Below are 72,089 nucleotides of genomic sequence, written 5' to 3'. Positions count from 1 at the left end.
AGCCGCACATAGGGGTATATTTACTAAGGTCCCGATTTTGACCGAGATGATGTTTTTTCTTCAAAGTGTCATCTCGGGAATTTACTAAGCAAAAATCTCGGCAGTGATGAGGGCATTCGTAATATTTTGGAAGTCCTAGGAAAAAATTATGAATCAATACACCATCGGTCAAATACGCCTGCAATTTGGTAGAAATCGGTAATTTACTAAAAAGTGCAAATCACAAACACTGCCGACAATAGCCAAACACTGCCGTGCAGAAATACAATTCGTGGAAAAGTGCTAAAAAAAAAACAGACCTGCTTTTTTTCCCCGTGTTTGGATAGGCATGCACGGATCCATGAGATCCGTGCATGTTTTTCAGTGGGAAGGGGTGGGAAAGTGTTATTTTTTTTTAAAAAAAATTGCGTGGGGTCCCCCCTCCTAAGCCAAACCAGCCTCGGGCTCTTTGAGCCGGTCCTGGTTGAAAAAATATGGGGGAAAAAAGTCAGGGGTTCCCCCATATTTAAGCAACCAGCACCGGGCTCTGCGCCTGGTCCTGGTTCCAAAAATACGGGGGACAAAAAGCGTAGGGGTCCCCCGTATTTCTAAAACCAGCACCGGGCTCCACTAGCCAGATACATAATGCCACAGCCGGGGGACACTTTTATCTAGGTCCCTGCGGCCCTGGCATTACATAACCAACTAGTCACCCCTGGCTGGGGTACCCTGGAGGAGTGGGGACACCTTCAATCAAGGGGTCCCCCCCCTCCAGCCACCCAAGGACCAGGGGTGAAGCCCGAGGCTGTCCCCCCCATCCAAGGGCTGCGGATGGGAGGCTGATAGCCTTTTTGACAAAAAATGAATATTGTTTTTAGTAGCAGTACTACAAGTCCCAGCAAGCCTCCCCCGCAAGCTGGTACTTGGAGAACCACAAGTACCAGCATGCGGAGGAAAACCGGGCCCGCTGGTACCTGTAGTACTACTACTAAAAAAATACCCCAATAAAAACATAAGACACACACCTTGAAAGTAAAACTTTAATGCATACATCCACACCTCCATATACACATACTTACCTATGTTCACACGAGGGTCGGTCCTCTTCTCCATGTAGAATCCATGGTGTACCTGTTGAAAAAATTATACTCACAAAATCCAGTGTAGATGGCTCCTCTTTTAATCCATTTGTAATCCAGGTACTTTGCAAAATAACAAAACGGACACCCGACCTCGCACTGAAAGGGGCCCCATGTTTTCACATGGGACCCCTTTCCCCGAATGCCAGGAACCCCCTCTGACTTATGTCTAAGACGGTTCCATCAGCCAATCAGGGAGCGCCACGTTGTGGCACCCTCCTGATTGGCTGTGTGCTCCTGTAGTGTATGACAGGCAGCACACGGCAATGTTACAATGTAGCGCCTATGCGCTCCATTGTAACCAATGGTGGGAACTTTGTGGTCAGCGGTTGACCGAAAGTAACCTCACCGCTGACCACAAAGTTCCCACCATTGGTTATAATGGAGCGCATAGGCGCTACATTGTAACATTGCCGTGTGCTGCCTGTCATACACTACTGGAGCACACAGCCAATCAGGAGGGTGCCACAACGTGGCGCTCCCTGATTGGCTGATGGAACCGTCTTAGACATAAGTCAGAGGGGGTTCCTGGCATTCGGGGAAAGCGGTCCCATGTGAAAACATTGGGCCCCTTTCAGTGCGAGGTCGGGTGTCCGTTTTGTTATTTTGCAAAGTACCTGGATTACAAATGGATTAAAAGAGGAGCCATCTACACTGGATTTTGTGAGTATAATTTTTTCAACAGGTACACCATGGATTCTACATGGAGAAGAGGACCGACCCTCGTGTGAACATAGGTAAGTATGTGTATATGGAGGTGTGGATGTATGCATTAAAGTTTTACTTTCAAGGTGTGTGTCTTATGTTTTTATTGGGGTATTTTTTTAGTAGTAGTACTACAGGTACCAGCGGGCCCGGTTTTCCTCCGCATGCTGGTACTTGTGGTTCTCCAAGTACCAGCTTGCGGGGGAGGCTTGCTGGGACTTGTAGTACTGCTACTAAAAACAATATTAATTTTTTGTCAAAAAGGCTATCAGCCTCCCATCCGCAGCCCTTGGATGGGGGGGACAGCCTCGGGCTTCACCCCTGGTCCTTGGGTGGCTGGAGGGGGGGGACCCCTTGATTGAAGGGGTCCCCACTCCTCCAGGGTACCCCGGCCAGGGGTGACTAGTTGGTTATGTAATGCCAGGGCCGCAGGGACCTAGATAAAAGTGTCCCCCGGCTGTGGCATTATGTATCTGGCTAGTGGAGCCCGGTGCTGGTTTCAGAAATACGGGGGATCCCTACGCTTTTTGTCCCCCGTATTTTTGGAACCAGGACCAGGCGCAGAGCCCGGTGCTGGTTGCTTAAATATGGGGGAACCCCTGACTTTTTTCCCCCCATATTTTTTCAACCAGGACCGGCTCAAAGAGCCCGAGGCTGGTTTGGCTTAGAAGGGGGGACCCCACGCAATTTTTTTTTTAAAAAAATAACACTTTCCCACCCCTTCCCACTGAAAAACATGCACGGATCTCATGGATCCGTGCATGCCTATCCAAACACGGGGAAAAAAAGCAGGTCTGTTTTTTTTTAGCACTTTTCCACGAATTGTATTTCAGCACGGCAGTGTTTGGCTATTGTCGGCAGTGTTTGTGATTTGCACTTTTTAGTAAATTACCGATTTCTACCAAACTGCAGGCGTATTTGACTGATGGTGTATTGATTCGTAATTTTTTCCTAGGACTTCCAAAATATTACGAATGCCCTCATCACTGCCGAGATTTTTGCTTAGTAAATTCCCGAGATGACACTTTGAAGAAAAAACATCATCTCGGTCAAAATCGGGACCTTAGTAAATATACCCCATCCTGTGCGACCAGGTCATATAAAGTACTTGCTAGTGTATTCGCATCTGATGCGACCATGCCAGACAAGTGATTAAAGGTACGAGAGGTGAGCATCATGGGAATTATGTTGTATTCTGACAACACACGGGCAATCAGCCCTGCATGTCACAAATTTGGGGGTTATTCAGGCAACTGGCTAAAGCCATGTTGACTGCAGAGTGGGCAGATATAACATGTGCAGAGAGATTTAGATTTGAGTGGGGTGTGTACTTCAAACTGAAATCTAAATTGCAAAAAAAACAGCATTTACCCTGGAGAGAAACAATATTATGCAAATCTAAATCTCTCTGCACATGTTACATCTGCCCCACCAGCAGTGCACATGGGGGGTCATTCAGACCCGATCGCACGCAGTAATTTTTTGCAGCCGTGCGATCGTGTCTGAACTGCGAATGCGTGTGACCCGCAATGTGCAGGCGCATTGGCCACCAGCGACGGCCGTCGCCCAGCAGCGCCAACTCTAACGAAGAAAGCGACTGCACCGGCGATCGCAAGAAGATTGACAGGCAGAAGGTGTTCGTGGATGGGAACTCACCGTTTTCTGGGAGTGTCTGGAAAAACGCAGGCGTGCCAGCTGTTTCGGAGGAGGATTCCTCACGTCACCACCTGTCCGGATTGTCGCAGCAGCTGGGTAAGTCCTGGGCTGTGCAGAAACTGCTCACTCTACAGCCGTTCGTACCCCTGCAAAGCGTTTACCCCCCTCCCTTGTAGGCGACGATTACTTGGTCGCAGCAGTGCAAGAAATAGCCTGCGGCGACCAGGTCTGAAATGGGCCCATGGTTTTGCCCAGTTGTTTGCTTTTTTGGTTTGCTAACAAAACTGAATAAGGCCCTTTAGTCCTGATTTAACAAATGCGTATCCTTCTAGCACACAAAGCAGCTTTTTCACATGTGTGCAAATGAATTAGTCCACTGGCATCATCTCTGTTGAAGAGACAACTGTGAGCTTATGTTTTAATGACTAACTTATTATTTTCAACGAAAAAGCAAAACTGTACAGTATGTGCATAGAAATCTCTGAGCTGTGAATGGTAATATTGTACTGAATCTGAAAAAAAGTGACACTTCTAAGTTCTTACACAAAGTCACAAGGAGCCATAACTAGACATTTTAGCACCCTGGGTGAAAGAGAGAGATAGAGTGACACTCCATCTGTTATTGATTTTGTGCCATTTACTCTCCACTTACCCCCCTATAGTCTATGTCTATAATTGTCTATTGTCCAATATGTCTATTTTATGATAATATTTTTTTTTCCTACCACCACACCATACTTACCTACACTCCATGATTTTTGAGGTAGTTCCCTGCAGCCCCAGAAAAGTAGGTGGATCTCCTGCGTCCCATCTACTTACTAGTGAGTATGCAGGATGCAGGCGATAATACTACAAATCTCGGGTTCATATGGAGGGGGCAGGTCTCTACTAAGCCAATTGCGTCATTTTAGTCCACCCCTTGCCAACGGACCCACTTTTCACTGCATTTTGGCTTGACAGGGCAGAAGAACACCTCACTCCAATTTCTTAAATTTTTTTCCCCACCCCTATAAATCTATCTATCTATCTATCTATCTATCTATCTATCTATCTATCTATCTATCTATCTATCTATCTATCTATCTATCTATCTATCTATCTATCAGTGTGTGGCAAAAGCGTAAAAATATATGATTTTTTTTTTAATGTGCCTTTTAATGCATTTGTCTTTGTTCCACTACAAGAAAATTTTATACAATAGTTGTCTTTCAATTAGGTGGAGCTATAAACAGTACTCAGGCATTATTTAACTATTAGTTTAAAACTAATATACACCATTGGTTTAAATTTAATATACACAATCTATACCTCCCACCATGACCCATTCCAGGAGGGACAAAATACTCTCTACCTGGACTTCCTTCTTAATTTATGATTGCAATCACCTGTGTTGAAACACCTTTCTTATAAATTGAATAGTTAAACACAGGTGACGCCAATCATATCTTAAGAGGGAAATCCAGGTAGAGAGCATTTTGTCCCTCCTGAAATGGGACATGTTGGGAGGTATGCACAATCTAATATACATCCCCCAATCTAATATACATCCCCCTGTTTTAAGTGCCCCGGGCACCCCCAAAGGCTTAATCCGGCCCTGGTCCAGCAGATCTGCACAATACTTAGATAAGTAAAGTGGGCGTTTTCACTTTTACACAGTCCATCTCATGCTTATATGTGCTGAGTCTACATAAAAATATCATTTGCATATTTTAGCACTTTAACTGAGTAAGCCAGGCATTCCACCCCACGGTCCTCAAGGCACACTAAGGGCTGAAACACACTCGCCAGCTTTTGTCGGCCGGGAAAAAGCCGGACGACTTTTTCCCATGCCGGTGTTGTAATTAACAGTGTGAGGGGTAGGGTCCTTTCACACTGCACGACCCCGGCCCGGCTGCCGGGTTGCAGCTGGAAATATCCACTGGAAGGCCTGGCTGCCGGGCCAGGGCCGTGCCGTCTTTGAAGGCTGAGAACCGTGTGTGTGAAGGGGAGCTTTCACACACAACGGGTTTTTTTCAAGCCGTGTCTGCTGCTGTGCATGCGCACTGCATTACACACGGCTCAAAGCCGTTGTGTGTGAAACAAACTTTGTCCGGCATTTTGCTATCCGGGGAAAACCGGCTAGTGTGTTACAGCAGTAACAGTGCAGGTTTTAGTGATATCCAGGCTTCAGCACAGGTGACTTAATTAGTAGCTCAGTTATTTTGATCTAACCATCTGTGCTGCAGCCTGGATATCACTAAAACCTGCACTGTTGGTGTGCCTTGAGGACCGTGGTTGGGAATGCCTGGAGTAAGCAATCGCATTTGTTGCAGCATTAGCATACTAATCAGAATCAGGCTCATTGTTCATTGTCAAGATGTAATTTTATTGCAGCTGCATATTATTACTTCCCACTCCAACGCAAACAGCTGAAGCTCCTCCATCATCTTTAGGACAGTGGCCCTCATTCCGAGTTGATCGCTCGCTAGCTACTTTTTGCAGCCGTGCAAACGCATAGTCGCCGCCCACGGGGGAGTGTATTCTCGCTTTGCAAGCATGCGATTGCATGTGCAGCCGAGCGGTACAAAAGCATTTTGTGCAAAACAAGACCAGCCCTGAAGTTACTTATCCTGTGCGATGATCCTAGCGACAGAGGTCCCGGAATTGACTTCAGATACCCGCCCTGCAAACGCCTGGTCACGTCTGCGTTTTTCTTACCACTCCCAGAAAACGGTCAGCTGACACCCATAAATGCCCTCTTACTGTCAATCTACTTGCGATCGGCTGTGCGAATGGAATCGTCACTAGAAGCATTGCTCAGCAATGATGCTGTTTGTACCCGTACGATGTGTGTGCGCATTGTGGTACATACGCATGCGCAGTTTTGCTGTTTTTTCCCCTGATCTCTGTGCTGCGAAAATTGGCAGCGAGCGATCATCTCGGAATGACCCCCACTGTCATTTGAGTTGCTGGGACATCACTGGTCTTTCCCTTGAGTATGAGTCAACCAATCCACACAATGCATTTTTGTGCGACAGCTCTAAAATTCTGTCAGTCACTGTGTATCTGCTATGTTTGAGCAGTATACTATCTCCCTCCTTACATGGCAACATGCAGCAGACAGGTTACAATAGAGAGCTTGGTGGACATATTTTTAGTTTAAATTCTCCAGTTATTTCATGTACATTATTCAGCTCAGTAATACACAATATTCTATAATATAATACTGACTGGGCAGTATAGATGGTGTAATGGTTAGCATCATTGCGTCACAGCACTGAGGTCATGGGTTTGATTCCTACTACGACACCTGTGTGGAGTTTGTATATTCTCCCTGTGCTTGCATGGGTTTCCTCCAGGTATTTCAGTTTCCTCCCACAATCCAAAAATATACTGGTTGGTTAATTGGCTCCAGACAAAAAATTTACCCTAGTGAGTGTGTGTGTATGTATGGGTAGATTGGATGGGCAAAGTGGTTCTTACCTGTCATAAAATTCTGTTTCTATATTACATGCTTTAGGGCCGATTAGATGTGCCAAGTGGTTCTTATTTCTTGTCAAATTCTGTGTTTCTATGTAAATAGATGCCTACCAAATGCACAGTGAAAGGCGCTCTCACCGGCACCACAACAGACTACTCTGAAGTCATTTTTAGGGATCCCATGCACTATGCCAGTGGTGGCCAACGCGTGGCTCTTGAGCCATACATGCCGACATCCTGGCTGCTCTCTCCGGGAGAGAGCAGCCAGGTCGGCTCAGCAGGGGGGCAGGGCAGGGTTATGACACGCATAGGGGGCGGGGCAGAGGCAGAACAGGGGCGGGTGGAGGCGAAACAGGGACGGGGTTATTGCGGCACATCGTTTAAGCCATGACCTCTGCTATGTAATGCCGCGATTACCGGCATTATACAGCAGGGAGCTTTGCTATGATAACGCGATTCAGCAAGAATAGCGTCATCGACTGCCCGGACCACCCACTTTACTCACTAAGTGGGCGGCCGGGCAGGGGGGGCCCTAAAAAATCGGGAGACTTGCCTGCTCTTCCGGGGGGCTGGGAGGGTCACCCGATTTTCGGGAGCCTCCCGCCCATTCCGGGAGAGTAGGCAAGTATGTCTTGAGCCACATGTGGCTCTTTCTTCATTCAAATGTGTCTCCCAACACTCAAAGTCACGTGACCACAAGCGATCTGTAAACTGCTGCACTCCAGCCAGACATGCAGCAGCACTACATAGACTGAGAACTGAGGGAGCCAAATACACACGGGGAGCTGGCTGGAGTGACACATGGGGGAACTGAAGTGTATTATGTTAATCTGGCTTTTCAATATATTTTATGCGGATCTGGCTTTTTCAATTATTTGATGTAGAAGTGGCTTTTTCATTGTATTTTATCTTGGATCTGGCTCTTTCAGTGTATTTTATACCAGGGGCGTGGCCTAGCAGGCACAAGATCACACCCCATTTTTGCAAGTGCGCCTTCGGCTCGAAGTCGGCTCTTTGATGTACCTAACAAGATTTCTTGGCTCTTTGTCTCTGACTAGTTGGCCACCCCTGCACTATGCAGTATAGAATTATTAAATGCCTTACCATCTTGATGGATCTAGAATAGTGTGGTCCTCTCCAGGACGGGATCCGGTCTGAAGATCGACAGTGTCTAGGTCGACAATGTTTAGGTCGACCACTACAGGTCGACAGTCACTAGGTCGACATGGATGGAAGGTCGACAGGGTTTCTAGGTCGACATGTGCTAGGTCGACAGGTCTAAAGGTCGACATGAGTTTTTCACATTTTTCTCTGACATCCTAGTGGATGCTGGGGACTCCGTAAGGACCATGGGGAATAGACGGCTCCGCAGGAGACTGGGCACATCTAAGAAAGATTTAGGACTATCTGGTGTGCACTGGCTCCTCCCCCTATGACCCTCCTCCAAGCCTCAGTTAGATTTCTGTGCCCGGCTGAGCTGGATGCACACTAGGGGCTCTCCTGAGCTCCTAGAAGAAAGTATAGTTTAGGTTTTTTATTTTCAGTGAGACCTGCTGGCAACAGGCTCACTGCAACGAGGGACTAAGGGGAGAAGAAGCGAACCTACCTAAGTGGTGGTAGCTTGGGCTTCTTAGGCTACTGGACACCATTAGCTCCAGAGGGATCGAACACAGGACCCGACCTCGTCGTCCGTTCCCGGAGCCGCACCGCCGTCCCCCTTACAGAGCCAGAAACAAGAAGGTGGTCCGGAAAATCTGCGGCTGAAGACTTCTGTCTTCTCCAAGGTAGCGCACAGCACTGCAGCTGTGCGCCATTGCTCCTCATGCACACCACACACTGCGGTCACTGATGGGTGCAGGGCGCTGGGGGGGGGGTGCCCTGAGCAGCAATAATAACACCTTGGCTGGCAAAACTAACACCATATATAGCCCCAGAGGCTATATAGGTGTATATTAACCCCTGCCAGAAATGATAAAATAGCGGGAGAAAGCCAGCCGAAAAAGGGGCGGAGCCAACTCCCTCAGCACACCGGCGCCATTATTCCCTCACAGCTTCGCTGGAAGGAAGCTCCCTGGCTCTCCCCTGCAGTCCTGCACTACAGAAAGGGTAAAAAAGAGAGGGGGGCACAATTTAGGCGCAGTATATATATATTATAGGCAGCTATAGGGGAAAACACTCTGTATAGTGATATCCCTGTGTTATATAGCGCCCTGGTGTGTCCTGGCATACTCTCCCTCTGTCTCCCCAAAGGGCTTTGTGGGGTCCTGTCCTCTGTAAGAGCATTCCCTGTGTGTCTGCTGTGTGTCAGTACTGCTGTGTCGACATGTATGATGAGGATAATGATGTGGAGGCGGAGCAAATGCCTGTGAATGTGATGTCACCCCCTGCGGGGTCGACACCAGTGTGGATGGACTTATGGAAGGAATTACGTGACAGTGTCAGCTCCTTACATAAAAGGTTTGACGACATAGGACAGCCGGCTACTCAGCTTGTGCCTGTCCAAGCGTCTCAAATGTCATCAGGGGCTATAAAACGCCCGCTACCTCAGATGACAGATACAGATGTCGACACGGATACCGACTCCAGTGTCGACGATGATGAGACGAGTGTACCCTCTAATAGATCCACCCGTTATATGATTGAGGCTATGAAAAATGTATTACACATTTCTGATGATACCCCAGGTACCACAAAAAAGGGTATTATGTTTGGTGAGAAAAAACTACCAGTAGTTTTTCCTGCATCTGACGAATTAAATGAGGTGTGTGAGGAAGCGTGGACTTCCCCAGATAAGAAATTGATCATTTCTAAACGGTTAATGGCTGCGTACCCTTTCCCGCCAGAGGATAGGTCACGCTGGGAAACACCCCCTAGGGTAGATAAAGCGTTGACACGCTTATCAAAGAAGGTGGCACTACCGTCTCCGGATACGGCCGCCCTAAAAGAACCTGCTGATAGAAAGCTGGAAAGTACCCTAAAAGCTATATACACACACACTGGCATTATATTGAGACCCGCTATTGCATCAGCTTGGATGTGCAGTGCTGCTGCTGCGTGGTCAGACTCCCTGTCGGAAAACATTGATACCATGGATAGGGACAATATTTTGCTAACGATTGACCATATAAAAGACGCGGTCTTATACATGCGTGATGCACAGAGGGATATTTGCCGGCTGGCATCAAAAATAAGCGCTATGTCCATTGCCGCCAGACGGGGGTTATGGACTAGACAATGGTCAGGTGATGCCGACTCCAAGCGGCACATGGAAGTTTTACCCTATAAAGGGGTGGAACTTTTTGGGGAAGGTCTTTCAGACCTCGTTTCCACAGCTACTGCTGGGAAATCGACTTTTTTGCCACAGGCTACCCCACAGCAAAAGAAAGCACCGTATTGTCAGGTGCAGTCCTTTCGGCCCCAGAAAAATAAGCGGGCTAGAGGCTCATCCTTTCTGCCGAGGGGCAGAGGAAGGGGGAAAAAGCTACAGCACACAGCTAGTTCCCAGGAGCAGAAGTCGTCCCCTGCGTCCGGTAAGTCCACAGCATGACGCTGGGGCTGCTCAGGCGGAATCGGGAACGGTGGGGGCACGTCTCAGGTTTTTCAGCACACAGTGGGCTCTCTCACAAGTGGATCCCTGGGTCCTTCAAGTAGTATCTCAGGGGTACAGGCTGGAATTCGAGACGTCTCCCCCCCGCTGTTTCCTAAAATCTGCCTTGCCGGCAACTCCCTCTGCCAGGGAGGCAGTGTTGGTGGCTATTCAAAAACTGTATTCACAGAAAGTGATCGTCAAGGTACCCCTCCTTCAGCAAGGAAAGGGTTACTACTCCACAATGTTTGTGGTACCGAAACCGGACGGTTCGGTGAGACCCATCTTAAATTTAAAAACCTTGAACACTTATATCAAAAGGTTCAAGTTCAAGATGGAATCGCTCAGGGCGGTTATTGCGAGCCTGGAGGAGGGGGATTACATGGTATCCCTGGACATCAAGGATGCGTACCTGCATGTCCCCATTTACCCTCCGCACCAGGAGTACCTCAGATTTGTGGTACAGAACTGTCACTATCAGTTCCAGACGCTGCCGTTCGGGTTATCCACGGCACCGAGGGTCTTTACCAAGGTAATGGCCGAAATGATGATACTCCTTCGCAAGAAGGGAGTTTTAATTATCCCGTACTTGGACGATCTCCTGATAAAGGCGAGGTCCAAAGAACAGTTGATAGTGGGGGTGGCACTTTCTCAGGAAGTGCTACAACAGCACGGCTGGATTCTAAACATTCCAAAGTCACAGCTGGTCCCGACGACACGTCTTCTGTTCCTGGGAATGATTCTGGACACAGACCAGAAAAGAGTGTTTCTTCCACTGGAAAAAGCAGAGGAATTGTCATCTCTGGTCAGAGACATCCTAAAACCAGGAAAAGTGTCGGTACATCAATGCACACGAGTCCTGGGAAAAATGGTAGCTTCGTACGAAGCAATTCCATTCGGAAGGTTCCACGCAAGGACGTTCCAGTGGGACCTGTTAGACAAATGGTCCGGGTCCCATCTCCAGATGCAACAGCGGATAACCCTATCGGCCAGAACCAGGGTGTCGCTGCTGTGGTGGCTGCAGAGGGCTCATCTACTAGAGGGCCGCAGATTCGGAATACAGGACTGGGTCCTGGTGACCACGGATGCCAGCCTTCGGGGCTGGGGGGCAGTCACAAAGGGAAGAAATTTCCAAGGACTGTGGTCAAATCAGGAGATTTCTCTTCACATAAATATTCTGGAGCTAAGGGCCATTTACAATGCCCTAAGCCAGGCAAGACCCCTGCTTCAAAACCAGCCGGTACTGATCCAGACAACATCACGGCGGTTGCCCATGTAAACAGACAGGGCGGCACGAGAAGCAGGATGGCGATGGCAGAAGCCACAAGGATTCTCAGATGGGCAGAGAATCATGTGTTAGCACTGACGGCAGTGTTCATTCCGGGAGTGGACAACTGGGAAGCAGACTTCCTCAGCAGGCACGACCTCCACCCGGGAGAATGGGGACTTCATCCAGAAGTCTTCCAAATGCTGGTCAACCGGTGGGAAAAACCACAGGTAGACATGATGGCGTCCCGCCTCAACAAGAAGTTGAAAAGATATTGCGCCCAGTCAAGAGACCCTCAGGCGATAGCGGTGGACGCTCTAGTGACACCATGGGTGTACCAGTCGGTTTATGTGTTTCCTCCTCTACCTCTCATACCCAAGGTACTGAGAATAATAAGAAGGCGAGGAGTGAAAACCATACTCGTGGTTCCGGATTGGCCAAGAAGAGCTTGGTACCCGGAACTTCAAGAGATGCTTACAGAGGACCCTTGGCCTCTGCCGCTCAGACAAGACCTGCTGCAGCAGGGACCCTGTCTGTTCCAAGACTTACCGCGGCTGCGTTTGACGGCATGGCGGTTGAACACCGGATCCTGAAGGAAAAGGGTATTCCGGAGGAAGTCATCCCTACCCTGATCAAAGCCAGGAAGGATGTCACCGCAAGACATTATCACCGCATTTGGCGAAAATATGTTGCTTGGTGTGAGGCCATGAAGGCCCCGACGGAGGAATTTCAACTGGGTCGATTCCTGCACTTCCTGCAAGCAGGGGTGACGTTGGGCCTCAAATTGGGGTCCATAAAGGTCCAGATTTCGGCTCTGTCTATTTTCTTCCAAAAAGAACTGGCTTCACTACCCGAAGTTCAGACTTTTGTCATGTACTGCATATTCAGCCTCCTTTTGTGCCCCCAGTGGCACCTTGGGATCTCAATGTGGTTTTGGCATTCCTGAAATCACATTGGTTCGAACCACTTAAGACTGTGGATTTAAAATATCTCACGTGGAAAGTGGTCATGCTGTTGGCCTTGGCGTCGGCCAGGCGGGTTTTAGAATTGGCGGCTTTGTCTTGTAAAAGCCCTTATCTGATTTTCCATATGGATAGGGCAGAATTGAGGACTCGTCCTCAGTTTCTCCCAAAGGTGGTCTCAGCTTTTCACTTGAACCAACCTATTGTGGTGCCTGCGGCTACTAGGGACTTGGAGGATTCCAAGTTGCTGGACATAGTCAGGGCACTAAAAATTTATATTTCCAGGACGGCTGGAGTCAGAAAGACTGACTCGCTGTTTATCCTGTATGCACCCGCTAAGCTGGGTGCTCCTGCTTCTAAGCAGTCTATTGCGCGCTGGATTTGTAGCACTATTCAGCTGGCGCATTCTGCGGTAGGCTTACCGCAGCCTAAATCTGTAAAAGCCCATTCCACACGGAAGGTGGGCTCATCTTGGGCGGCTGCCCGAGGGGTCTCGGCTTTACAACTTTGCCGAGCAGCTACTTGGTCGGGGGCAAAGACGTTTGCAAAATTCTACAAATTTGATACCCTGGCTGAGGAGGACCTGGAATTCTCTCATTCGGTGCTGCAGAGTCATCCGCACTCTCCCGCCCGTTTGGGAGCTTTGGTATAATCCCCATGGTCCTTACAGAGTCCCCAGCATCCACTAGGACGTCAGAGAAAATAAGAATTTACTCACCGGTAATTCTATTTCTCGTAGTCCGTAGTGGATGCTGGGCGCCCATCCCAAGTGCGGATTGTCTGCAATACCTGTACATAGTTATTGTTACAAAAATCGGGTTTTGTTGTGAGCCATCTCTTCAGAGGCTCCATTTTGTTATCATACTGTTAACCGGGGTTCCTATCACGTGTTATATGGTGTGATTGGTGTGGCTGGTATGAGTCTTACCCGGGATTCAAAAATCCTTCCTTATTGTGTCAGCTCTTCCGGGCACAGTTCCTAACTGAGGCTTGGAGGAGGGTCATAGGGGGAGGAGCCAGTGCACACCAGATAGTCCTAAATCTTTCTTAGATGTGCCCAGTCTCCTGCGGAGCCGTCTATTCCCCATGGTCCTAACGGAGTCCCCAGCATCCACTACGGACTACGAGAAATAGAATTACTGGTGAGTAAATTCTTATTTTTTTCTTTTTTTGAATTTTTTCATACTTAACGATCCACGTGGACTACGATTGGAATGGTAAAGTGTGCCGAGCTTGCCGAGCTAAGCGGTAGCGGAGCGAAGGCACCATGCCGAAGCATTGCGAGCGAAGCGAGCCATGCGAGGGGACGCGGTGCACTAATTTGGGATCCCGGTCACTCTACGAAGAAAACGACACCAAAAAAAAATATATATCCTCATGTCGACCTTTAGACCTGTCGACCTAGAAACCCTGTCGACCTTCCATCCATGTCGACCTAGTGACTGTCGACCTATAGTGGTCGACCTAAACATTGTCGACCTAGACACTGTCGATTTGATGAACCACACCCCTCCAGGACATGTGCAGCTCGTGTATGTACCACATACTGTCGTACTGTCACTGTTGGCAGTGCATGCATGCTCTATCTGGACGGTCGTCCAGGAGCTGCATGCACAGCCGGCGGAGGAGTGATGTCACTGAGCGATATGAGTGGTCATATCGCTCAGTGTGTACAGGCGGCCGCCAACCGGACGGCCCAGGAAGGGGAAACGCTAGACGACGTCGCTCAAAGAGCGCCATCGCCTAATGTGTATGGGCCTTAAGAGTCGAATGAGAGGGTTGGGGTGAGAGAGAGACAGACAGACAGAGATAATAGGGGAAAAGAGGGGGTTATAAATAGGGGGGAAAGAGAAAGAGGGTATAGAGATGGAAAGTTTGGGCTGTGACGGGGAAAAAACAACAACTTTGACCCCAGGAACAACAGCTAGCAACCCGGAAAACAAAGGTTCCAAAATACAAGTTCCCCTATAAAATAGTATTGTTACTTGATCGGGATCCGGTCTGAAGATCGACAGTGTCTAGGTCGACAATGTTTAGGTCGACCACTATAGGTCGACAGTCACTAGGTCGGCATGGATGGAAGGTCGACAGGGTTTCTAGGACGACATGTGCTAGGTCGACAGGTCTAAAGGTCGACATGAGTTTTTCAATTTTCTTTTTTGGGGGATTTTTTCATACTTAACGATCCACGTGGACTACGATTGCAACGGTAAAGTGTGCCGAGCGAAGCGAAGGCACCATGCCCGAAGCATGGCGAGCGAACGCGGTGCACTAATTTGGGATCCCGGTCACTTTCCGAAGAAAACGACACCCAAAAAAAAAAACAAAAAAACTCATGTCGACCTTTAGACCTGTCGACCTAGCACATGTCGACCTATAAACCCTGTCGACCTTCCATCCATGTCGACCTAGTGACTGTCGACCTAAACATTGTCGACCTAGATACTGTCGATAAAACGAACCACACCCACTTGATCTGTAAAAACTGATTATTCATGATAACTATCTTTAAAATGTCAGTAACTGTCTTTCTGAGTTTTCAACAGCCTATTTCACGCAAAAATAATAGTATAAGTATCTGGAAATATTTCAGTACATTGTACTAGTGATATAGGCAAATTAATTTTTAAATTGAGTTATAATTTAAATTACAATGATGAAACTGGTGCTAATTATTGTATTTTTATTTTTATTTTATTTACTTCCTTACAATTTTTCTCTCAATATCCCTTATATAAAATTAACATTTCAGGGCAGGGACTTCCTCTCCTATTGTATAGCTTTGTCTGTTGAATTAATTGCAATCAAATTAACAATGCATTTTCTATAGAAAGGCAGAATACACAAATGGCAGATGCTAACACTGATGTGTAGAATTAAATACACAGTTACAGTTCCTAAAAATCCAGATACATCATTTGTGGTGTATTTAGCACTATTCAGTTTTCTAACTGGATTGATTTTTCCAGCACTATGAAATAGACTTTCTGCAACAAAACCCCAAGGAATGCATCACAATACAGATCTCTCAATCTGGAAGAAATTACTCTAAAAACAGTTTCAGGAAATTCCAACAATGGTCTGGAGGGCAAGGGTCGACAAACCCATTTAGGAATTTCTATCATTTCCTCTATAGTTCTATTATTTTACCATTTGAATTTACAGACATTTTTGACTTGCACATCATTCTCCAGTTTATGCAACTCTTACAGATGCACAAATAGACAGTTGTTTCGGAGTCCTGCTGGATACTGCCATTGACTATGGCTGAGTATGTCTCGCACATTGCCAGAGTTGGGAAACTTTTCGGGATGTGTGACGTCACCCCGCCCCTTTAACCCTCTCCTATGTCCCGGGCAGGAAGGGGGAGGAGGACTGTGAATTTAGCTCACGCTATGTAGAGTGGGTATACTATTGCATTAACTTTCCACACCTTCCTAGTGACACATTCACAGTGCAGGTACAGTGGCAAAGGTGCTATCAGAAATGGACTCTGACCTTAAGTGAATGTCAGGTAAGTTACCACATCAACTAAGCAAAGGCAAAAGAACACAAGGGCAAGGCTGATAAAAGGTGATTGCTGAACAGACAATGTGTGTCAGCCAAATAGTGGTTTGTAGGATATTTTATTGTGTCTTATGCTTTACTTATGTATTATTATTATTATTATTATTATTATTATTACTACAGTATATATGGTATTTGGCAGATATGTTTAGTAGCTGTGTTTAAATAAACACATACATGCATACATAAATGACCCTTTTGTTGGTGGGCATTTGTATTTTTATACCTCATACAATGGTTTTAGGGGGTTGATTAAATATTCTATACAGTTTTATTGTGTGTCTTGAATTGATTAGATTTCCTGCCTTTTGCATTGTTTCATTAACGAAAGCTGAAGTAAAAGAGTTATCTTTCCAGCCCATAGAGAGAGAGAGACTTCTTGAAGCCCCCGCCCAGGATCAGGAGGGAGAGCGATAGCAGCAGGCGCCTCTGCTGGCTGACACACTACGCTGACTGCTGCCCAGGACACAGCACAGGCTGCGGCACAGGGGATCTGCGTACCCCCGGGAGCTGCAGTGAGAGCAGGAATACCCACCCCCCTGCGCTTTGTAACTTTTTTTGGGGGGGACCTTGGATTACAAAACAGAATTGACGTTTTGGGTGAAAAATAACCTAATCTGAAATAATCCTTTGGTTACGGTCAGGAAGGTGAGTTGATTTTTTTAATATAGAGACTTTGGATTGTAGTTATTGGATGGGGATAAAGTGGGAAGAAGACGCATGCGGTTTGTATGTAACTATGTAGGAGAAGGATCAGTTCCTGTAATAATTAATGTATGGGAGCGGCGCAGCCTGACATGCTGCTACTGCCGTGCTAAATGTTGCTGCTTAGTCAGGGGGGTTCCTGGAGCCCGCTGGGGCCCGTCGCGGGGAGTCAGACTGGGAGACCATTAGCACAGGAAGTGTGGGGCTGGGAAACGCTGCTGTAAAGCTGCTAATAGTATTAGCAAGCATCAATGGCTTAAATTGTGCAACATGTGTCCCTGTGTGGTTTTATTGTATCTTAATTAGCAAGCAGACAGCCAAGTTATATCCTGGCGAGGATCACTATGAGGGCATCAGACATGGGCTATTATTGTATGAGGGCATCAGACATGGGCTATTATTGTATTAGTTCTGTAAGTGGGTGATTGCAGTGAGAATATGCCAGCCTTTAGGAACAGACATGGCTCATTTAGGTGCCTTTGGGAATACACACATGCCAGTGTGCTCTGGTATACTTATTCTATATAGAGTAGGGGCAGTAATGACCCTTACTGATTTTTATTTCTGTACTTGTTTATTGTACACAATGTGGCGGCTCAGAAGTTAAACTCTCTAGATCTATCTATATCTCTATCAAGACACTGACAATATATCTGCTTGCAGGCAGCTCTGTGCAGCACCTTTTTACCTTTGCTTATGCAAACTTGTAAAGATTGTTGAGCATTACTGATGTGATGCTGACATGTGACATACTATGAAAAGGGAGTGTTCTAATCTGGGCAACTATTTGCTTTAGGTTTTGGAATTCTGAACAAGATGTCTAGATTACGATGCTTTTTCATATATTGCGTAACACGTGAATTGGAGATTTGTGTCCTTCCTCGACCACATAAAAACAACAACAATATTGATTATAACTGGATATTTGTATTATCGCCTGTCTCTATCCATGACTATGCAGTTAGTCCAACTGCGGTTAAACAACCCAACTGCTCAGAGTTTCTGCTTTATTTACAGATACTGATAAAAGATGCAGATATTCACTAAATCCATAGCATCAGTTTAGATGTTGCTTTTCATATCTGATGGGTATAAGCTGATTGGTTATTCTGGTTGTAGAGCAGATTTGCACCTTCCAGCAACGTGTGTGAATTATTACACCATCTTCTGCATTAGCTGGATGTGGTACAGGCACTGTAGCCAGTGGTTAAGATTTATTTTTGCTGACCACATGATTTCTAGATTAAATGGGTCTGGGAGTAGCCTTGATTCCTGTGCTGAGTGTATTTCCTGTATATAGGTTAGTTAAGTGTAAATGCATTGCTGGATATTGTCTCAACATGCATCAGTTTCTTCAGACCACGTGGCCAAATCCAATGCAGAGCTGAACGCAAGTCGTCTTTGCACGTTTTTACTTACCCTGCGCACACTCCAATGACTATGAGGGAGATGTATTAAGCTTGGAGAAGTGATAAAGCAGTGATAAGTGGGTGGTGTGTTATCACCGTCGAATCAGGAGCTGACAGGAGCTGATTGGCTGGTGCGTTATCACCCTCCACTTATTACTGCTTTATCACTCATCCAGGCTTAATACATCTTCCCCTACGGGTGATGCAGCGTTAAATGCAACTCAGTCGGGGGGGTGCTAATGAGGAAAAGTTCAGGAAGGGCACGTTGACAGAATTGCAGGCTATGCAGAGTTGTGCGTGCGCATAATTATGCCTGTTTGCAGATGGAACTTTTGTTCCATGGATAACTGTTGTGCATGTACACACTGTTAATGATGACGTGTATGAAACTAGGCATCTAGATAGGGATGGACCAGACACAGATATGGGTTCAACTCCACATATGGGCAATTTAAGTCTATGGACGCAATACATTAGCAATTATAGCTCTCCAGCTGCCCTTACGCTGTTACCCAAAAGCTTCTGGGTACAGGGAATCTGTTTACTATAGGGATCATCAATGATCCCTCACTCACATATGTATTCGGTTATAAAGGAGTTCTTGTGTACAAGCTCTGTTTGTGCCATGGGGTGGGAAGAGTCTCTTCCCATATAGACTGCATGGATTTTTCAATAATCATTTTAACGTGCTGGGAGGGGAATATATGTATTCTCATTCTGTGCGTATGTCATCTGGAGGTGTGTTCCTGCTACAGCATTCCTCATAAACAAATCCCATAGTTAAGCTAGTTGTCGGAGTGTATCCTGTAAACATAGCTGCTCTGAGTTATTGCTCACAGGATGTGTTCCAGGGTAGTAGTTCTGTGCATAGAGATCCTATTAAACTTGAAAGCAGGGGGGATGTTATTCTCAAAAATGTCATAGTGAAATTTTTGCCATCTGGCTTTGTACGTTTCAGTTACACCAGATCATGAGAGAGAAACCATTGTTTATCATAAGTATTCTGCATTTACAGTAATCCGATTAATGCAGAACTCCCTCCATGGGAACTAGATTAACAGGGGGTGTGATTACCATATGGTGATGGGGGAGGGAACTGTTGGTGATAAGGAAATGCAATCCAGGATGCTTGTGTGATAGAGGTGGGAACATTTTTTTTTACCCTTTCTTATTCAATGACCACACCATTAGTGGACAAAATAACATAGAATTAAGTAGCCTGTCTGTAAAATCTTGGAGCCAGCTGGACATTTTTATTAAGCCAGAAATGTGTATTCATTGACATCCGTGTTGAATGTCTTTGAAGTGTTGGTGCTGCTTCCAGGTATCTGTGAACCCTGGTTTACACTAAACAAGCAATGGAGACTAGGGGGTCGATTCTATTCGGCAACTAATGAATAGCGCCGGGAATTAGCTCCCGACGCTATTCAATTCAGCAACTAGTTACCTGCAATTGTCGGGAATTCTTCTCTCATCCCCGGGGGATGAGAAGAGAAACCCGACAAAAGTGCTGCCTCGCGGCCGGCGCGATGCTGATTCTGTCGGGAATCAGCCTCTCGCCGGGGAGTTAAGTCGGAGAATGCCCGTTCTCCCGACAAAACTACCTGTTTTGTCGGCGAGAACGGGCCATCGCCGACGTAACTAGTTGCTGAATTGAATAGCGTCGGGAGCTAATTCCCGGCGCTATTCATTAGTTGCCGAATAGAATCGACCCCTATGAATGGTAATTATATTTTAAGTTAAGAGGGGGGGGGGGGGGGGCAGTTGGCAGTCACTGCTCTGCCTAGCTAAGCAATGGTGAATCTATTCACAACAGTCAGAAGTACTGGAGGCAGGGAAGCATTCAATATCCTGGCTGTCGGGTTCCTGGCGCTCAGCATACATGGTGCCAAGATCCCTACCGCTGGGATACTGAAAACTGTTCTCCCTCTTGGGGTGTCCACGACACCCCTGGAGGGAGAATAAATAACGTGATGTGCGTTGCAAGCCCGCAAGGGGCTCTTTGCACTCGCCCCACTACTGGCATTCCGACGGTCAGGATATCATAGTACACCCCGGGGGGGCATGCCTGCCAGCAGCTCACAGAGGTGCATAACCCAGTGTAATAGAGCAGGCAGTGCACCTGCGAACTGTACAACTGTTTATGCCACTCCTCTACATGAATATCAAGACCCCCTGTACACGTTTTATAATCTTTTAATAGATTTATATTTACTCCATACTATCGGACTGATTTACTTGGTTGAACCTGAATCAAGAGATACCTATTCTTTTGATATACAATGCAAGGTATCTGGATATAGCAGCAAACATTACAAAAAAAAAGGAATAAAGGGTTAGATGTATAAAGCGGAGAAGTTGCACACCATAACCAATAGAATGTATTTGAATGCTATCTCAAAGCTAATCCCTAAAGCTGCCTACACATGGTGCAATGCAGGCTAACGGCCGATATTGACTCTATTGTGCCCGGAGGCATGAACCTCCAATATAGTCAATATTGGCTCTGCCTGCACACTCTATTTTTCTTTGCAGTGCCAATCCCTCTGGACCGCGCATCTGCATCATAAGGTGCTTCCGCACTGTGATATGCCCTGTGTTTTCTACCGATATGGACTATATAGTCCAGAGGTTCCCAAACGCGGTCCTCAAGGCACCCCAACGGTCCTGGTTTTAAATGTATCCATGCTTGGCCACAGGTGACTTAATTAGCACCATAGTCAATTTGATTTCACCATCTGTGCTGAGCCATGGATATACCTAAATCCTGGACTGTTGGGGTGCCTTGAGGTCCGCGTTTGGGAACCTCTGATATAGTCCATGTTGGTAGATATATCGCCCCTTAAGAGAGGGTTCCTAATGGAGAGATGCAAGTGGCCACTGTGAGGACGGTGCGGAATGCGTCATTGTGGCCAATCCCTCTCTGTATGATGCCAGGCTTCACGGCATTGTGATGTGGGTCAGGCAGCATGCCGACGTCCTCAGAATGTCGCCATGTTCACAATGTCAACATCTGAAATGTCACCATTCTCAGAATGCTGGTGGTTTAGGTTAAGCACCTCTGAGAAGGTTAGTGTTAGGCTTTGGGGAGAGGTGGTTAGGGTTAAATTCATTAGGGGAGGGGGTTAAGGATTGGGGATAGGGGAACAATTACTCACCAGGAAAGCCACTCCACAGAAGCCTGCACTAGAACTTCTCTTCGCTGGGCCCTGAAAAACTACGCTGGATACGCTGCTGCTTGGATCAGGTAAAATGCCACTAGGCCACCAGAGAAAGCTTGTAGACATAATGAATGTCATGGGCACTGTTGATATGCTGCATGTTGGCATTTCGACCATGTTGGCATTCCCATGTCGACAAGATAACTGTCGACCTAACTCTCCAGAACCGATCATTTATTGGAAGCCCTTTATCTAGAAAATGTGTCAAATGGAGAAAGGAAGAAAAATGGCTTCCTTATACACTTTGGGGGTAATTCCAAGTTGATCGCAGCAGGAAATTTGTTAGCAGTTGGGCAAAACCATGTGCACTGCAGGGGAGGCAGATATAACATGTGCAGAGAGAGATAGATTTGGGTGTGGTGAGTTCAATCTGCAATCTAAATTGCAGTGTAAAATAAAGCAGCCAGTATTTACCCTGCACAGAAACAAAATAACCCACCCAAATCTAACTCTCTCTGCACATGTTATATCTGCCCCCCCTGCAGTGCACATGGTTTTGCCCAACTGCTAAAAAAAATTCCTGCTGCGATCAACTTGGAATTACCCCCTATATGTGAGGAGCACTGACTAACAACTTCATGAGGAGGGACATGCCAGGCAAGGAAAAAAGGTTATTCTACTGTAAATGTAATTCAGTATATTTTTGGTATGGTGGCACAAATTAATGGAAAAACGCTTGTCCAGGAACTTTCCAAGTCACAGGTAATAGATCCCATTCTGGTCTGTAATTTTAAAGGTTTGATTAAAACTACATTTCATTTAATACAGTTTTGATGAGAGTGTATTTTTAAAATGAACACTGTAGTTTCTGAGGCTTTTCCAAGGCTTATGACCTGTTTCTCTGCGCTTCTCTTTGTTCACTTCACTTCTCCATATTGTTGTTTCTGTTTAATCATACCTTTTCTCTCCTGTGAAAACCTGCTGCCTATCTTGATTGTAATTACCTATAATCCCTGGAATCACATAGTAGAACATAGCAGTTTTTTTTTTTTAATTTTCCACCACATGAAAGTTAGCTGCAATATGGAGAGGTTTTTAACCCTTTGCCTTCAATGTCTGTGGAAAAATGTAGTATAGCTAAAACTGCAAATTAATGGAGCTAATGTTTTGCTGTTTGTGAATAAGGATCTGACAGTCTTGTAATCCAAATAATTTTTAGATATATTAAAACCTCTGAAAAATGAAAGTCTAGATGTTTCTCATAGCAACCAATCTGGAAATTCTAGAAAATGGTAGCCAGAATCTTATTAGTTGCTATGCGCCACACCCCCAGTTGTCCTTTTATACATTTTAGTAAATGTACCTCCTAAAGTAAATAACATTTTAGAGCATTGAATTCAGACTATTATTGATCTTGGAACTCCAGCGCTCCACACTATCCCTTGCCATTTTTGCAAAACATGTTAGCACACAGTTGTAACGGGAGCTCTAATCATGCAGTATTGGGTGTTTTTGCAAACCTAACTGATAATTACAACACGTCCATTAACAATTACCAAAAATACAATTTCAAGTTTTTGTTTATTTTATTAACAATCTTTTTTTTATTCCTGACCACTCACATATCTATTCTGCAGTATTAACATATTAGTTATATTAGCATCTGCTACAGAGGTGATAAATTGAGAAACAGTCACTTAAATGTTTTTGATGTATTGTTGGGATTTCCTGGCAACTTCTGATTTTTCTAGTATTGCCTGAAGCAAAGTAGTCTGGGGTAATTCTATTACTGTGAGGCTGCAAGTGTCATATTTGTTCTATTCAAGTGTATATAATTTATCTGTGGGTCCTTTGGAGGGCACTGACTTTTACTGTTACCTGACAGGAGTAATCCGAGGAAGGTAAATGATAGTGTCTTGTATTTTGTATAGAGTCAAGTTAAATATTTCTTTACTTAAATAGCTACTACATTATTAAGGTAGATCTAACTTTTTCTAGGCCATTGTTTTGCTTTCAGTGACATCGCTACAGATAGTTCACTCTGGGCACATTCTGCAAGCCATATTTAAGGGATAATGATCTTCACCATTTAATCTCTTGTGGAAAAAGTACAGTACGTGGTTAGTTATTTATTAGTAAAAAAAAAATAAGATTGGCTGCAGCTGCTGTCCAATTAAATGTTAAATCTATCACTCGCCATGTTTTTTTTTTTTGTTTGTTTGTTTCTTAATCCAGATGTACATTATTGGAAATGATGAGGGCCTTGAAATGAGAAATCTATGGGGGGGGCGGGGGGGGGGGCAGTATTTCAGGATAGTGCTTCAGATATTCGATAGTCATTTATACCCTTTTCCACTAAAGTCGCAGGTCTGACCCAGGATTTGGAACACTGTTCTAAGCTGGGTCAGTCCCGAGATCGGTTCCAACCTGAGTCGGTGCCGTTTACAGGCCAGTGCTTGGAGATGACATCTCCAAAAGCCAGAAATAACAGCAGATCGGGACCGCCACGGTGTGGCCTTGGGTCACATTAGGCCATGCCCCAATTTGAAGTTGCCCGCCGTAATAGTAACACAGTTTCTGAGGTTGAAAAAAGACAATTTGTCCGTCGAGTTCAACCTGTTAGTGATCTCCTACACTAATATTTTTAAACTAATTTTAACTGCGGTGAATTTTAACTGGTGAATGTTTAGCCGTAAGCTTAAATACTCCTTTTGTTTATTTTATTTTTTTAATACTATAGTAAATCATTTTACCTACCATAACCCTGTATATACTTCTCCATTAGCAATTTATCTAGCCCATTTTTAAAAGCAATGATTGAGTCCACCATTACTACACTTTCAGGCAGGGAATTCCAAATACGTATTGTCCTTACTCTGAAGAAACCTTTCCATCTCTGTGTGCGAAATCTTCTCTCCTCTAACCTAAGCTGGTGTCCACGTGTCATTTGATGATCTTACCAAAAACAAATCCCCCGCTAGCTCAGTGTATTGACCCCTTACATACTTGCAAATGTTAACTGTGTCCCCTTTTTTTTAATCTCCTTTTTTTCCAGTGTAAACATGCCTAGCCTTTCAAGCCTTTTCTCGTATTCTAGTGTCTCCACCCCTTAATAAACTTGATCGCCTGTCTCTGAACCTTTTCTAGTTCCATGATATCCTTTTTGTAGTATGGTGTCCATAATTGTGCATAGTATTCGAGATGTGGCCTGACTAGTTATTTGTATAATGGGAGAATAACATTCTCATCCCTTGCATCAATTCCCCGCTTAATGCATGCTAATACCTTGTTTGCCTTCTTTGCTGCATTCCTACTTTGGGAACTACTGTTAAGTTTGTTATCTATCTATGTGATCACCAAAATCCTTTTTCCAGTGCAGAATCCCCTACTTTTCCCCCATTTAGTATGTAGGTAGTATTCTTGTTCTTGCACCCGAAGTGCATTACCTTTCATTTGTCTATATTGAACATCATTCTCCATTTTGCTGCCCATGTTTCCAGTTTAAATAAGTTGTTCTGAAGAGACTCAGTATCCTCCACTGAATTTATAACCTTACACAGTTTGGAATCCTCTGCAAAAATTGACACTGTGCTCTCTAGACCTACTTCTAGATCATTTATGAAAATTTTGAACAATAGTGGTCCAAGTACAGACCCCTGCGGCACACCACTGAGTACTTTAGTCCATTTTGAAAAAGTTCCATTTGCCACCACTCGCTGCTCCCTTTTGTCCAACCAGTTACTAACCCAAGTCAGTATTGTGCTAGCTAGCCCAAGTTCTCCTAATTTGTAGAGAAGTCTCAAGTGAGGTACGGGATACGGTCGTTAGGGCGACAGTCATTAGGTCGACCACAATTGGTCGACATGGTCACTAGGTGGACATGCGTTTTTCAAAAAAAAAAAAAATTTCATTTTTTTTACTTTTTCATACTATTGTGCTTGCTAGCCCAAGTTCTCCTAATTTGTAGATAAGTCTCAAGTGAGGTATGGAATATGGTTGTTAGGTCGACAGTCATTAGGTCGACCACTATTGGTCGACATGCATTAGGTCGACATAATCACTAGGTCGACATGCATTTTTCAAAATTGTTTTTTCTTTCTTTTTTTTTTTTACTTTTTCATATTTTCGATCCACGTGGACTATGATTGGGAATAGTAACCTGTGCCGAGCGCAGCAAGGCACCTTGCCCGAAGCTCACTCGCCATGCGAAATGACACGGTGCACTAATTGAGTTCCCTGTCACTTTACGAAGAAAACTACACCAAAAAAAGTAAAAAAAAAACCTCATGTCGACCTTGTTCATGTTGACCTAGGGACCATGTCAACCTAATAATACCCTGGGGTACTTTATCAAAAGCTTTGGCAAAGTCTAAAAAGATTACATCCACCTCTTTACCCTGATCTAGGTTTGCACTAATTGTTTCATAAAAGCCTATTAAGTTAGTTTGACATGATCTATTTTTCACAAATCCATATTGGTTCTTATTAATAACCTTATTGGTGCCAAAGAACTCCTGTATTCTATCCATTACAATACCTTCCAGTAATTTCCCCACTATAGATGTAAGACTTAATGGTCTATAATTACCCAGTTCAGATTTTTATGCTGGGGGCAAGGCCAGAAATCCGGAAGCTGCTGGGCTGCCTCAGACCTCCGGAACACACCTTTCCCAGCCAACACTGCTGTCTGCAAAGCAGGATAGACAGTAGCGCTAACAGCCTGTCCCTTGCCCTCAACCGCCCGCAGATCACTGCGGTCAGGGAGGTATAGGCTGTAGGCATGCTGTAAACGACCCTGGGTTAGATAACCTGGGTAACCTATTTACACTGCACTCTGACCCGGTCATTTCTTGGTCATTCTTGGGTCCCACTCTGGTAACTACCCGGGTAGGATTCCCAGGCCACCCAGGTTTCCACTACCAAAAAACCTGGGTCAATGGATGGCCCGGTACAAAAACTTGTTTTTTTTTTTCAGCTAGTGGAAAAGGGGTATTTTCGATTTAACAAAAATCATTTGTTACAAATATTGTCACCAATTGGCAAAACAAATCACTTGAAGAGCGCTGCTATTGCTAAAGCAAACCTTTAAAGAACATATATAAATCAACCACTACTATATCTTGGCCACTAAACCTCACACCATGTGACTTTTGTTTGTGTTTTTTTTTTTTTTTTTTCAAGAACCGGATGTATTGGGAAAGATATCGCACCCAATCTCATTAGACGTTTTGGGTTGGATGTAATGGCTTGCAAGATGGCCAGAGCTCTGAGACTCCGGCCAAACTCATATTTCTTTTTATTATTATTTTTTGGTATTGTCTTGTAAATGTTTGTTGCTTTTAAAAAAAATACACCAGTTCAGCCGGAGTCTCGGAGCTTTGGCCGTCTCTCAAGACCTATTCAATATTTTGCTAAATTTTTCGACAAGTCGATAAATTCGACTTGTCGAAAAGCACGTGGATCGGCGGAATAGCTGCCAATCCACGTGTTGATGTCGAAAACGGGGCCAAATCCGACAGGTTTTGGCCCCCTTTTCGACCATCTCAGTCCGACATAAAAATGATGGGTTAGATCTCAGTCATGAAAACTGTCGGACTGAGATGCGGACCCAGAGGAGGCGAGGGGGGGAGGGGGGGGAGCCGCAGGAAGATGGGGAGACAGCCGGTGGGCATACAGGGAGACCAGCGCTACAGTAACGCTACAGCTGGATGTCACTCAGCCGCCCGACCTCACGGCAGCTTCCACCCGGCTCCAGCATGCTGCTGGAGCCGGGTGGAAGCTGCCGTGAGGTCGGGTGGCTGAGTGACATCCTGCTGCAGCGCTACTCCGTAGCGCTGATCTCCCTATATGCCCGCCGGCTGTCCCCCCGCGGCTCGCCCCCCTTCTCCTCCTCCTGCGTCCCATCTAAATTCGACTTGAAAAAGTCGAATTAAGATGGGATTGAATAGGGGTTGTCGGATCCATTCCGACAAATACATGTCGGAATGGATCCGACTTTAATTAAATATACCCCTATATGTGACATATTACTTTTGCTTTAGAGAATGCTATTCTTTCAAATGGAGGACACCATTTGAGCTCTTCAAGTGTTTGTATTGCAACCTGGTCACAAAATTTGTAACTAAAACTTTTCTTAGCAATGAATGGCTAGCGAATCGACTGAAGTAGCTGATGCCAAAATTTCTCTTCTTTATGAGCCTTAGAACCAGAGTTCTCTAACGGGGCATACATAGGGTTGCCACCTCGCATATTAATTACACTAGTCCATATTGGTATTTAAAAAGACAAAAAGATATTACCAAGAGGGTCTGGGGCGCTTGAATCGAATAGTCGTGTTCACCAGGAATATGACTATTAAACACAAATAACAAAGAATGCAAACATAGCGTAATACTGTTTAACCAAATGTGGAAATGATGGTAAGACAATGTGACTGGACTCGTACCCCAAGATGAGTTAAATTCGCTTTGAGAAATCCAGCCACTGCTGTAATTGATCCCAGCAACCCTGCTCCTAATTCTCCCGAGGGTTCAGATTCTTCCCGATGAACTTTTAAGGGTTCACACCTTGAAAAAGATAACAGAAGGTTATCGAAACGCATTGGTGGAGGTTCAGGGCGGTGATTGGAACTACTTACCTGCTTGTTTGGTGACGATTCCTGGGGACGCCTGGCGATCTTCTGAAAACTTGCTTTTCTGTCCATTTACATCTATTGGATGGTGAGAGTCCATTTTCTGCCCATGTATATGTTTTTAATTAGTTTTTAATAAATGGTTTTACACTATTTGGAGCCGCCTTTTCACATATACCTATTGTGAACGAATTGGGGAGGATCCTGATTTTCAGGAGAGTAAAGGAGTCCAATTACAACAGGGACCCGTGTATACATTTGGAGTGGTTTTCATTTGTGCCTATAAACATCTAATTGATGGTGAGAGTCCATTTGATATTCACATCTGTGTCTTTATATCTAATAAACAGTATTACACTATCTGGAATTTTACTCCCACATGTACCCTTTGTGAGTTCATCGGGAAGAATCTGAACCCTCGGGAGAATTAGGAGCAGGGTTGCTGGGATCAATTACAGCAGTGGCTGGATTTCTCAAAGCGAATTTAACTCATCTTGGGGTACGAGTCCAGTCACATTGTCTTACCATCATTTCCACATTTGGTTAAACAGTATTACGCTATGTTTGCATTCTTTGTTATTTGTGTTTAATAGTCATATTCCTGGTGAACACGACTATTCGATTCAAGCGCCCTAGACCCTCTTGGTAATATCTTTGTCTTGTTCTTTCAAAGTGTGGGTGACACTTTTCTACCTTTTGGGACAAGGGCAGCTGTAGGCGCATGGTCTTTTACCACCAGTTTTTAAATTTCTTGGTACATATTGGTAGTTAAATTGCAGCGTTTGTATGCCCCATAAGTCGCATTACTTTAATTTCAACTGCATGTGTGTGTGTGTGTGTGTGTGTGTGTGTGTGTATATATATATATATATATATATATATATATATATATATATATATATAATTATACACTGCTCAAAAAAATAAAGGGAACACTTAAACAACACATCCTAGATCTGAATGAATGAAATATTCTTATTAAATACTTTGTTCTTTACATAGTTGAATGTGCTGACAACTAAATCACACAAAAATGATCAATGTAATCAAATTTATTAACCCATGGAGGTCTGGATTTGGAGTCACACTCAAAATTTAAAGTGGAAAAACACACTACAGGCTGATCCAACTTTGATGTAATGTCCTTAAAACAAGTCAAGATGAGGCTCAGTAGCGTGTGTGGTCTCCACGTGCCTGTTTGACCTCCCTACAACGCCTGGGCATGCTCCTGATGAGTTGGCGGATGCTCTCCTGAGGGATCTCCTCCCAGACCTGGACTAAAGCATCCGCCAACTCCTGGACAGTCTGTGGTGCAACGTGGCGTTGGTGGATGGAGCGAGACATGATGGCCCAGATGTGCTCAATTGGATTCAGGTCTGGGGAACGGGCGGGCCAGTCCATAGCATCAATGCCTTCGTCTTGCAGGAACTGCTGACACACTCCAGCCACATGAGGTCTAGCATTGTCTTGCATTATGAGGAAACCAGGGCCAATCGCACCAGCATATGGTCTCACAAGGGGTCTGAGGATTTCATCTCGGTACCTAATGGCAGTCAGGCTACCTCTGGCGAGCACATGGAGGGCTGTGCGGCCCCCCAAAGAAATGCCACCCCACGCCATTACTGACCCACTGCCAAACCGGTCATGCTGGAGGATGTTGCAGGCAGCAGAACGTTCTCCTTGGCGTCTCCAGACTCTGTCACGTGCTCAGTGAGAACCTGCTTTCATCTGTGAAGAGCACAGGGCACCAGTGGCAAATTTGCCAATCTTGGTGTTCTCTGGCAAATGCCAAACGTCCTGCACGGTGTTGGGCTGTAAGCACAACCCCCACCTGTGGGCGTCGGGCCCTCATACCACCCTCATGGAGTCTGTTTCTGATCGTTTGAGTAGACACATGCACATTTGTGGCTTGCTGGAGGTCATTTTGCAGGGCTCTGGCAGTGCTCCTCCTGTTCCTCCTTGCACAAAGGCGGAGGTAGCGGTCCTGCTGCTGGGTTGTTGCCCTCCTATGGCCTCCTCCACGTCTCCTGATGTACTGGCTTGTCTCCTGGTAGCGCCTCCATGCTCTGGACACTACGCTGACCGACACAGCAAACCTTCTTGCCACAGCTCGCATTGATGTGCCATCCTGGATGAGCTGCACTACCTGAGTCACTTGTGTGGGTTGTAGACTCCGTCTCATGCTACCACTAGAGTGAAAGCACCGCCAGCTTTGAAAAGTGACCAAAACATCAGCCAGAAAGCATAGGAGCTGAGAAGTGGTCTGTGGTCACCACCTGCAGAACAACTCCTTTATTGGGGGTGTCTTCCTAATTGCCTATAATTTCCACCTGTTGTCTATTCCATTTGCACAACAGCATGTGAAATTGATTGTCAACCAGTGTTGCTTCCTGAGTGGACAGTTTGATTTCACAGAAGTGTGATTTACTTGGAGTTACATTGTGATGTTTGTGTTCCCTGTATTTTTTTGAGCAGTGTGTGTATATGTATATATGTGTGTATGTATATGTATGTATATATATATATATATATATATATATATATATATATATATTTTCTCTCTATCTATATATATATCTATATCTATATCTATATCTATATCTATATCTATATCTATATCTATATATATATATCAAAATAGGTGAAGTGGCACTCACTGAAAATACAAAGTTGTCTGCTGGGGTGTCCAAAATTCTAGAGAAACTTGTTTCCACAAGGTCCCATAGTATATCCAATGTTTAAAGAAGGCACTCACCAGACTGTAGTTGAAATGCAAAAAGGCGTTTATCAAGTTTCACATCAAAATTAATGCATGGTTGGTCGACGTTTCGGTCCTAGCCGGACCTTCTTCCAGACCAGAGTATACAACCGTCACAATCACATATCTAGTGACCAACAAAGTGGAGCTATACATACCCAGCCAAAGCCCGCCCTGCATTCTATGAGCCAATAATAATACTGCTTTACTTAGATATATCATAAATATGACACACATGATCCAGACACTGTGCTTATACACGTATATCCACAATCCATACTACCAAACAAGTCGATTGTACCTGTATACGAAGCGCTATCCCTCTCCTCACAAGTGCATGTATCGTCGGTGGAACGCACGCCACTGGTGACCCGCATATGACTTCCGCCTCAGTGAACAGACCAGTCACTTCCGGACTCACGGTCATTCACTGAGGTTACCGTGGAACGCATCGCGTGATTGACACGCAAGGCGCTTCCGCCTGCATGTGTGTTGTTGCTGGGAAGGGCAAAGAGCGCAACGAAACGGAGTAATTGGGAGAAAAAATGACAACAGTAATAAACTGGAGGCATTGAGTGTCAAAAAATGATGTGTGCCACAACAGAAAATAAACTAAAATGAAATAGAATTGCTGACTTAAATTGAGGCGGCTTAGAAAGGTATTAATAGCTCCACATTGTAAATACAATAATGCAATCAATGAAAATATTGATAAGAAAAATAATAACACACTAACACTTAACTATACTAACATAACTAACAATACTTTTAAAAAACATATAAATATATTTATGTGCTATAACTGAAAGGCTACATAGCCATGGTGAATACCCGTGAAATGCAAATAGTATAATGTATCCACATAAGTACGCATTCAAAGGGGAAATATGTATTTAAAGAAAAACACTGAGATGGTTCTGTTCATTCAGTCCCCTTGGTGATACAGTCCCCAGATAATGTATCCAGTATGCTTCTCTTTTTAATAGTAATGTGCCTCTATCACCTCCTCGTAGGAGTGGTGGAATCCAGTCGATCATCATATGCCGCAATGTGGTTACTTGATGTTTGAACTGTAAAAAATGGAGTGCTACAGGTTTATCCGTTTTTCCGCTGGTGAGTGCCAACTGTATTGAGGATCTATGCTGATTGATCCGTTCACGATAAGTTCTAATAGTTTTCCCCACATACATTTTCCCACAGGGGCATGTGAGATAGTAAACCACATGATCCATCAAACAGGTTAAGTGGTATCGCAATTCAATTTTAGTGCCATACAGTGGGTGACTGAAACAGCGTCCAGTTATCATAGCTCTGCAGGTCATGCATTTCAGGCATTTGAAGCAACCTGGGTTCACATTCAGCCATGTAGTACCAGAAGTCGCCAACGGTCGCATGGTGGGTCTCATCAGCATGTCCTTCAAATTGGCACCTCTTTGCACACTTAGCAGAGGTGGTCGGACACCGACCTTCTTGAACTTCGGATCAGTGCTGATCAAGGACCAGTTTTTCTTGATTGATCTTTCCACATTATGTAGGCCAGTATTGCAACTGGTCTTAAATATAATGCGATCGCGGGTCCTGTTTCTATTGCTGACCTTATTCATATGCAGTCTGCGAGCCTTAATCAAACATCTGTCAACCACCGTAGCTGTGTAGCCGCGTTCGATAAATCGCTGTCTGCACTCAAGCAATTGTGTGTCGGCATTGGTCTCATTGGAATTATTTCTTAGAACTCTAAGAAATTGAGAAACTGGTAGATTTGATTTTAAACTATCTGGATGGTGACTAGAGGCCCATAACAAAGTGTTCCGATCCGTAGGCTTACGGTACAAGGTATATTCCAGTATTGATGGTATATCTGGGTTTTTGTATATCGTAATGTCCAGAAAGTTAATGCTAGACTCGCTCACTGTTGCAATTAATTTAATTGGACTAGTCAAGGCATTCAGGGTATCCACCATGGTAAAAAACAGTTCGACGGAGCCCCGCCAGATGATGAAGAGATCATCAATGTATCTCTTGTAACATACAATGTGCTCTGCATAATTATGCAAGATGTTTTCGTGTTCATACTTTGCCATGTACAGATTGGCGAACCCCGGGGCTAAATTCGAACCCATAGCGGTGCCCGCCAACTGTACATAGTATTCATCCTGATATTGAAAATAGTTGCATTTAAGAACCAATCTGATCAAACTCAAGATAAATTCAATGGGTGGGCCCTCATACGGTCCCTTCACCAACGCCTCCCTCACAGCATCAATTCCCTCTTCATGTGGGATAACCGTGTATAAAGATGTCACATCTAAAGTGACCAATACACAGGTAGATACATCATCAGTAATGAGAGCCAATGTCCTCAGAAGATCGCTTGTGTCTCGAATATAACTATCCATCGCCTTCACACAGGGTTGAAGAAAATGGTCAACAAACCTGGCCAATGGTTGTAATAGAGATCCTTGTGCCGATATTATCGGCCTCCCTGGTGGTGTGTTTAAGGATTTGTGTACCTTAGGCAAGGTATAAATGATGGGGCAAATAGGATAGGCCACGGATAGATATTCAAAAACCTCATCATTGATCCACATATGTCGTAATGCATATAACAACAAATCATCAACCTCTTTCTTGAACCTAGGGGTTGGGTTATAGGGGATTTTAAGGTAAGTATTGTTATCAGATAGCCGTTTTCTGATCTCAGCATCATAGTCAACAAAGTCTTGGAGAACCACTGCTCCCCCCTTATCAGCATTCCTAATAACCAAATTAGTGTTGCGTTTGAGATCTCTCAACGCTTGCCACTCACTCTTGGTTAAATTAGAGTGTCCCTTATTATCATTGCTGTTTAGTGACACCTCGTTGTCAATCACTTGTAAAAAGGTTTTTAAACTCGCATTATTAGAGACAGGATCGAATTTACTGGTGTTTTTAAACTTACTAAATGATCGTAATTCAGGCTGTGATTGATTATTGATAAATTTATTATCAAAAAATTCTCTAAGTCGTAATTGGCGACCCATTATATATACGACTTAGAGAATTTTTTGATAATAAATTTATCAATAATCAATCACAGCCTGAATTACGATCATTTAGTAAGTTTAAAAACACCAGTAAATTCGATCCTGTCTCTAATAATGCGAGTTTAAAAACCTTTTTACAAGTGATTGACAACGAGGTGTCACTAAACAGCAATGATAATAAGGGACACTCTAATTTAACCAAGAGTGAGTGGCAAGCGTTGAGAGATCTCAAACGCAACACTAATTTGGTTATTAGGAATGCTGATAAGGGGGGAGCAGTGGTTCTCCAAGACTTTGTTGACTATGATGCTGAGATCAGAAAACGGCTATCTGATAACAATACTTACCTTAAAATCCCCTATAACCCAACCCCTAGGTTCAAGAAAGAGGTTGATGATTTGTTGTTATATGCATTACGACATATGTGGATCAATGATGAGGTTTTTGAATATCTATCCGTGGCCTATCCTATTTGCCCCATCATTTATACCTTGCCTAAGGTACACAAATCCTTAAACACACCACCAGGGAGGCCGATAATATCGGCACAAGGATCTCTATTACAACCATTGGCCAGGTTTGTTGACCATTTTCTTCAACCCTGTGTGAAGGCGATGGATAGTTATATTCGAGACACAAGCGATCTTCTGAGGACATTGGCTCTCATTACTGATGATGTATCTACCTGTGTATTGGTCACTTTAGATGTGACATCTTTATACACGGTTATCCCACATGAAGAGGGAATTGATGCTGTGAGGGAGGCGTTGGTGAAGGGACCGTATGAGGGCCCACCCATTGAATTTATCTTGAGTTTGATCAGATTGGTTCTTAAATGCAACTATTTTCAATATCAGGATGAATACTATGTACAGTTGGCGGGCACCGCTATGGGTTCGAATTTAGCCCCGGGGTTCGCCAATCTGTACATGGCAAAGTATGAACACGAAAACATCTTGCATAATTATGCAGAGCACATTGTATGTTACAAGAGATACATTGATGATCTCTTCATCATCTGGCGGGGCTCCGTCGAACTGTTTTTTACCATGGTGGATACCCTGAATGCCTTGACTAGTCCAATTAAATTAATTGCAACAGTGAGTGAGTCTAGCATTAACTTTCTGGACATTACGATATACAAAAACCCAGATATACCATCAATACTGGAATATACCTTGTACCGTAAGCCTACGGATCGGAACACTTTGTTATGGGCCTCTAGTCACCATCCAGATAGTTTAAAATCAAATCTACCAGTTTCTCAATTTCTTAGAGTTCTAAGAAATAATTCCAATGAGACCAATGCCGACACACAATTGCTTGAGTGCAGACAGCGATTTATCGAACGCGGCTACACAGCTACGGTGGTTGACAGATGTTTGATTAAGGCTCGCAGACTGCATATGAATAAGGTCAGCAATAGAAACAGGACCCGCGATCGCATTATATTTAAGACCAGTTGCAATACTGGCCTACATAATGTGGAAAGATCAATCAAGAAAAACTGGTCCTTGATCAGCACTGATCCGAAGTTCAAGAAGGTCGGTGTCCGACCACCTCTGCTAAGTGTGCAAAGAGGTGCCAATTTGAAGGACATGCTGATGAGACCCACCATGCGACCGTTGGCGACTTCTGGTACTACATGGCTGAATGTGAACCCAGGTTGCTTCAAATGCCTGAAATGCATGACCTGCAGAGCTATGATAACTGGACGCTGTTTCAGTCACCCACTGTATGGCACTAAAATTGAATTGCGATACCACTTAACCTGTTTGATGGATCATGTGGTTTACTATCTCACATGCCCCTGTGGGAAAATGTATGTGGGGAAAACTATTAGAACTTATCGTGAACGGATCAATCAGCATAGATCCTCAATACAGTTGGCACTCACCAGCGGAAAAACGGATAAACCTGTAGCACTCCATTTTTTACAGTTCAAACATCAAGTAACCACATTGCGGCATATGATGATCGACTGGATTCCACCACTCCTACGAGGAGGTGATAGAGGCACATTACTATTAAAAAGAGAAGCATACTGGATACATTATCTGGGGACTGTATCACCAAGGGGACTGAATGAACAGAACCATCTCAGTGTTTTTCTTTAAATACATATTTCCCCTTTGAATGCGTACTTATGTGGATACATTATACTATTTGCATTTCACGGGTATTCACCATGGCTATGTAGCCTTTCAGTTATAGCACATAAATATATTTATATGTTTTTTAAAAGTATTGTTAGTTATGTTAGTATAGTTAAGTGTTAGTGTGTTATTATTTTTCTTATCAATATTTTCATTGATTGCATTATTGTATTTACAATGTGGAGCTATTAATACCTTTCTAAGCCGCCTCAATTTAAGTCAGCAATTCTATTTCATTTTAGTTTATTTTCTGTTGTGGCACACATCATTTTTTGACACTCAATGCCTCCAGTTTATTACTGTTGTCATTTTTTCTCCCAATTACTCCGTTTCGTTGCGCTCTTTGCCCTTCCCAGCAACAACACACATGCAGGCGGAAGCGCCTTGCGTGTCAATCACGCGATGCGTTCCACGGTAACCTCAGTGAATGACCGTGAGTCCGGAAGTGACTGGTCTGTTCACTGAGGCGGAAGTCATATGCGGGTCACCAGTGGCGTGCGTTCCACCGACGATACATGCACTTGTGAGGAGAGGGATAGCGCTTCGTATACAGGTACAATCGACTTGTTTGGTAGTATGGATTGTGGATATACGTGTATAAGCACAGTGTCTGGATCATGTGTGTCATATTTATGATATATCTAAGTAAAGCAGTATTATTATTGGCTCATAGAATGCAGGGCGGGCTTTGGCTGGGTATGTATAGCTCCACTTTGTTGGTCACTAGATATGTGATTGTGACGGTTGTATACTCTGGTCTGGAAGAAGGTCCGGCTAGGACCGAAACGTCGACCAACCATGCATTAATTTTGATGTGAAACTTGATAAACGCCTTTTTGCATTTCAACTACAGTCTGGTGAGTGCCTTCTTTAAACATTGGATATATATATACATATATACACACACACACACACACACACACACACACACACACACACACACACACACACCATGTGGCGGCGCTCAGGATAACTAGATCAGCAAACACCATATGGTGGAATAAGAACTGGTGTTTGCCGATTTATTTCTCCTGAGTGCTGCATAAGTATATGTATAATCTATCTATCTATCTATTGTTGAAACAGTAGAGCATCATCCATTCTGCACACAGAACCCCATCATATTTTTCTGCCATAGACTGGTACAGGAGTTTACCTACCTCATATACCCCTTTCACATTTCCAATGCCGGATCCCACCTGGTAATTGGAAACTGATCCTTCCCGGGTGGGATCTGGCATTGGAGCCTCAGCGCTGGTTTCCCAACCCGGCAATATGCCGGGTCGGTTGCCATTGCGGCGCTGGGAGATGAGCTCATCTCGGTGCCGCCTCTCCCTATTTAGTAAACGAGTTCAGTTTGTGCAACATGCCGGGTCGATACCGGGTTACTTTTGCGATGTGAAAGGGGTATAAGGAATCCTCTTTGAATTATTCTATTCTCATGCATTGAAGTGTTCTTAGTAAATTCCGTTACAGATGACATCAGAATTGGCAACACTCCCACTGTATTGTTCTGGGCAGGGTACAGCAGCAGGTGCCCCCGTCTGTGTTGTGGTATTCCAGCATTAAAGTAATTAGACTTTGCAAAAGGAAATGGCACAATACACAACACTGTGGCTAAAACGTTTCTCTCATTTGTATTTGTTAAGTCATGCAGCACATTCATTATAAAGTCACTTTGAATGTGTAAGTGTTGCTATATACTGTGGGATAGTTCTGAAGGGGAACTTTAGTCACCATTGTCATAAATACTATAAACAATAGTTCACTCATGAGGAACATGCTAAGCTTGAAAGGAACTATGTCACGTCATCTCTACTGTTGTCCGGATAAGCCCTCCGGCCAGAAATAAGAGTGACGCATTGACCAACCCTTATACCATGCCCCCTTCCCTACTCCTCCCCATTCCTAGGTCTCGCTCATATTTTATTTGTGAACTTAGAAATAAACTGTAAGTTGGAGATAAGCCACAGCAGGAATCACAAACTTGCTCAACTGGTTCTGGTGTCAATTTCGCCTGCTTTCACCTGCCTCTGCTTGGTATTGTTATTCTGCTGTCTACATTGGAATCAAACAGTTGAACGGAGAGAAGGTGAATGAGCGACAGAGGCACTGTAATTATTCATAAAGTCTAGGGCATCATGCATTCATTTGGCTGTGAGACCATTAGTATGTTGACCCCTCTTACCCTTTTTACCAAATGTAACTCCTGTTTGCAGGGTCTTTAAGAGCAGAAATCCATTATTTTCAGCTCAAACTGTACATTTAAAGTCAGGGATGAATGTAAAAAAAGAAGAGCAGAGAATATGCCCATAATCTTTTCAGTGACCATTGATAGAATAAGCAATGGTTTGTTCATGTGGGAAATGACAGCTGCATGAACAGGAATATACTTTGTGTGGCAATGTAAACAGACTAAAGGCTATGGGATCCTTTTTACATAAATGTTTCTGGTTTAAGTTCAAATTTTATAGCGGGAGTGGAGAGAGGAGTAATATATATGGAATGTCCTCCAAAATGAGGAACAGATGTCCCACCCGTGATTTTTTTAGTTTAGAACACTAGTAATTGGCATTTAAATTCTGCTAGAGTAATCTTTCACCTGTTTGTGTAACAGAATAGTATTAGACTATATGTAATCGCATCCGTACGGACCAAATACACTTTGTGTGATTTTCTATGTACTTTTATTTCCGCTCATAAAGTCCTTCAATAAGCAGCAGCTGGCAAAACATAATACTTAACAAAAATTAAAGAAAACTCAGAAGATCCAAATATGCAGGGAATGAAAAAACAGACCCATCACACACCCTTTGTATCTTTTTAGAAACTCAAACGGGATCAATCCAAATATGTGCAATGTTTCAGCAACAGCACCTGAACTCGCTCCACTTGTAGCCTGATTTCTGCCCAGAGCCGCTCAAAATTGCTTGCATCCCTATGGGGCAGCGAGTTCGGCCTGCCATAAAGTGTGGTTTCTGCCGCAATTACTTACGGGTGCATAACACTACCACACAATTGAATTGACCCCACATTCTGACTTCATAAGCACCTGTTACCAGAACTCAGTGTTTGTTTTTGTAGATTTGTTTTCCTGAGTTTAGTGTTGCCTGCTAATCTCTTTTAACAGCCCATGTTTTGAGAAGGTCCATTGTTAAAACAAATGGATTTCTTAGCATTGTTCAGGAAGAACAGACTTTATTTGTAAATTCATCATGGTACCATCTAATGGGTATATTTAGTAAGAATCGTATTTGTGACGATTTGGTGGGAGTTTCATCTCGATTAGTATCGGTCATGTTTTTTTGCAATTTTTTTATTTTATTACATGTAATTTACTAAGCTGCCGAGTCCTCTTCTTTCGTAAGTTCCGATGTCGTTGTGATTCGTAGTGTCGGGCAGTGTTTTACAGGAGTGATTAGTAAAACACTGCCGGACATAACGCAATCAAGTCCGGCCGTATCCGTGAGATCCGTGCAGGGCTTCATTGTGTACATTCTACTAAGTGTTGAAAGGGTTAAAAAAAAAAAAATTGTGTGGGGTCCCCCCTCCTAAACATAACCAGCCTCGGGCTCTTTTGAGCCGATCCTGGTTGTAAAAATACAGGGGGAAAATTGCGTAGGGTCCCCCCCATATTTAAACAACCAGCACCGGGCTCTGCGTCCGGTCCTGGTTCAAAAAATACGGGGGACAAAAGATGTAGGTCCCCCCCGTATTTTTCAAACCAGCACCGGGCTCCACTAGCCAGTGAGAGAATGCCACAGCCGGGGGACACTTTTATGTAGGTCCCTGCTGCCATGGCATTAACCCCCTCAACTAGTCACCTTGGCCGGGGTAACCTGGAGGAGTGGGGACCCCTTAAATCAAGGGGTTCCAGCCACCCAAGGGCCAGAGGTGAAGCCTGAGGCTGTCCCCCTCATCCGTGGGCTGGTGTGAATAATTAGATCGACAGTGTCTAGGTCGACAGTCAGCAGGTCGTCAGGGTTGGAAGGTCGACAGGGTTTCTAGGTCGACATGTGCTAGGTCGACAGGTCAAAAGGTCGGCATGAGGTTTTTATTTGTGTGTCGTTTTCTGCGTACAGTGACCGGGAAGCCAAATTAGTGCACCGTGTCCCCTCTCATGGCTCGCTTCGCTCGGCACAGATTACCGTTCCAATCGTAGTTCACGTGGATCGCTAAGTATGAAAGTTCAAAAAAAGAAAAAAAAATTGAAAAACTCATGTCAACCTTTTGACCTGTTGACTTTCCAACCCTGTCGACCTAGTGACTGTTGACCTATAGTGGTTGACCTAAACATTGTCGACCTAGACAGTGTCGACCCTGTGGGCGGTGGATGGGAGACTGATGGCCTTTGTGTAAAAATGAAGAATATTGTTTTTTTGTAGGAGAACTACAAGTCCCAGCAAGCTCCCCCGCAAGCTGGTACTTGGAGAACCACAAGTACCAGCATGTGGGGAAAGAACGGGCCCGCTGGTACCTGTAGTTCTACTACAAAAAAATACTCCCCAAAAAACCCCACTTGGCCAGGAGGGAGGTTTTGTGGTGTTCGATGTACTAAGCTTAAAAAGTGATAAAATGGAGAGTGATAAAGGACCAGCCCATCGGCTCTTTTCTGCCATGTCACAGGCTGTGTTTGAAATATGACAGGAGCTGATTGGTTGGTGGTTTATCACTCTCCACTTTATCACCTTTTTAAGGCTTAGTACATCTTGCCAACTGTGTGATACGACGGCATCTCACATCTGCACGCCTCTGCCTGAATGACAGGCAGAGGCATTTGCGGGGCGGGAGGGGATGACGTAGGGGGGTTGTCGTGGTTCAGACAACGCAGATGTGTCTGGACCGTTTGCAGGGCGGGCCGCGACGGCTGCTTGATGTCGCACACAACGACCTGAAAAACGTCTGGTAGACATCTGCCTTAGCAGCTAGGCTGCGTGAGCAGAGGGCTACCCTAAACATGCAAAAGCATCGCCGCTGTGCAGGGTGGAGCAGGGCCTGGCATGCGGGGTGGACTTGCCCTGTGCTGGGGGTACCCCTGCATGTTAGTGTCATGGATTGTAGATGTGCGTTTTTTCGCACATCTATGCTCCTTGCTGAATCGGGCCCATTGTCTGTCTACCTGTGGACTGTCCTAGTTTGGTTGCTTCGAGAAACAGGCACTGCTGTCAAGTTACTAGCTACCTTTACTAGGCTATAGTCTAATTATAACAAGGGAGTGTCAGTCTATATATGCTTACAGTGCATGATGGTAAATATAGTTTTTTAGGCAATGTTGAATACAAAGCAAAACAAGCAACTGCGCATGGATCCTTTCATTTGTGGGATGAGCGGATCCAAACCCAAACTTCAGTCAGCTTGTCATTTCTCTTCATTTTTACATACTCCTTCCATGACTGTTTTAACTTTAGTTAACGTTGGGTTTGCAGGCTCTGGAAAAACTGTTTTTACTCACCAATCCTGCTATGGCGGGGCACCTTTAAGTAGCCAACATAACTTTCTGAACCAGTTCTAGAGCTTTGTGGCTTATAGTGCAAAGTCTCAAAAGTAGGCTTATTCATCTACGCCAGTAGTTCGCAAACTCTGTCCTCAAAGACCCCCAACAGTTCACGTTTTCCAGATCTCCTCACAGAATCTTTAGTGAAATAATAAGCTCCGCCTGTGGATTTTTTAAAATGTGTCAGTGAGTAATGAATACACCTGTGCATCTGGTGGGTGACCTAGAAAACATGAATTGTTGTGGGTCCTTGAGGACAGAGTTTGGGATCCACTGATCTACACAATCTGTTTAAACATGGAACATCTAGATGAAGGATCGAAGGTCAGAAGTTACACATGTTGCCATCCCATAACTTTGAAGCCTCGAGATTCACCAGCTGATCTGCAGAGCTCAGTGAGCATATATGACAGCAGGAGGTCTCGTTACTGTTATAGTACAGGTCTCCTGAGGGGATGGTATCGGGATACCGGCGCTTAGGATGCTGCCAGTCAAAAGACAGACAGTGGCATCCCGATGCGCAGAATCTTGACACCTAGGTAAATATTTTAACCCTCCCTCCCCGCAGCCTAATCTTCTCCCTCACCCCCCCACCCCTTTTCCGCAGTCTAACCCTAACCCTCCCTGGCATACTAGAGATTGAGATTTCGGTGTCTATCTTCTGACCAGTGTCAGGATTGCTCCGCCTGTATTCCGACTGCCAGCATCCGAATACCAGTATGCCAACCAGATCCAGTCCTGAGATGTGCATCGCCTTTATGTGTATAGTTGTTGTTTTTTTTTACAAGTGTTTTAACAACCACAGAAATATATAATTGTGCCCATTTATCAGTGTTTAAACATCTACATTTACCTGATGTTGACAGCATGATCTTTCTTTAAAAATTGTTTTGAGGTGTGTATCGATGGAATGTTAGCTCGTGTGCCAATGAATTTGGTAACAGGTTGCTTCTAGCCCACTGCAATTGGTAAATTGGCACATTAATTAAAAAAAATGTAAACGAACAATAGAAATGTCAACCAAATGTACATACGAAACGTGTTTCTACTGACATCCAGCTTGTCGATGAAAGGGTCACTTCAAACATGCTGTGTATGTCCAATCCCAGAAAGTGACTGTGGAGCTGTTGAACACCAGACGAGACTCTAGAACAGTCACGCAGTGATAATGTGTGGCACACGCTTACCAGGGTCTGCCACGCTTGATGAGTTTCAGCTGCTCTGTTACGGATTCATTAGTCTGTTGTGAGCTGTCTTTATAAGTGACCAAGGCAAATCCAAAAGAAGATCAAAGTGGTTGCTGTCTGAGATAATGTAAGGTCAAATTTAAAAGCAAAGAATGCTGGTGGGGAGATTATTACTCTGCCATAGGGTGACAAATACTGGACAATACTGTTACAAGCATACATTTATATGGAATACTCTTTTTCTCAAAATTAATTCTTTAGCTCTGTGTGACTTTCTTTTTATGGCTGGTGGTGGTATGTCAGTGGAGGACATAAGTAAGTGGAGTTGCATCCAAAAAAGTTGACGCAATAAGTAAGGGTCTAATTAATTAAACATTTTGGAGTTATGTAAATATCCTATTTCTCTGACGTCCTAGTGGATGCTGGGTACTCCGTAAGGACCATGGGGAATAGACGGGCTCCGCAGGAGACTGGGCACTCTAAAAGAAAGATTAGGTACTATCTGGTGTGCACTGGCTCCTCCCTCTATGCCCCTCCTCCAGACCTCGGTTACAATCTGTGCCCGGCCCGAGCTGGTTGCACACTAGGGGCTCTCCTGAGCTTCTAGTAAAGAAAGTATTTGTTAGGTTTTTTATTTTCAGTGAGATCTGCTGGCAACAGACTCACTGCTACGAGGGACTGAGGGGAGAGAAGCGAACCTACCTGCTTGCAGCTAGCTTGGGCTTCTAAGGCTACTGGACACCATTAGCTCCAGAGAGATCGAACACTGGGCCCGTCCAAGATCGTCCGGTCCCGGAGCCGCGCCGCCGTCCCCCTTGCAGAGCCAGAAGCAAGAAGAACATCCTGAAAATCGGCGGCTGAAGACTTCGGTCTTCATTAAGGTAGCGCACAGCGCTGCAGCTGTGCGCCATTGCTCCCCATGCACACCACACACTCCGGTCACTGATATGGTGCAGGGCGCTGGGTGGGGGGGGGCGCCCTGGGCTGCAATTAGAGTACCTTCTATGGCAAAAAGCACATAATATAGTCCAATAAACTATATATGTGCAAAATCCCCCGCCATAATATAAATATAAGAGCGGGAGAAGTCCCACCGAGAAAGGGGTGGGGCTATCTCCCTCAGCACACTGGCGCCATTTCCTCTTCACAGCTCCGCTGGAAGACAGCTCCCCAGGCTCTCCCCTGCAGTTTCCAGGCTCAAAGGGTAAAAAAGAGAGGGGGGGCACTAAATTTAGGCGCAAATTGTATATGTAAAGCAGCTATAGGGAAAAATCACTTTGTGTTAGTGTACATCCCTGATTAAATAGCGCTGTGGTGTGTGCTGGCATACTCTCTCTCTGTCTCCCCAAAGGACTTTGTGGGGTCCTGTCCTCAGTCAGAGCTTTCCCTGTGTGTGTGTGTGCGGTGTGTCGGTACGGCTGTGTCGACATGTTTGATGAGGACGCTTACGTGGAGGCGGAGAAGGTGCCGATACGTGTGATGTCGCCCCCTCCGGGGCCGACACCTGAGTGGATGGATATGTGGAAGGTATTAACCGACAGTGTCAACTCCTTACATAAAAGGTTCGATGACGCAGCTTTGGGACAGCCGGCATCTCAGCCCGCGCCTGCCCAGGCATCTCAGAAGCCGTCAGGGGCTCAAAAACGCCCGCTACCTCAGATGGCTGACACAGATGTCGACACGGAGTCTGACTCCAGTGTCGACGAGGATGAGATAAATGTACAGTCCACAAGGGCCATCCGATGCATGATTACGGCAATGAAAAATGTGTTGCACATTTCTGACATTAACCCGGTTACCACAAAAAAGGGTATTATGTTTGGGGAGAAAAAGCAGCCAGTGACTTTTCCCCCATCTGATGAGTTAAACGAATTGTGTGAAGAAGCGTGGGGTTCCCCAGATAAGAAACTAGTAATTTCTAAGCGGTTACTAATGGCGTACCCTTTCCCACCAACGGATAGGCTACGCTGGGAGACATCCCCTAAGGTGGACAAAGCGCTCACACGCTTATCAAAAAAGGTGGCACTGCCGTCTCAGGATACGGCCGCCTTAAAGGAGCCTGCAGATAGAAAGCAGGAGGCTATCCTGAAGTCTGTATATACACACTCAGGTACTATACTGAGACCTGCTATTGCAGGCCTGGCCAACCTGTGGCTCTCCAGCTGTTGTAAAACTACAAGTCCCATCATGCTTTTCCACATTTTTGCTATTAGGGAATGCTTAAACTGTGGCAAGGCATGCTGGGATGTTTAGTTTCACAACATCTGGAGAGCCACAGGTTGGCCAAGCCTGTGCTATTGCTTCAGCGTGGATGTGCAGTGCTGCAGCAGCGTGGTCTGATTCCCTGTCTGATAACATTGATTCCCTTGACAGGGACACTATATTGCTAACCATAGAGCATATTAAAGACGTAGTCTTATATATGAGAGATGCACAGAGGGACATTTGCCGGCTGGCATCTAGAATTAATGCGGTGTCCATTTCTGCCAGGAGAGTATTATGGACTCGGCAGTGGACGGGTGATGCTGATTCTAAAAGGCACATGAAAATTTTGCCTTATAAGGGCGAGGAATTGTTTGGGGACGGTCTTTCAGACCTCGTATCCACAGCAACAGCTGGGAAGTCGACTTTTTTACCTCAGGTTCCCTCACAGCCTAAGAAAGCACCGTATTATCAAGTACAGTCCTTTCGGCCTCAGAAAGGCAAGCGGGTTAGAGGCGCGTCCTTTCTGCCCAGAGGCAGGGGTAGAGGGAAAAAGCTGCACCATACAGCCAGTTCCCAAGAACAAAAATCCTCCCCTGCTTCCACTAAGTCCACCGCATGACGCTGGGGCTCCACATGTGGAGCCAGGTGCGGTGGGGGCCCGTCTCTGGAACTTCAGCGACCAGTGGGTTCGCTCACAGGTGGATCTCTGGGTTCTACAAGTGGTATCTCAGGGATACAAGCTGGAATTCGAGACGTCTCCCCCTCGCCGTTACCTCAAATCAGCCTTGCCAGCTACTCCCCAGGACAGGGAGATAGTACTGGCGGCAATTCACAAGCTGTACCTCCAGCAGGTGATAATAAAAGTTCCCCTCCTTCAACAGGGACGGGGTTACTATTCCACAATGTTTGTGGTACTGAAACCAGACGGTTCGGTGAGACCCATTCTAAATTTGAAATCCTTGAACACTTATATAAGGAAGTTCAAGTTCAAAATGGAATCGCTCAGGGCGGTTATTGCAAGCCTGGAAGAGGGGGATTACATGGTATCACTGGACATCAAGGATGCTTACCTACATGTCCCCATTTACCCACCTCACCAGGTGTACCTCCGTTTTGTGGTACAGGACTGCCATTACCAATTCCAGACTTTGCCGTTTGGTCTGTCCACGGCACCGAGGGTATTTACCAAAGTAATGGCCGAAATGATGATACTCCTTCGAAAGAAGGGAGTTATAATTATCCCGTACTTGGACGATCTCCTTATAAAGGCGAGGTCCAGGGAGCAGTTGTTGGTCGGAGTAGCACTATCTCCGGAAGTGCTACAACAGCACGGCTGGATTCTGAATATCCCAAAGTCGCAGCTGGTTCCTACGACGCGTCTGCTGTTCCTGGGTATGATTCTGGACACAGAACAGAAGAAGGTGTTTCTCCCGGAGGAGAAGGCCAAGGAGTTGTCATCTCTGGTCAGAGACCTCCTAAAACCAAAACAGGTGTCGGTGCATCACTGCACGCGAGTCCTGGGAAAGATGGTAGCTTCTTACGAGGCAATTCCATTCGGCAGATTCTATGCACAGATCTTTCAGTGGGATCTGTTAGACAAGTGGTCCGGATCGCATCTTCAGATGCATCGGCTGATCACCCTGTCCCCGAGGGCCAGAGTGTCTCTGCTGTGGTGGCTGCAGAGTGCTCATCTACTCGAGGGCCGCAGATTCTGCATACAGGACTGGGTCCTGGTGACCACGGATGCAAGCCTCCGAGGTTGGGGGGCAGTCACTCAGGGAAGAAACTTCCAAGGACAATGGTCGAGTCAGGAAGCTTCCCTGCACATAAATATTCTGGAACTAAGGGCCATTTACAATGCCCTAAGTCAAGCAAAACCCCTGCTTCTAAACCAGCCAGTGCTGATTCAGTCAGACAACATCACGGCGGTCGCCCATGTAAACCGACAGGGCGGCACAAGAAGCAGGATGGCGATGGCAGAAGCCACAAGGATTCTCCGATGGGCGGAAAATCACGTGATAGCACTGTCAGCAGTGTTCATTCCGGGAGTGGTCAACTGGGAAGCAGACTTCCTCAGCAGGCACGACCTCCACCCGGGAGAGTGGGGACTTCATCCAGAAGTCTTCCAGCTGATTGTAAATCGTTGGGAAAGGCCACAGGTGGACATGATGGCGTCCCGCCTCAACAAAAAGCTAAAAAGATATTGCGCCAGGTCAAGGGACCCTCAGGCGATAGCTGTGGACGCTCTAGTGACACCGTGGGTGTACCAGTCGGTTTATGTGTTCCCTCCTCTTCCTCTCATACCAAAGGTACTGAGGATAATAAGAAAAAGAGGAGTAAGAACTATACTCATCGTTCCGGATTGGCCAAGAAGGACTTGGTACCCGGAAATTCAAGAAATGATCTCAGAGGACCCTTGGCCTCTGCCGCTCCGACAGGATCTGCTATAGCAGGGGCCCTGTCTGTTCCAAGACTTACTGCGGCTGCGTTTGACGGCATGGTGGTTGAACGCCGGATCCTGATGGAGAAGGGTATTCCGGTTGAAGTCATTCCTACGCTGATAAAAGCTAGGAAGGATGTGACAGCAAAACATTATCACCGCATATGGCGAAAATATGTTGCTTGGTGTGAGGCTATGAAGGCCCCAACAGAAGAATTTCAGCTGGGTCGATTTCTGCACTTCCTACAGTCAGGTGTGACTATGGGCCTAAAATTGGGATCCATTAAAGTCCAGATTTCGGCCCTGTCTATTTTCTTTCAAAAAGAACTGGCTTCACTGCCTGAAGTTCAGACGTTTGTTAAGGGAGTACTGCATATTCAGCCCCCTTTTGTGCCTCCAGTGGCACCTTGGGATCTCAACGTTGTGTTGGATTTCCTAAAATCACATTGGTTTGAGCCACTTCAGACCGTGGAGTTGAAATATCTCACGTGGAAAGTGGTCATGCTTTTGGCCTTGGCTTCGGCTAGGCGTGTGTCAGAATTGGCGGCTTTGTCATGTAAAAGCCCCTATCTGATCTTCCATATGGACAGGGCAGAATTGAGGACTCGTCCCCAATTTCTCCCTAAGGTGGTATCAGCGTTTCATTTGAACCAACCTATTGTGGTGCCTGCTGCTACTCGGGACTTGGAGGCTTCCAAGCTGCTTGATGTAGTCCGGGCCCTGAAAATCTATGTTTCCAGGACGGCTAGAGTCAGAAAAACTGACTCGCTGTTTATCCTGCATGCACCCAACAAGCTGGGTGCTCCTGCTTCTAAGCAGACTATTGCTCGCTGGATCTGTTGCACGATTCAACTTGCACATTCTGCGGCTGGACTGCCGCATCCTAAATCAGTCAAAGCCCATTCCACGAGGAAGGTGGGCTCTTCTTGTGCGGCTGCCCGAGAGGTCTCGGCTTTACAACTTTGCCGAGCTGCTACCTGGTCGGGATCAAACACGTTTGCAAAATTCTACAAGTTTGATACCCTGGCTGAGGAGGACCTTGAGTTTGCTCATTCGGTGCTGCAGAGTCATCCTCACTCTCCCGCCCGTTTGGGAGCTTTGGTATAATCCCCATGGTCCTTACGGAGTACCCAGCATCCACTAGGACGTCAGAGAAAATAAGATTTTACTCACCGGTAAATCTATTTCTCGTAGTCCGTAGTGGATGCTGGGAGCCCGTCCCAAGTGCGGATTGTCTGCAATACTTGTATATAGTTATTGCTTAACTAAAGGGTTATTGTTATGAGCCATCTGTTCAGTGAGGCTCAGTTGTTATTCATACTGTTAACTGGGTATAGTTATCACGAGTTGTACGGTGTGATTGGTGTGGCTGGTATGAGTCTTACCCTGGATTCCAAATCCTTTCCTAGTAGTGTCAGCTCTTCCGGGCACAGTTTCCCTAACTGAGGTCTGGAGGAGGGGCATAGAGGGAGGAGCCAGTGCACACCAGATAGTACCTAATCTTTCTTTTAGAGTGCCCAGTCTCCTGCGGAGCCCGTCTATTCCCCATGGTCCTTACGGAGTACCCAGCATCCACTACGGACTACGAGAAATAGATTTACCGGTGAGTAAAATCTTATTTTTTTTATTCACTAATGCTTAAAAATGTTTGCTTTTAAACCCTTTAAATCTGACCTTTATATAAATGTGGTAACAATGTCCGCTGCGTGTATAAAAGCACAACGGTTTAATGAGAGCTGTTTGAATGATCGTAACCATATAGTCATCAACTTCCATGGGATGTCACAACTGTCTAAATGCCTCTGTCCACATGTCTCTTGCATTGGGGAAATGGTTCTGTGTAAGTGATCCTGTTGTAAGTTTCATGTCTAGCTGCCGTGCATAAGATGCCATTTATAGCAGTCTTTAAGTCTACTCGTCTGCAAATAATCTATCTGGTAATTATAGATACTTTAGAATTTTGTATAAACTGTTTATAGTATTTTCCCACATAAACGTACTAGTCATTCTGCTTAGCAGGAGATTACCAGTAATTCTGTTTTTTACTCACATTCCCAAATTGATAGTAAGCTGATTTGCAAATCCATAATAATAATTTTTCTGCTGCCCCAGGGCTGGTGCACACAGGTGTTGATTGACGGCGCTAGTTAAAGCATAACAACCGGTCTTGAAATTTCCATGAGGCCTATTGTAGTTTGCATGTTACACAGCATCAACGCTTCTGAGTGCTGCTGGCAATGTTACAGTAGAAGCAGAGTAAAGCAAACGCTTGTCTGGAAGGGTGCAAATGTTTGTCCATCGCTTACATTATATGTTGGACTACACGCGTCAGCGTGCATTTATGGGGGTTATATAATAAATTCCGAGGTGAATGTTCCGATGTGATTTTTATGAGTTAGCTGCTTAGTTTTAAAGCGGCAATCAGTTATAAGGTAAAACCAATCTTATAACTGATTTAGCGCTTTAAATTTAGCGTGGACCATGCCAAAAACACACTCTGAACCTGTTACATAATCCATATAGGATTTACAAACAATTTACAATGTAATCACTGTGTGTATGAAGCCTTATGGTTTTAAAAACATTTTTAAACTTACAAAGGTATATACAATTGAGGATGCTGTAAAGACCTCTACCCTCCAACCTTCAAAAGGGCAGCAGATTATTATTTTTTTCTTAAATAATTCATATGGAAATACAGATGGATCAGAACAGCATAGTAGCTGATGATTCCTTTCATTTTACCAGAAAAGAGGAAGAAAATGATGATTAGAGTATTGTGACACCGGTCACACACATCCTGATGAGACGCTTGTAAGATTCCAACATGGTTAATATCGGGCTGACAGATCCACTTTAATTTACTAGTTCTACTTGATCACAAAGAATAGACAAGTGTGTCCAGAGCAGCTATCCCACCATTTTCCGGGGGTAGGGTTTTTATTTCTTGTTTCTGAGAAAAGCGGAAAAGGGGGGACTCTGGTCTCATCTGAAGTTGCATTTCATGAGCCAAAACCAGACAGAAGGTGCTTTGTTCCCTATTCAAGTGTCAGACACTTGGCTGCAGCCAGGATCTGTTAAATATTTAGTTTTGGGGGGGGGGGGGGGGTTATAAAACTACTGAGTATATGGGGTAGACATAGATGCATGTATAATATGCTGCACTATTATGAGTAAAAACAGTCGCATATCGGACATTCCAATTGAAAGGCCCCTTCATAAATAAAAGGAGATCTTTAAAACACAGTTTTGCTGAGCTAAGCATGTGATCAGTTTATCTGTTATTCATGGAGCAGAACTATAAATATTATAACTGTATCCTTGACATCATCTTGCCAAAGTAACCATAGAAAAAATGCATATACAAATGAGGGGCTCAGTGGAAAAGAGGCAAATGCTACAATATTACTTAGGGGGCCACACATGGTACATTTATCGCATGCTATTTGATCTTTTTAGTTCAAATAGCATCTCATCTAGTTCAAATAGCACCGTGTGTATTGTCCCTTGCGATGCGCTCCCGACTAGTCCATATCTCAAGGCAAAATAGTATGTGCAGGCAGGTATTTTTGTACTATAGCACACACCGTACATTATAGTGTTTTTAAAATTGGATGTTGTTCAAATAGCAAACCCCACTTAATCCAAATTGTATAGCACAGATTGTATAGGCGGCTCAAATCTCACCTAGCACAAATAGCACAGAGTGTGGGCCCCATTAGTCCCTTTTCAATTAGAATAGTCTTCAAATATAATACCCGGGATTTTTGTTTTGCTGCTGGTAAGAAATAAGCACATGCCACTATGTTAGAAGTTAGTGGAGTAGATGCTAGATGGCAGAGGCTATTTGATGGGAGCAAAAAAAATCCATGTAGATGTGACGTGTCTCTTTTCCACTGAGCTCCTCAAATGTATTTTAGATCTGAAGGATAAGGAAATGCATAAAGTTTCTGATCTACTGAAACTTGAGCTGGGTACACACTATGCGATTTTTTTTTTTTTTTTTTTTTGAACGATGTGGATGGTAACAATACATTGTTATGATAATCATCCAGTGTGTACACACAATGGGCGGTATCCTATTAGCCTCAAAGTACTTTCGGCCGGTAAAAACGGCCGGCTATTGCGATTAATGACCGATAGTAATTATCGCGGTATCCAATTAGAGACTGTTTTTATCGGCCGAAATTGGACCTGCGATCGTGCGATAACACATTGGAGCAGGGTAAATCCTAGATCCCGTGTTTTCGTGGATCCGGTGGCCCGTTATCGCGGATTATGCTTCGGGGGCCTGAGGCACTCGAAGTATAATCTCTGATAAATGCCAACATCTGAAAAAAATTATGCTGGCATTGGGGCTAATAGGATACTGCCCAAATTCATTAACGACCCGCAGGAGCGTGCATCGTTAACGATATTGCCTATCATCTAAACATGCAGGTCAATCTGATGATATTGTCAGAAACTGCATGTTCGGGATGACGCCACTGAACGATATCACTAGCGATATCGTTTAGTGTGTATGCACTATGTCGTTTGCTTGGGAGTTCAAGGGCAAACACTGACAAATCGCTAATGAAGCATATCGTATAGTGTGTACCTGGCTTTGGATTGGCTGTAACGGGCAAATACACAACAGGCTTAGCTATTATAAACTTTTTTTTTTTTTTTGTTTTAGTTATTTTTATTTATTTATTTTGTTTAATGGTATTGTTGTGACAGTGCTGTTTTTTGTTTATATAACGCTCTGCTGCGATGCATTAATTATGTAGAAACACTCTGTGCCAAAACAGTTTATATCTCAAGTTTAACTATCACACCTAAACTGTTAATGCTGATTGCACCAAAAATGAAGTAAATATAATAAATTGTCATTCGAACACTAATTTGCTTGCAGCTGTTAAAATGATTCCCTCTGATTCATTTAGCTTGTTTAGATTTGTGACTATCCAATACACTGAATGATGTGACTCTAATGACTTTTCATCTGCAGTAAAGTTTCTTTATTTCTCTGACATCCTAGTGGATGCTGGGAACTCCGTAAGGACCATGGGGAATAGCGGCTCCGCAGGAGACTGGGCACAAAAGTAAAAGCTTTATGACTAGCTGGTGTGCACTGGCTCCTCCCCCTATGACCCTCCTCCAAGCCTCAGTTAGATTTTGTGCCCGGCCGAGAAGGGTGCATGCTAGGTAGCTCTCCTGAGCTGCTTAGAGTAAAAGTTTAAATAGGTTTTTTATTTTCAGTGAGACCTGCTGGCAACAGGCTCACTGCATCGTGGGACTAAGGGGAGAAGAAGCGAACTCACCTGCATGCAGAGTGGATTGGGCTTCTTGGCTACTGGACATTAGCTCCAGAGGGACGATCACAGGCTCAGCTTGGATGGGTCCCGGAACCGCGCCGCCGGCCCCCTTACAGAGCCAGAAGAGCGAAGAGGTCCGGAAAAATCGGCGGCAGAAGACGTTCCTGTCATCAATAAGGTAGCGCACAGCACTGCAGCTGTGCGCCATTGCTCTCAGCACACTTCACACTCCGGTCACTGAGGGTGCAGGGCGCTGGGGGGGAGCGCCCTGAGACGCAATAAAACACGTTTTAAACCTTATATGGCTAAAGAAATGCATCACATATAGCTCCTGGGCTATATGGATGCATTTAACCCCTGCCAGTTTTCCTAAAAAAAGCGGGAGAAAAGGCAGCCGAAAAGGGGGTGGGGCCTATCTCCTCAGCACACAAGCGCCATTTTCCCTCACAGCTCCGCTGGAAGGACGGCTCCCTGACTCTCCCCTGCAGTCCTGCTACAGAATCAGGGTAAAACAAGAGAGGGGGGGCACTAATTGGCAGATAATACAAATACAGCAGCTATAGAAGGGAGAAACACTTATATAAGGTTATCCCTGTATATATATATATATATATATATATAGCGCTCTGGTGTGTGCTGGCAAACTCTCCCTCTGTCTCCCCAAAGGGCTCGTGGGGTCCTGTCCTCTATCAGAGCATTCCCTGTGTGTGTGCTGTGTGTCGGTACGATTATGTCGACATGTATGAGGAGGAAAATGATGTGGAGGCGGAGCAATTGCCTGTAATAGTGATGTCACCTCCTAGGGAGTCGACACCTGACTGGATGGTCGTATGGAAGGAATTACGTGACAGTGTCAGCACTTTGCAAAAAACTGTTGACGACATGAGACAGCCGGCAAATCAGTTAGTGCCTGTCCAGGCGTCTCAAACACCGTCAGGGGCTCTAAAGCGCCCGTTACCTCAGATGGTCGACACAGACCCAGACACGGATACTGACTCCAGCGTCGACGGTGACGAGACAAACGTAATGTCCAGTAGGGCCACACGTTACATGATCACGGCAATGAAGGAGGCTTTGAACATTTCTGATACTACAAGTACCACAAAAAGGGGTATTATGTGGGGTGTGAAAAAACTACCCATAGTTTTTCCTGAATCAGATGAATTAAATGAGGTGTGTGACAAAGCGTGGGTTTCCCCCGATAAAAAAAACCCCTAGGGTAGATAAGGCGCTCACACGCTTATCAAAACAAGTGGCGTTGCCGTCTCCTGATACGGCCGCCCTCAAGGAACCAGCTGATAGAAAGCTGGAAAATATCCTAAAGGGTATATACACACATACTGGTGTTATACTACGACCAGCAATCGCCTCAGCCTGGATGTGCAGCGCTGGAGTGGCTTGGTCGGATTCCCTGACTGAAAATATTGATACCCTGGATAGGGACAGTATATTATTGACTATAGAGCATTTAAAGGATGCATTACTATATATGCGAGATGCACAGAGGGATATTTGCACCCTGGCATCAAGAGTAAGTGCGCTGTCTGCCAGAAGAAGTTTATGGACACGACAGTGGTCAGGTGATGCGGATTCCAAACGGCATATGGAAGTTTTGCCGTATAAAGGGGAGGAGTTATTTGGGGTCGGTCTATCGGACCTGGTGGCCACGGCGACGGCTGGGAAATCCACCATTTTACCCCAGGTCACCTCTCAGCAGAAAAAGACACCGTCTTTTCAAACTCAGTCCTTTCGTCCCCATAAGGGCAAGCGGGCAAAAGGCCACTCATTTCTGCCCCGGGGCAGAGGAAGGGGAAAAAGACTGCAGCAGGCAGCCTCTTCCCAGGATCAGAAGCCCTCCCCCGCTTCTGCCAAGTCTTCAGCATGACGCTGGGGCTTTACAAGCGGACTCAGGCACGGTGGGGGCCCGTCTCAAAAATTTCAACGCGCAGTGGGCTCACTCGCAAGTGGACCCCTGGATCCTGCAGGTAGTATCACAGGGGTACAAATTGGAATTCGAGACGTCTCCCACTCGCCGGTTCCTGAAGTCTGCTCTACCAACGTCTCCCTCCGACAGGGAGGCAGTACTGGAAGCTATTCACAAGCTGTATTCCCAGCAGGTGATAATCAAGGTACCCCTCCTACAACAGGGAAAGGGGTATTACTCCACGCTGTTTGTGGTACCGAAGCCGGACGGCTCGGTGAGACCGATTTTAAATCTGAAATCATTGAACACTTACATAAAAAGGTTCAAATTCAAGATGGAGTCACTCAGAGCAGTGATAGCGAACCTGGAAGAAGGGGACTATATGGTGTCTCTGGACATCAAAGATGCTTATCTCCATGTCCCAATCTACCCTTCTCACCAAGGGTACCTCAGGTTTGTGGTACAAAACTGTCATTATCAGTTTCAGACGCTGCCGTTTGGATTGTCCACGGCACCACGGGTCTTTACCAAGGTAATGGCCGAAATGATGATTCTTCTTCGAAGAAAAGGCGTCTTAATTATCCCTTACTTGGACGATCTCCTGATAAGGGCAAGGTCCAGAGAACAGTTAGAGGTCGGAGTAGCACTATCTCAGGTAGTGCTACGTCAGCACGGGTGGATTCTAAATATTCCAAAATCGCAGCTGATTCCAACAACACGTCTACTGTTCCTAGGGATGATTCTGGACACAGTCCAGAAAAAGGTGTTTCTCCCGGAGGAGAAGGCCAGGGAGTTATCCGAGCTAGTCAGGAACCTCCTGAAACCAGGACAAGTGTCAGTGCATCAATGCACAAGGGTCCTGGGAAAGATGGTGGCTTCTTACGAAGCGATTCCATTCGGAAGATTCCATGCAAGAACTTTTCAGTGGGATCTGCTGGACAAATGGTCCGGATCGCATCTTCAGATGCATCAGCGGATAACCCTATCTCCAAGGACAAGGGTGTCTCTCCTGTGGTGGTTGCAGAGTGCTCATCTTCTAGAGGGCCGCAGATTCGGCATTCAGGACTGGATTCTGGTGACCACGGATGCCAGCCTGAGAGGCTGGGGAGCAGTCACACAGGGAAGAAATTTCCAGGGCTTGTGGTCAAGCATGGAAACGTCTCTTCACATAAATATCCTGGAACTAAGGGCAATTTACAATGCCCTAAGTCAAGCAAGGCCTCTGCTTCAGGGTCAGTCGGTATTGATCCAATCGGACAACATCACGGCAGTCGCCCACGTAAACCGACAGGGCGGCACAAGAAGGAGGGCAATGGCAGAAGCTGCAAGAATTCTTCGCTGGGCGGAAAATTATGTGACAGCACTGTTAGCGGTGTTCATTCCGGGAGTGGACAACTGGGAAGCAGACTTCCTCAGCAGACACGACCTCCACCCGGGGGAGTGGGGACTTCACCCAGAAGTCTTCCACGTGATTGTAAACCGTTGGGAAAAACCAAAGGTGGACATGATGGCGTCTCGTCTCAACAAGAAACTAGACAGATATTGCGCCAGGTCAAGGGACCCTCAGGCGATAGCGGTGGACGCTCTGGTAACACCGTGGGTGTACCAGTCAGTGTATGTGTTCCCTCCTCTGCCTCTCATACCCAAAGTATTGAGAATCATAAGAAGGAGAGGAGTAAGAACTATACTCGTGGCTCCGGATTGGCCAAGGAGGACTTGGTACCCGGAACTTCAAGAGATGCTCACGGAGGACCCGTGGCCTCTACCTCTAAGAAAGGACCTGCTCCAGCAGGGACCTTGTCTGTTCCAAGACTTACCGCGGCTGCGTTTGACGGCATGGAGGTTGAACGCCGGATCCTGAAGGAAAAAGGCATTCCAGATGAAGTCATCCCTACCCTGATCAAGGCCAGGAAGGATGTAACCGCGAAACATTATCACCGCATTTGGCGAAAATATGTTGCGTGGTGTGAGGCCAAGAAGGCCCCTACAGAGGAATTTCAACTGGGTCGTTTCCTGCATTTCCTGCAAACAGGACTATCTATGGGCCTAAAATTAGGGTCCATTAAGGTTCAAATTTCGGCCCTGTCAATATTCTTCCAAAAAGAACTGGCTTCAGTGCCTGAAGTTCAGACGTTTGTCAAAGGGGTACTGCATATACAGCCTCCTTTTGTGCCTCCAGTGGCACCTTGGGATCTCAATGTAGTGTTGAGTCTCCTAAAGTCACATTGGTTTGAACCACTCACCACTGTGGAATTAAAATATCTCACATGGAAAGTAGTCATGCTGTTAGCCCTGGCTTCAGCCAGGCGTGTCTCAGAATTGGCGGCTTTATCATATAAAAGCCCTTACCTAATTTTTCATTCAGACAGGGCAGAACTGAGGACTCGCCCTCAATTTCTCCCTAAGGTGGTTTCAGCGTTTCACATGAACCAGCCTATTGTGGTGCCTGCGGCTACTAGGGACTTGGAGGACTCCAAGTTGCTGGACGTAGTCAGGGCCCTGAAAATATATGTTTCCAGGACGGCTGGAGTCAGAAAATCTGACTCGCTGTTTATCCTGTATGCACCCAACAAGCTGGGTGCTCCTGCTTCTAAGCAGACGATTGCTCGTTGGATTTGTAGTACGATTCAGCTTGCACATTCTGTGGCAGGCCTGCCACAGCCAAAATCTGTAAAAGCCCATTCCACAAGGAAGGTGGGCTCATCTTGGGCGGCTGCCCGAGGTGTCTCGGCTTTACAACTTTGCCGAGCAGCTACTTGGTCAGGGGCAAACACGTTTGCTAAATTTTACAAATTCGATACCCTGGCTGAGGAGGACCTGGAGTTCTCTCATTCGGTGCTGCAGAGTCATCCGCACTCTCCCGCCCGTTTGGGAGCTTTGGTATAATCCCCATGGTCCTTACGGAGTTCCCAGCATCCACTAGGACGTCAGAGAAAATAAGAATTTACTTACCGATAATTCTATTTCTCATAGTCCGTAGTGGATGCTGGGCGCCCATCCCAAGTGCGGATTGTCTGCAATACTTGTATATAGTTATTGTTACAAAAATCGGGTTGTTTATTGTTGTGATCTTTTCAGAGGCTCCTACGTTTATCATACTGTTAACTGGGTTCAGATCACAAGTTGTACGGTGTGATTGGTGTGGCTGGTATGAGTCTTACCCGGGATTCAAGATCCTTCCTTATTATGTACGCTCGTCCGGGCACAGTATCCTAACTGAGGCTTGGAGGAGGGTCATAGGGGGAGGAGCCAGTGCACACCAGCTAGTCATAAAGCTTTTACTTTTGTGCCCAGTCTCCTGCGGAGCCGCTATTCCCCATGGTCCTTACGGAGTTCCCAGCATCCACTACGGACTATGAGAAATAGAATTATCGGTAAGTAAATTCTTATTTTTTAACTCTGTCAGGCCTGTCGGTAAAGGTCTCTCTCTCTCTCTCTCTCTCTCTCTCTCTCTCTCTCTCTCTCTCTCTCTCTCTCTCTCTCTCTCTCTCTCTCTCTCTCTCTCTCTCTCTCTCTCTCTCTCTCTCTCTCTCTCTCTCTCTCTCTCTCTCTCTGTGCATGGTCTAGGCACCTCTTTGTCACTCCGTTTTCACATCCTTCTTATGTTACTGGCATCACCTCTGAGACCTTGCTGGCATTCCTACAGTATGCTGAACATATTTAGGTATGCTTGTCCCATCAGATAATCTGGAAATATGCTGGTGATTCATTTTAGGAAGCTACAGCTGTGGCGATGGCAGTGATGAATGAGCCATTTTCAGGATCTGTTTTATAACCATATCTGGGGTCTGTTTAGCCTTTAGAGGTGACAATCATACTTAAAATTAAACACGAAATTCGGAAATCTGCGAAAGCCAGAATGGTAAAAAAAGTTAACTGTTGACGCAGCTCTGTGATATGTCATAGACCCACATGAGCACCATGTGTATACTCCTACAGGCGAGGGGCAGTGTGGGGGGAGACTGCAGTTATTTTTAAATGTCATTTTGTATATTTATAGACGTGGTGCACTGTATAATGGAAAAACCCCTATATCTGGTAAAACATTCCAGATAACAAATCATATAATAGTCTTTTATGTTTTCTCTTTGTAGAAGCACACCAGTCTTACAGTGGTATTATACAGAATTATTTGTTCACTTTTGTATACTTAATAGTAACTAGTGTATTTCTCATGACTGAGATTTTTTCCAAGGTTGTCATGGTCTTTCTTGCTGGGGATCCTCAACACTGAACATTTTATTGTACTAAAATATGTACTGCTGGTTCAGCTTGAAGAATGCAAATAGTGGGAATAGCTTTCTATAGAGGTTTTACAGCAACAAGCAGGTGAAAGGAAGCATGGACTGCATAAATCCTGGAATACTCTGTTACCACCTAACACCTTTCCCACTGCCGCGATAACCCCGGTTATTGCCGGGTCAACCATGTCAAAGCTCAGTGGAAAAGGGGCCTTTGTTTCAGTGACCCGGGAATCATCCTGGGGCAGCAGTCGCTCCCAGGAAGGACCCAGGGAAGACTGCAGTATAAACAGGTGATTCAGGGTCCTGTTGGAAGCCTATGGAGTACCATCAGTTGAAGATGATGTCATCTCCAAGCGCCAGCAGAGGGAAGACCCGCCACTAACCCGAATTCAGACTACAGTGTGAATGTGGTTTGAAGCCGCTGTGGCACCGCTTGAAATGGTGGTCAGATACCTGTGTCGGACTTGGTATAAGTTAATAACATCATTTCAATTTTTCTTTTCCTAGTGAATAAAATGGCTAGTGTGTGCCACCCCTGATCCCTCCCCCCCCCCCCCCCCCTCCCACCGTGAACCCAATATCCCCCCCGCCCCCCCGTGAACATAAGTCCCCGTTGTACCGTCACCTTCCCCTCCAAGTGACCATTATAGTTGATTGGTTAAAGCATTTTATAGAATATATTATGTTTATTTCTTTTTATTTATTTATTTTATTATTTATTTATTAACAGTTTCTTATATAGCGCAGCAAATTCCATTGCGCTTTACAATTTGAAATAACAATAACAAACTGGGGGATAACAGTCATAGAGGTAGGAAGGCCCTGCTCGCAAGCTTACAATCTATAGAATTGCAGTTCAGTCACAGTGTGGGCATAGTTTACAATGATACATCATTTTCAATTAGAAAGTAGATTATAGTAATTGTTGAGTTTCAATCAGAGATTAGTGGGATTAGATCTAAAATGTAAAGATCACATCACATCCAAAGATTTTCATTTTGGCAGGATGTGGTGTGCATTGCAGTAACAATGTACAATTGCATTATAGACCATTTGATTCTATTAAGATTATACCTTTCCAGCCCTCCCAATTTTAATGCTATTTGATATGATTGTATGATTTTGCTGCAGTTTTCCACATGCTGAAATATTTTGTTTCATTCAATCAAAATTGTATGATTAAACTGTGACACTTGTGTTAATGGGTATCTCCACCCAAGATTTAATAATAATCAGTATGTGCAGGTGGGCAGCTAATTTAAAATAAATTAATACAAACACAAGGAAGATGTAAGTTTTTTTTATTTTTTCATTTTCATCTACATTTCCTGAAATGGGTGCACCCTCCCTCTACCAGCACATACCTGGGGCAGCGATGTTCTTTAAGAAAAAAATATGCTTTTAATCTACATCCATGGGATCCTACAATATTTCAGATCTTCTGACGCCTCATTCATGTCAGTTTAAAGGTTATTTACCTCTTTTTTTTGGACATCAAAGACCAATAGGTGCTTTTGCTTGGTTTTGCAGATGATTGTGTAATAAAATGTATGTGGTGCACAGAAGGCAAATTCCAACCAAAAAGTGATTGGAATAGGTAAATCAGGTGTTAAATTTCACAGATAAATTGGGGATGTAAATTGCTAGTATATGGCAACAATCAGCAGATTTGCATATAATTTCTGGTAAACTGATGAGTCTTTCAATATTGACAGATCTGTACTTGCTGAAAATGATCTGCAATTCACTGAAAAATATCTGTTATGTATGGTCGCAGATTGATGGATTGGAGAATCTTTGAATTGGGGGGAAAAAATCCCAGAATCTGATGTTTTGTTTTTTGTTTTCTGTTTGTGATTGCTGATGTACAGTATGGGGGCCTTTTGTCTACTACAGCTATTATAATGTATGTGCTAAAGTGGCTGCAAGTGACAGTGGTTTGAATTTGTTGTGTTGGTCACTGTTGTAAAAAGGGACCATCTGTACCACTTGCTTTTGATTTTGGCATTTGAGTAGTAACCGAAAAAGAGCTACTGTCAACAGGTAGACCTGGGTTACACCTTTTTAATAGCATATCCACCCTATTTGTTTACATGCTTATACTGCACCTTGTATTAGCTGACATCCTGTAATTTATTGGAGTAAAATAGGGCGATCATAAGGATAAGGCCTCGGGCACCACTTTGAAGCTTTCTCAGATAGCAGGATTGGTGCTTGGTACGTGTGTGTACTGATCGGTGTAGTGGTGTTTGTTTAATTGAACACTGTATACAAGTTATGTAAGAGCGACATGTACAATCTGTCAAATACAAACAGCCAACTGTTATTAGTCTGTCTTCATAGCGTGCAACTATAATGACACACAGAATATAGCTTGGAAAAAAAGATCATGGTATTATAACGCAAATAATGTAGCTAATGTTCAAAATTGTAAACTCGGCAGACCTAATTACAGTATAACAGATACTATGTAATGCTCTATAACCAAAAGATTTTATATCTTCATAACCATATATCTGCATTAGATAAATATAAAATGAACACTATAGGGTTCAGCTCTTCTTTTTTTTTTCTTTTTTATATCGGTTTCAGGTTTATAACTACTCATGTTTGCAGGAATTTGTTGGAACTGAAGTTTGTGGACATATCATTGTGTTGAATGGTAGAAGTAGATTCTTATGCATACAAGACTTATGGTTATACTAGTATTACTATAGGCCTAGTGGGCTATGGAGGAGCACGTAACCTTTCTGTTGAACACTCCCACATGAAAGCCTTTCAGTTAATTAAAATACACTAATTAACTGCAGTGTTTATACTCATAGGGGTCCACCACTGTACCTGTCCTATATGTTTGGTTCTGCTATACAGGGAATTTTAAATGTGCCAGATTGACAACAATCTACCTTGCATAATACTTGCATATGGAGGATAGAGTAGGTATTACAAGCTCCACAGATTTTATTTAGTCAGAAACTAAGAGCTAAGACCTTGCATCGGCAAGTGCGTACACGCATGCGCGGTGCAGAGGATGACCGTGCAATGTAGGATGTCATGCTGCTTTCAGCAGCATGGCATTGTACACTATATCTTCTAGTTGGCTGTGCAGCACTGCCGGCCGCGGGAGCAAGCAAATCAGGCATACACACTGAACGATCCAGCTAATATGTCATTTCCAGCCAAATCGTAATAAAATATCAATCCGATATTGTTCTAGTGTGTACCCACCCGAAGGGCCAGATTTATCAAAGGTTGAAGAGGAACTGAAAAGAGATAAAGTACCAACCATTCAGCTCCTGTCATTATTTAAACACAGCCTGTAAAACAACAGAAGCTGATTGGTTGGTACTTTATCTCTCTCCATGCTTTGATAACTCTCCCCCTAACAGAGCAAACAGGTAATCTTCGTAACAATATGTCTTAAAATGTACGTTCATTGGCTGACCTGCCACTTGGCCCAGAATGCTGTATCTCTGTTTGATTTCACTGTATAGTTGTGAGCCAACTCACCAGGGGTTCAGCCCCTGTGGCACCAGTTGCTTTATGAAATAGTCACTGCATACATGGTCAGATGGAGTCATGGTTTAACTGAATTTATCATTTGCTTTTATTGACATCCAAATAAGCCCATTCTGATGCTCAGCAGGAATGCTTTTTGCAAGTTTACTTCTAATGTACCAACAGCAAGCATAATGTTGTGCTTTTTTGTATTATATATAAAGTCAAACTGTACTATAAATCTAATCTGATGAAGTAATCACTATTGTGCGGGATTCTCTTTTTACATGATTATTAATGTTGTGCTTTGTCTTGCAGACTCCGTTACAAGATGCCAATCCTCAAGCAGTCCAGCTCCCACTCAAAGAAGCGAACCCGCATTGATCGAGAGATGATCAGTGCCCCACTGGGGGATTTTAGACACACCATGCATGTTGGAAGAGGAGGGGATGTGTTTGGGGACACCTCCTTCCTTAGCAATCATGGTCCTGCCTCGCCTCCACCAGCAGAAGTACCAACTTCCAAGAAAAATGGCCTCATGAAACTGGCTGGTACAGGAGATCATGAGGAAGCTAAAATGTCAGACTCTTTAAGTCAACGTTCACAGTCATCAGGTATAGGCTCTGGTGCAGGGAGTGTTTCTTCAAGCCCAGTCAATAATGTGTCATCTAAAGAAGACAGTTTATGGAACAACAGTTGTGCAGGAGGGAACACTGATCAACTTGATTGGCTATCACCTGGAAGGGATTGCGGGTTGAAACATGCAGAATCCATGTTGTCCTTCCACCTTGACTTGGGCCCATCCATCTTGGATGAAGTATTAGGTGTGATGGACAGAGATCCTCCCAGCTCTGAATGGAGCAGTCCAGATGACCAGTGTGATTTAGGCTTCAAGTTTTCCTCTGTAAGTACTACAGTTAATGAAAAACACACACAGTCCTCCTCCACTATAGAGCCACATAGTCTACCCAGTACACTACCAATTACAAACCCTGGCTTGGACTACAACTCAAGTACGACTTCAGAAAATCCAGACAGAAATGGATCCATTGATGAAGAGGACAGTGAAGAAGAAAAACGTTCCATCTATGAAGGTATTGCAGATAGTCCAGAGCAACATGACGGCAGTCTACACATCAGGCACCATGCAGAGCTTGATGATGACGACGATGATGATGATGAAGAGGAAGTTGGCCAGGGTTACACATTTGATGAAGACCTCGATGACGAGATTGGTGTATAGGAATATACATATGTACTGTAAAAACTGATATCCCTCGCTTACATATTTCTATGATAAACATTGTGAGGCATAGGTCAGCAAGTGGTATAAATGTTATACATTGGACTGTCAAGACAATAAGATTAGACACTATTTTAGTTAATTCAACTATTTTAAAAGATTATACTTTGTACAGAGGCGATTTTATACATTTGTCTTGTTTCTATTGTTCTAACTAAGGACTAAAGACTGGGAAACTTAGATTTTCATTAGATGCATTGCAATTTTGTTTTAGTTGGATAATGCCGGAAATTTGCCAAATAGTGGTTTGTGTATGTTCTTTGCCCTCATAGACTGCTGGAATTAAACCTTTATCCATTGTTTGGTATATATGGGTACAATGTTACAGATGGTTATGGGTATACTGTACATAGTTTTACTTCAATTCAGGTGTTTCACGATTTAAATGTAATATTCGAGTGTATACTGGAAAAGTTGTTGCCCTCCATCTGTTGTATGGATGCAATGCAGTGTTCTTGTGCACCGAAAGAGGGGAAACACAGGTTCCATACCCAAGGTGAGATGTCCATGAAAAGAGCTGTCTTTATAAGTCTTTGTTGCAATACTTCTAAAGTGTATTTATTAACACTTTGATTTCCATATGCCTGTTTAATTACTGCAGAGTTCAGAATACTAATTGCTTATAATGGAGAGGAAATAGATACTATGGGGGACAATTTGATTTGCAGCGAAAGCGGTGTAGCGATGGAGAAACGGTTGGAGTGCCGGCACCTGGCAGCCACAATTTTTGCACATATTCACTCGCTCCACATAGGGTTGAGCAGAAAAATGTGTGCAATATTGGGGTACTGGACTATTCGGTGATGTGCATAGCGTGACTGCACATCACTGAGATTTGAATTGCCTCCTTAGAAAGGAAAATTAATGCCTGCTATTCCAAAAAGTAATATTGATGTCTTTTTTTTATTATTATTAAAGTGAAAACAAATTTATTTGTTTCTCTATTCTACAAGTTGGCTAAATAAAATAAAAAAATATTTGAAGTTAGGGTTTTTGTCACTGGTAATTGTAACTGTTTTCACCAATTTTTAAGATATAGGGACAGAGGATGTTTGCTGTTATTGGATGGGCATATTTTATTCTATTATAAACACTTACGTTTTAACTACAGATATTGGCCACGACAATGGAAAAGGGTTTCTGTCTTTCTAGGCTACATCTCTGTCCGGAGTGTGTATCATAATCTGCATGTGGAATCCATACATATTTGAATCTCTTGAAACATACACTAGGAAAATCCCAATCCTTTTTTTTTCTGATGTACAAAATGCTGCACAGTTTTACCGATGCCCGCTTGCCACTAGGGTGAACCACGATGTTCTACAGACCGTTTTCCAAAGTTCCTTGACTTTTTTTCTATTTTTTTTTCTTTGCACAGGAATTGACCACATAGTATTTTTTTATGCAGTACAGCTATATATTCTGTGTATCCATGCATATGACAAACCTTTGAATGAGAAAACAGACTAGATAACTGGCAGCCCACAGATGTTTAGAGGAATTCAGCTGTAGAAATGAGTTTTGGTGCCATGGTCAATATTATTTTGCACACTACTGGTGTTTCACATAAGGTGCACGCTTTCTCACTCCATTGTATACCCCTTATTTCAAATAAAAAATAAAAAAAAGATCTCAACACGCCAGACATCCTATTTGGTTGTCCTTTTGCCTGTCTTAACACTATTTCTAACTGAGCAGTTCAATTTGTCTTTGTTAATCTATGCATCTTTATAAATATTTTATTTTTAGCCTCTGTATGGTAAAAAAAAACAAAGCTTCACAAAAATGTATTACATATAGTATCTTTTATTTTTTTTTCTATAAATATGTCTTCTGCATTAAAATAGTTTGCAGCTGTTTCTATATTGTTGTGGTGTATTCTGTTGATTGAAGCCCAAATTGGAAATTTGGTGGAGGGGTTTTCTACAAATTAGAGGGTGAAAAACATGCATCTTCATGGGTCATACTGAACTTGTGCACTGGTTAATGCCTGCTTAAACTAAAGTGGAAAAAATGTTTGTAAGGCTGGTCCCATGTCTACTAGCACCATGTTTGAGAATTTTTGGAGTGCCCCTCCATCCAACTACATATAATGAATGCTTTATTAATATTATAAGAAAAATAAGATTTTAAACCTACCGGTAAATCTTTTTCTCTGACGTCCTAGTGGATGCTGGGGACTCCGTCAGGACCATGGGGAATAGCGGCTCCGCAGGAGACAGGGCACAAAATTTAAAAGTTTGACCACTAGGTGGTGTGTACTGGCTCCTCCCCCTATGACCCTCCTCCAAGCCTCAGTTAGGTTTTTGTGCCCGTCCGAGCAGGGTGCAATCTAGGTGGCTCTCATAAAGAGCTGCTTAGAGTAAAAGTTTTGATAGTTTTATTATTTTCAGTGAGTCCTGCTGGCAACAGGCTCACTGCAACGAGGGACCTAGGGGAGAAGAAGTGAACTCACCTGCGTGCAGGATGGATTTGCTTCTTAGGCTACTGGACACTAGCTCCAGAGGGACGATCACAGGTACAGCCTGGATGGGTCACCGGAGCCGCGCCGCCGACCCCCTTGCAGATGCCGAAGTAAGAAGAGGTCCAGAAACCGGCGGCTGAAGGCTTTTCAGTCTTCATGAGGTAGCGCACAGCACTGCAGCTGTGCGCCATTGCGCTCAGGCACACTTCACACCGGCGGTCACTGAGGGTGCAGGGCGCTGGGGGGGGCGCCCTGGGCAGCAATGTTAATACCTTTCTGGCTAAAAAGAATACATCACATATAGTCCATGAGGCTATATGGATGTATTTCACCCCTGCCAGGTCTCAGAAAAACCGGGAGAAGAGCCCACCGGAATAGGGGGCGGGGCCTATCTCCTCAGCACACAGCGCCATTTTCCTACACAGCTCCGCTGCTAGGAAGGCTCCCAGGCTCTCCCCTGCACTGCACTACAGAAACAGGGTAAAAAACAGAGAGGGGGGGCATTTTTTGGCGATATTATATATATTTAAGCAGCTATAAGGAAACAACACTTATATAAGGTTGTTCCTATATAATTATAGCGCTTTGGTGTGTGCTGGCAAACTCTCCCTCTGTCTCCCCAAAGGGCTAGTGGGGTCCTGTCTTCTATCAGAGCATTCCCTGTGTGTCTGCTGTGTGTCGGTACGTGTGTGTCGACATGTATGAGGACGATGTTGGTGTGGAGGCGGAGCAATTGCCGGTAATGGTGATGTCACCCCCTAGGGAGTCGACACCGGAATGGATGGCTTTGTTTATGGAATTACGTGATAATGTCAGCACGCTGCAAAAGTCGGTTGACGACATGAGACGACCGGCAAACCAGTTAGTACCTGTACAGGCGTCTCAAACACCGTCAGGGGCTGTAAAACGCCCTTTGCCTCAGTCGGTCGACACAGACCCAGACACCGAATCTAGTGTCGACGGTGAAGAAACGAACGTATTTTCCAGTAGGGCCACACGTTATATGATCACGGCAATGAAGGAGGCTTTGCATATCTCTGATACTGCAAGTACCACAAAAAGGGGTATTATGTGGGGTCTGAAAAAACTACCTGTAGTTTTTCCTGAATCAGAGGAATTGAATGACGTGTGTGATGAAGCGTGGGTTACCCCTGATAAAAAACTGCTAATTTCAAAGAAGTTATTGGCGTTATACCCTTTCCCGCCAGAGGTTAGGGCGCGCTGGGAAACACCCCCTAGGGTGGACAAGGCGCTCACACGTTTATCCAAACAAGTGGCGTTACCGTCTCCTGATACGGCCGCCCTCAAGGATCCAGCTGATAGGAGGCTGGAAAATACTCTAAAAAGTATATACACACATACTGGTGTTATACTGCGACCAGCAATCGCCTCAGCCTGGATGTGCAGTGCTGGGGTGGCTTGGTCGGATTCCCTGACTGAAAATATTGATACCCTGGATAGGGACAGTATTTTATTGACTATAGAGCAATTAAAGGATGCATTCCTTTATATGCGAGATGCACAGAAGGATATCTGCACTCTGGCATCAAGAGTAAGTGCGATGTCCATATCTGCCAGAAGAAGTCTATGGACACGACAGTGGTCAGGCGATGCGGATTCCAAACGGCATATGGAAGTATTGCCGTATAAAGGGGAGGAATTATTTGGGGTCGGTCTATCGGATTTGGTAGCCACGGCAACAGCCGGGAAGTCCACCTTTTTACCTCAAGTCCCCTCCCAGCAGAAAAAGACGCAGTCTTTTCAGACGCAGTCTTTTCAGCCGCAGTCCTTTCGTTCCTATAAGAACAAGCAAGCAAAAGGACATTCATATTTGCCCCGAGGCAAAGGAAAGGGTAAGAGACTGCAGCAAGCAGCCCCTTCCCAGGAGCAGAAGTCCTCCCCGGCTTCTGCAAAGGCCTCAGCATGACGCTGGGACCTTACAAGCGGACTCAGGGGCGGTGGGGGGTCGCCTCAAGAATTTCAGCGCACAGTGGGCTCACTCGCAGGTGGACCCCTGGATCCTGCAGGTAGTATCTCAGGGTTACAGGTTGGAATTCGAGAAGTCTCCCCCTCGCCGGTTCCTAAAATCTGCTTTGCCAACGTCTCCCTCAGACAGGGCGACGGTATTGGAAGCCATTCACAAGCTGTATTCTCAGCAGGTGATAATCAAGGTACCCCTTCTACAACAGGGAAAGGGGTATTACTCCACGCTATTTGTGGTACCGAAGCCGGACGGCTCGGTAAGACCTATTCTAAATCTGAAATCTCTGAACCTGTACATACAAAAATTCAAGTTCAAGATGGAGTCACTCAGAGCAGTGATAGCGAATCTGGAAGAAGGGGATTTTATGGTGTCCTTGGACATCAAGGATGCTTACCTTCATGTCCCAATTTGCCCTTCACACCAAGGGTACCTCAGGTTCGTGGTACAAAACTGTCATTATCCGTTTCAGACGCTGCCGTTTGGATTGTCCACGGCACCCAGGGTCTTTACCAAGGTAATGGCCGAAATGATGATCCTTCTTCGAAGAGAAGGCGTATTAATTATCCCTTACTTGGACGATCTCCTGATAAGGGCACGATCCAGAGAACAGCTGGAGGTCGGAGTAGCACTAACTCAAGTAGTGCTCCAACAGCACGGGTGGATTCTGAATTTTCCAAAATCCCAACTGATCCCGACGACACGTCTGCTGTTCCTAGGGATGATTCTGGACACTGTTCAGAAAAAGGTATTTCTTCCGGAGGAGAAAGCCAGGGAGTTATCCGAACTCGTCAGGAACCTCCTAAAACCAGGGACAGTGTCTGTGCATCAATGCACAAGAGTCCTGGGAAAAATGGTGGCTTCTTACGAAGCGATTCCATTCGGCAGATTCCATGCACGAATTTTTCAGTGGGATCTGCTAGACAAATGGTCCGGATCGCATCTGCAGATGCATCAGCGGATAAAATTGTCGACAAGGACAAGGGTCTCTCTGCTATGGTGGTTGCAGAGTGCTCATCTGTTAGAGGGCCGCAGATTCGGCATACATAACTGGGTCCTAGTGACCACGGATGCCAGCCTGAGAGGCTGGGGAGCGGTCACACAAGGAAGAAACTTCCAGGGCGTGTGGTCAAGCCTGGAAACGTCTCTTCACATAAAAGACCAATGGTGGACATGATGGCGTCCCGCCTCAACAAAAAACTGGACAGGTATTGCGCCAGGTCAAGAGACCCTCAGGCAATAGCTGTGGACGCTCTGGTAACACCATGGGTGTACCAGTCAGTGTATGTGTTCCCTCCTCTGCCTCTCATACCCAAGGTACTGAGCATTATACGGCCAAGGGGAGTAAGAACGATACTAGTGGCTCCGGACTGGCCAAGAAGGACTTGGTACCCGGAACTTCAGGAGATGCTCACGGAAGATCCGTGGCCTCTACCTCTAAGAAGGGATCTGCTTCAGCAGGGACCGTGTCTATTCCAAGACTTACCGCGGCTGCGTTTGACGGCATGGCGGTTGAACGCCGGATCCTAAGGGAAAAAGGCATTCCGGAAGAGGTCATCCCTACCCTGGTCAAAGCCAGGAAGGAGGTGACTGCACAACATTATCACCGCATTTGGAGAAAATATGTTGCATGGTGTGAGGCCAGCAAGGCCCCGACAGAGGAATTTCAACTAGGTCGATTCCTACATTTCCTGCAAACAGGATTATCTATGGGCCTCAAATTAGGGTCCATTAAGGTTCAAATTTCGGCCCTGTCGATTTTCTTCCAGAAAGAATTGGCTTCAGTTCCTGAAGTCCAGACTTTTGTAAAAGGAGTACTACATATACAGCCCCTGGTTGTGCCCCCAGTGGCACCGTGGGATCTCAATGTAGTTTTGGATTTTCTCAAATCCCATTGGTTTGAGCCACTCAAATCGGTAGATTTGAAATATCTTACATGGAAAGTAACCATGCTACTGGCCCTGGCTTCAGCCAGGAGAGTGTCGGAATTGGCGGCTTTATCGTATAAAAGCCCATATCTGATTTTCCATTCGGACAGGGCAGAATTGAGAACACGTCCTCATTTTCTGCCTAAGGTGGTATCAGCGTTTCACCTGAACCAGCCTATTGTGGTGCCTGCGGCTACTAGCGATTTGGAGGATTCCAAGTTGCTGGACGTTGTCAGAGCATTGAAAATATATATTTCAAGGACGGCTGGAGTCAGAAAATCTGACTCGCTGTTTATACTGTATGCACCCAACAAGCTGGGTGCTCCTGCTTCTAAGCAGACGATTGCTCGTTGGATTTGTAGCACAATTCAACTGGCACATTCTGTGGCAGGCCTGCCACAGCCTAAATCTGTCAATGCCCACTCCACAAGGAAGGTGGGCTCATCTTGGGCGGCTGCCCGAGGGGTCTCGGCATTACAACTCTGCCGAGCAGCTACGTGGTCAGGGGAGAACACGTTTGTAAAATTCTACAAATTTGATACCCTGGCTAAGGAGGACCTGGAGTTCTCTCATTCGGTGCTGCAGAGTCATCCGCACTCTCCCGCCCGTTTGGGAGCTTTGGTATAATCCCCATGGTCCTGACGGAGTCCCCAGCATCCACTAGGACGTCAGAGAAAATAAGAATTTACTCACCGGTAATTCTATTTCTCGTAGTCCGTAGTGGATGCTGGGCGCCCATCCCAAGTGCGGATTGTCTGCAATACTTGTACATAGTTATTGTTACAAAAAAATCGGGTTGTTTATTGTTGTGAGCCATCTTTTCAGAGGCTCCTACGTTATCATACTGTTAACTGGGTTCAGATCACAAGTTGTACGGTGTGATTGGTGTGGCTGGTATGAGTCTTACCCGGGATTCAAAATCTTTCCTTATTGTGTACGCTTGTCCGGGCACAGTATCCTAACTGAGGCTTGGAGGAGGGTCATAGGGGGAGGAGCCAGTACACACCACCTAGTGGTCATACTTTTAAATTTTGTGCCCTGTCTCCTGCGGAGCCGCTATTCCCCATGGTCCTGACGGAGTCCCCAGCATCCACTACGGACTACGAGAAATAGAATTACCGGTGAGTAAATTCTTATTTTCTCGTAGTCTGTAGAGGATGCTGGGGACTCCGTAAGGACCATGGGGATAGACGGGCTCCGCAGGAGACATGGGCACTTTAAGAAAGACTTTAGGTATGGGTGTGCACTGGCTCCTCCCTCTATGCCCCTCCTCCAGACCTCAGTTAGAGAAACTGTGCCCAGAGAAGACGGACAGTACGAGGAAAGGATTTTTGTTAATCCAAGGGCAAGATTCATACCAGCCACACCAATCACACCGTATAACTTGTGATAAACTAACCAGTTAACAGTATGAAAACTACATAGCATCAGTCCAAGACCGATGAAAACTATAACATAACCCTTATGTAAGCAAAACTATATACAAATCTTGCAGAAGTAGTCCGCACTTGGGACGGGCACCCAGCATCCTCTACGGACTACGAGAAAAAGATTTACCGGTAGGTTTAAAATCTTATTTTCTCTTACGTCCTAGAGGATGCTGGGGACTCCGTAAGGACCATGGGGACTATACCAAAGCTCCCAAACGGGCGGGAGAGTGCAGATGACTCTGCAGCACCGATTGAGCAAACAGGAGGTCCTCCTCAGCCAGTGTATCAAACTTATAGAATTTTGCAAAGGTGTTTGAACCCGACCAAGTAGCAGCTCGGCACAGCTGTAGTGCCGAGACCCCTCGGGCAGCCGCCCAAGAAGAGCCCACCTTCCTAGTGGAATGGGCCTTGACCGATTTTGGTAACTGCAATCCAGCCGTAGAATGAGCCTGCTGAATCGTGTTACAGATCCAGCGAGCAATAGTCTGCTTTGAAGCAGGAGCGCCAACCTTGTTGGCTGCATACAGG

At 44.9% G+C, this 72,089-nt stretch overlaps 1 protein-coding gene across 3 annotated transcripts; it reads left to right on the top strand.

Annotated features, from left to right (window-relative positions):
• Nucleotides 1-16,117: 16,117 nt before the first annotated feature.
• On the top strand, nucleotides 16,118-65,617 carry CDC42EP5 (CDC42 effector protein 5). 3 transcript variants are annotated; one of them, XM_063942881.1, is made up of 3 exons: nucleotides 16,119-16,267; nucleotides 16,678-16,968; nucleotides 62,774-65,617. In XM_063942881.1, exon 3 carries the CDS (start codon nucleotides 62,787-62,789, stop codon nucleotides 63,696-63,698), a length of 912 nt encoding a protein of 303 aa, XP_063798951.1. In that variant the 5' UTR covers nucleotides 16,119-16,267; nucleotides 16,678-16,968; nucleotides 62,774-62,786; the 3' UTR covers nucleotides 63,699-65,617. The 3 variants fall into 3 exon arrangements, with proteins under 3 accessions (XP_063798953.1, XP_063798951.1, XP_063798952.1); XM_063942882.1 differs by having other exon boundaries at nucleotides 16,119-16,326; XM_063942883.1 differs by lacking the exon at nucleotides 16,678-16,968 and having other exon boundaries at nucleotides 16,118-16,267.
• Nucleotides 65,618-72,089: the final 6,472 nt, after the last annotated feature.

Source organism: Pseudophryne corroboree, chromosome 10 (genome assembly GCF_028390025.1).
Source record: "Pseudophryne corroboree isolate aPseCor3 chromosome 10, aPseCor3.hap2, whole genome shotgun sequence".
In the NCBI taxonomy this organism is placed as follows: Eukaryota; Metazoa; Chordata; class Amphibia; order Anura; family Myobatrachidae; genus Pseudophryne; species Pseudophryne corroboree.
Note: the sequence above shows the minus strand (reverse complement) of the source record. Positions and strands in the feature narration are given on the sequence as shown.

What these genes read in the sequence shown, in the direction of transcription:
- CDC42EP5 (XM_063942883.1), top strand. Translation starts at nt 62,787, where the DNA reads ATGCCAATCCTCAAGCAGTCCAGCTCCCACTCAAAGAAGCGAACCCGC.